The sequence below is a fragment of the Neovison vison genome, chromosome 4, assembly GCF_020171115.1.
Source record: "Neovison vison isolate M4711 chromosome 4, ASM_NN_V1, whole genome shotgun sequence".
NCBI classification, from domain to species: domain Eukaryota; kingdom Metazoa; phylum Chordata; class Mammalia; order Carnivora; family Mustelidae; genus Neogale; species Neogale vison.
Genome location: NC_058094.1, coordinates 225685222 through 225750721, shown reverse-complemented (window position 1 = coordinate 225750721; position 65500 = coordinate 225685222). Strand labels below are relative to the sequence as shown.

Sequence of the window (65500 nt, the reverse complement as noted above, 5' to 3'; positions counted from 1 at the left end):
CCCAGTGGCCTCGGAACCCCATCGTCCCCTGACGTATTTCAGAAACGTTGTTTGCCCACCCAGTTGCAGGCCGGCGTTCGAAGTGTTGAGTGAGGGACGCCTGGGTGGCTCGGTCATTTAAGCGTCTGCCCTCGGCTCAGGTCGTGATGCCGGGGTCATGGGATCGAGTCCTGCGTCCGGCTCCTGGCACAGCCGGGAGCCTGCTTCTCCCTCTGCCTGCTGCTCCTCCAACTCGTGCGTGCGCGCTCTCTCCCAAATAAATAGAATCTTTAAAAACAAAGGAAAGGGGAGGAGGGAGAGTTGAGCGAACAAGTGGTAGGTGAGGTGGGCATGGTCCCTGTCCTCCGGGAGCTGAGGGTTGAGGGAGACACAGTAAACACGCACTGACATACCCAAAATATAAACAGGTAGAAATGGAACCACAGCCTGTCATAAGTACCACTGCAGAAAGTAGAGCCCAGCGGAAAACAGGACGGGAAGAATCAAATTAGATTGGGAATTTGGGAATGCCAAGATCAAAGATTCGGTAAGTTCCGTTGGCAAAAAGTGGAGAGGAGTTTTCCGGGCAAAGAGCAGAGCACAGAGGCCCTGAGAGAGGAAAGATACTGCGCCAGAGAAGAACTGGGGCGTCAGGGCCGGCTAAAGCCCGATGACAGAGGAGAAAACAGCGCAACGGGAGGCCAGGGCTGGCGGGGCCTTCCAAAGAGCACAGCGCGGGCTCCGCCGGGAAGGCACAATCCTGACAGGCAATTTGCAAGTGTATGGGGGCCACCCTGTCCTATGGTGGAGGGGAGGAGCCCAGAATGTTCCAAATCCTGCACTTTGCAAGACAGTGTCGCACAATAGGAATCACCCAGCCCATATAGCTTTCAAATGTTCTCTTAAACTTTCGTTATGTGGAAAACAACAACTAATCCTTGAGCCTGTGTTTTATTTTTTTTAATATTTTATTTATTTGGCAGAGAGAGCACAAGCAGTGGAACAGCAGGGAAAGGGAGAAGCAGGCTCCCAGCTGAGCAGAGAGCCTGATGCAGAGCTCAATCCCAGGACCGCAGGATCTTGACCTGAGCCCAGCAGATGCCCCAAGAGCCTTTGTTATATATATAAAAACAAAGTAACTTTGTAGGGTTGTAATATGTGCTGAATTTTCAAGGAATGTAACTATCATGTAAATGGAAAGAAGGTAATACTTTGTTTCATTCAGGAAGACTAAGAGTTACTATTTTGGAGAACTGTATCACAGACAGTGTACTCGTGGCCTTCGGTCTGTATTTGTACAGTCATATTCAAGGTAATTCTATATACAGGTACAAACGTATGACTAATTATGTTTTCTAGCATAATGAGATAACAATTATTGGAAAGGCTCTCCTTTTCTTCTGTTATGGTTAAGACACTACATATATATATATATATATATATATATTTTTTTTTTTTTAATTTACGTGCGTAGTTAGGTTATATTTCAAAATAGTAAAGGAGGTGTTATAAAAAAAAAAGTTTGCTCTTAGAAGAGAATATTGGGGCTGGTAGAGTAAAGAACCACCATTCTAGAAGTATATAAGATAGAAGTTACCAGCATTTGTTTTCCTTTACTGTGCTTTGGTCTTATTCTCAGTTAGACTGCAATTTGATTTCCCCTGAGCAATGGCACATAATAAGTAGTAAGTGAATGATTTGTAAGACTAGGAAGTCTAACTCTGGGAAGCAGAGTAGGGATGCACACTTCGACTCTGGAAGATACAGGTTCCAGACCAGCATTGTCCAACAGAAATATAATGTAAGCTGTATAGGTAATTTTAAATTTCCTGGTAGTCACATTGTTAAAAAAGCAAAAAGAAACAGATTAAATTAATTTTACTAATATGTTTATTACATTATTAATCATACCAAAATATAATTTCAACATGCAATCAATATAAAAAATTGAAATATTTTAATTTTTCCTCACATACAATCATTTTATTTTTTGCTTTTTTTTAATTCTAGTATTACATATAGAGTTATATAGCTTCAGGTGTACAATATAGTGATTCAACAATTATATACATTACTCAAGGCTTGTTATAAGCGTACTCTTCTTTTTTAAAATTATTTATTTATTTGAGAGAGAGAGAGATAGAGAGGGAACACAAGCAGGGAGGAGGGGCAGAGGGAGAGGGAGAAACAGACCCCGCACTGAGCAGGGAGCCCAATGTGGGGCTTGATCCCAGGTCCCAGGGATCATGACCTTAGCTGGAGGCAAAGGCCCAGCCCACTGAGCCACTCAGGCACCCCCTCTTTTTTTTTTAAGATTCTATTTATTTATTTAAGAGAGAGAGAGAGTGAGAGAGAGCATAAGCAGGGTAGAGGGACACATGGATGAGAGAGAAGCAGACTTCCTGTTGATAAAGGAGCCTGATGGGGGCTCAATGCAGGGCTCGACCCCAGAACCCCGGGATCATGACCTGAGCCAAAGGCAGATTCTTAACGATTGAGCCACCCAGGTGCCCCCTGATAAGTTTACTCTTCATCCCCTTCACCAGTCTCACCCATCCCCCCCCCACCTCCTCTCTAGTAACCACCAGTTGTTCTCAATAGTTAAATCTGGGGGGGGGGTGTTTGTTTGTCTCCTTTTTTCCTTTGTTCATTTGTTTTGTTTCTTAAATTCCTCATAGGAGTGAACTCATATGGTATTGTCTTTCTCTGACTGACTTATTTCAGTTAGCATTATACCCTGGGATCCATCCATGCTGTTGCAAATGGCAAGATTTCATTCTTTTTTATGGCTGAATAATATTCTACAGTCCATCTGTATCACATTTTCTTTATTCATTCATCTTTCTGGGGACACTTGAGTTGCTTCTGTGTCTTGGCTATTGTAAATAATGCTACACTAAACATAGAGGCACTTATACCTTTTCGAATTAGGGTTTTTGTTTTCTTTAGGTAAATACCCAGTGTTGGAATTACTGGATTGTATCGTAATTCTACTTTGCATATTTTGAGAAACCTCTGACTGTTTTCCACAGTGGCTACACCACTTTGCATTCCCACCGACAGCCCACGAGAGTTTCTTATTCTCCACGTCCTTACCAACACTTGTTTCTTGTGATTTTAATTTTAGCCATTCTGACAAGTGGGATGTGGTTTTGATTTGCATTTCCCTGAAGATTAGTGATGTGAAGCATCTTTCCAGGTATCTGTTGGTCATTTTCTTTGGGAAAAGTTCTGCTCATATCTTCTGCCCCTTTTAAGTTAGATTATTTGGATTTTTTGGGGTGTTGAGTTGTGTAAGTTCTTTATATAGTTTACTTATTAACCCTTTATTGGAGATATCATTTGCAAATATCTTCTGTGGGTTGTCTGTTTGTTTTGCTTATGGTTTCCTTTGCTGTGCAGACGCTTTTTTATTTTGGTGTAGTCCCAATAGTTTAATTTTGCTTTTGTTTCTCTCGCCGAAGAAGACATATCTAGAAAAATATTTCTATGGCTAATATCAAAGAGATTACTGCCTATGTTTTCTTCTAGGAATTTTATGCTTTCAAGTCTTACATTTAAGTCTTTAACCCACGCTGAATTTATATTTGTGTATGGTGTAGGAAAGTGATCCAGCATTTTTTTTTTTTTTTGGCATGTGGCTGTCCACTTTTCCCAACACCGTTTATTGAAGAGACTGTCTTTTCCCATTGCATATTCTTGCCTCCATTGTCTCCACATGCAGTCTTTGAAATTGATGGTTATTTTACACTTACAGAACATCTTAATTCAGACTAGCCACGTTTCAAATGCTCCATGGCCATATGTGGCTAGGGACTATCACTTTGAACAACAGAGTTCCAGACCCTTCTTGGTTACTAAGTATCTAAGTAGTTCTGGATGAGACATTTCCTTCTTTGGGTCTCAGTTTCTTCCTATTTTACTTTATTATTATTATTTTTTAAGTAGGCTCTACACCCAATGCAAAGCTTGAACCCATGAGCCTGAGGTCAGGAATTGTACATTCCACCAACTGAGCCAGCCAGGCGCCTCTTTCTTCATATTTTAAATAAAGAGCCCAGACCAAACGTTATTTCTTCCAGTACTGACCTGTGGTATTTCAAACTTAACCAGTTCTTTTCTTCTCCTCTCTACCCACATCTCTCTCACTCTCCCGCCCATTTTCCCAGTTCTTTCTCCCCCCATACCCAGGTCTGTTCCCTGCAAAAGATCAAAACCCTAGGTGAGAATGGCAGAATTCCTACACAGCCAACATTTTTTTCTAAGCTTCTCTTGCTGTGTTGAGGGAGACTCTGCCCAGCAACTGTTGATCATGGGAAATCATGGATGTGATTAGTTGCTATGTGGGTGGTTTCAGAGAAGTCACTGGTTAGTCTTTCTCAGGCCATGCCAAGCCCTTTTACAGACCAGAAAATTCCACCCTCAAATCCTGGCACTGTCTCCTACCAGAAGTGTTGTCTTACTAACAACTCTGTGCTTTTGTTTCTAATATGCAAAATGTTAATACCCCCCTCAGAGTTTGGAGGGTGGGATAAATGGGATAGCATAAATGTAAGAGCATAACAAATGTTAGTTCTCTAACATTTAGAGAGTTCGTTCTCTAACATAAGCTGCCTGTAACCACACATTTTAATGAGGCTGGGAGAGGGAGGCATATTGTCGGCAGTACTCCCAAGAGGCTAAGTGCTTGGATGAGTGATTTTATGTAACCCACAACCATATATAACTTCTCTGCTTCATGAAGAAAGGTTTTGCAGGGGTGCCTGGGCGGCTCAGTAGGTTAAGGGTCTGCATTGAGACTTAGGTCATGATCTCAGGTTCCTGGGATTGAGCCCCACTGCAGGGGCAGTCTGCTCAGCCAGGAGTCTGCTTCTCCCTCTGACTGACTTCCCCCCTTGCTTGTGAGCATGGGAGCTCTCTCTCTGACGAATAAATAAAAGATTTTAAAAAAAGTTTTTAAAATAAATGTTCCTTCTTAATTGTGAGTTCCCTGAGGTCGGGAAATAACTCGTCTCCATTAGAACTTCAGCATCTAGCTCTGAGCCTGACATATAATGGCCACTTAGTGGAGGGTATTCTAGAAAAAGCTATCCTCAAGGTGTGAAAGCATGAAATAGCAAGGCTTACTTGACATACAGGTAGAGTCTAGTGGAGCATCAAGTTTGAAGAGGAAAACTAGTTCCATGGTGAGAAGAGTTAGCTGTCTTTTTTTTTTTTTTTTTAACTGCGGGGGTGGGGGGGCACTTTTGGAGAATGTGCTGCCACTTTTGGAGAACTTGCTCAAAGGGACTAAAAGCTTCATTTGCCTCTCTCTACCTGTGTCACTGACGGTGGGGCGCCGCTAATCAGAAGCCTGGAGAAGTAACAGGGATCACAAAAGGTCTGCCTTGTATTTGAGGCTGCAAATTTGGGATTTACAGTGTGGGCGATGAGAAGTCCGTGAGGGATTTTAAACAGTAAGACTCAAGAGAAAAAGGGCAAAGGTTACAAAGGTTACAAAGCTACAAGGTGATACAGCTAAACTCAGGAAAGATGTTTTTGTTTGGTTTTTGTTTTTCTTTAAACTTCAGAGCTCTTACCACCAGACTTACACGGCTTTGACGGAATCTAACCATCCTGCAGTGTGGGGGCTACGCGGCCAAGGTTCGGGGACAACGTTCGGCAACAACGTTCGGCACCCTCTAAAAGTGTGGTGAACACTGGACTGGCATCTAAAATCTCGGTTCCATAAAACGAGGACGTCTTTCTTTCAAAGAGGAATCCTGTTCTTCGCATCACCTCCGTCATGACGCTCCTTCCTCGGCCCTCTCTTCCCAGTCGCCTCACTCTTCCCCCTCTTTCCTCCTCCTTCTCCCTCCGCCTCCCTCCTCTCCTCTCCCCATTGTTTCGACCCACTCCCGCCCGATGCATGCTGGGAAGTGTAGTCGCTCGCCCCGCTGTTTGAGCCGGCTGGGCGGCCCTATAAACACAGTATCGGCACAGAACTCAACATATTTTTTGGGAGGCGGGGTAAAGCCTGGAAGGCCCAGCCCCTTATCCGAGGAGCAGTCTGGGAGTCGCAGTTTCCAGGGCCCAAAGTGGGCAGGTCGGCTGCTGGCTCCGGTACTCTAACCACCCCCCATCCTCGCGCATCCTGATGACGTCACGCGAGCCCCCGAGGTCCCTGCGATAGGCGGTAGTTCTCGAGAAGACGTCTCTGCCCTGGCCTTCGCAACTCGAGGACAACACTTCCCAGGAGTCTGCGCGGCGGCGCGCCGACAGCCGCGCGATGCCGTGATTGGCTGGTGAGCCGGCCGCACGCGGAGGAGCCCAAGGAGCAGCTCTGTTGCGACAGAGGCCGAGCGGCGAGGCCCAGTGAGTTGGGGGAAGGGGCGCCGGGGGGAGGGTGCTGGCCGGTGAGGGGGGAGGGAAGAAGAGAAGAGGGAGGAGGGACGGGGTCGGGATGGAGGAGGCTGCGGAGGAGAAGTAAGGGCTCAGGGAGAGACGCTGACGGGCGGGGGCTGGGGAAAGTCCCGGGGGTGGCGAGTGAGGAGACCCGGAGGGGACTCACCGAGGGGAAGATGAGTGCGTCCCGGGAAGAAGCTGGGCCCGACGGCTCGGCGGTGTGGAGGGGGACAAGGGAGAGGAGGAATGAGGCAGATGGGAGGAGGAAGCCCGGGAAAGCGAGGCGGCCGGCTGGAGCGTCGAGCGCCAAGTTGTGGGGAAACCGGAGACGGGGACCTCTGCCGAGGGGGCAGAACCCGGCCCCTAACTGGAGGCCCTGAGAGGAGGAGCGTTTCCAGAATGAGGCAGTCCGTGAGGATTGGTGGACAAAGCCTCAGGGAAGAGATGTTAAGATTAGAAGAGCGGCCCAGGACCCGAATTGGCTTGAGACACCCTCACAAAATTTGGAGCGGCTGGGCATGGGCGGAGCAGGGTGTCCGAAGCTTGATAGGAAAATTCCTGAGCGGGATGGAGCAGGGCCCAGGCATTCTACCACAAGTTCGGGATTTTGAGGTGTTTGCCTTTCTTCAGGCTCCCTGTAAGAACAGTTTCGTGCCCCTCTGGTTCATCACCATGCCCTCTGACCTGGCCAAGAAGAAGGCAGCCAAAAAGAAAGAAGCTGCCAAAGCACGACAGCGGCCCAGAAAGGGACACGAAGAAAACGGGGACACTGTCACAGAACCACAGGTGGCAGAGGAGAAAAATGAGGCCAATGGCCGAGAGACCACAGGTGAATTGAGGGAGACGTGGGTTCCTGGGATGGTTGCTACAACCTAATGGATGCCCAGGCTGGGGTCAGAATCCTGAGGCCGGCGGGCACTGGAGAGAAATGTATCTGGTGCCACCAAACTTTTCATGGTGATCCAGACTGATAGAGTTGGAGCTTGTGCCCTCTTGTTCTTGATCAGGAAAACCGAGCACAAGGTTCTCACATACCTAGTGGCAAACACATGTATGGTGTTGTGCTCTCTTGGTGCTGTGCATGCAAGCCTGAGAAGGAGGTCAGTTCCTTGCCCTTTTCTCACTTTCCATTTCTAACACATGGTGGTCCGTGTGCCAGGTTCTTTGCCACATCATACCTCTGTCCTTCCCGGGGTAGTAACTTTAGCAAGAGGGAAACTTATGAATTGCATTTTTGGATTTTTCCTGGGAAAAGATGCTTTTCTGTTACTTATACGTTGGGAAGTATTTATTGAGCACGTCTGGAGTGCTAGACACCGTGCTACATACTGATGCACTTTGAACTGTCTGCTTTCTGATAACTTACAGCCCAGCTGGGGAGACACGAACAGAATTTTCTAGGCCCTGGGAGGTCTCGTCCCAGCCTTCTTTCCTGCCCCTCTGAAAATTCCCCAAACAGACCTGGTCCAACCAGATGATTGTTGTCCTTTGCTTAGCCATGACATTTTTGCCCTTATACACTAAGGTTCTAATACCACAATTTTTGTGCTAGCTGCGTTTGACATTCTCTCAGGGCCCAGCTCAGGATAGCAGAACTTTCCCCATCAAACCTGACCTTTAAAATAGTACCATCCACTATACCCCTGTGCTGTCGTGTAGTATTACTTTTTATGTTGTGTCTTCTGTTTCTTCATCTAAATCGTTTTGATTTTTTTTTTTAAAGATTTTATTTATTTATTTGACAGAGAGAAATCACAAGTAGATGGAGAGGCAGGCAGAGAGAGAGAGAGGGAAGCAGGTTCCCTGCTGAGCAGAGAGCCCGACGCGGGACTTGATCCCAGGACCCCGAGATCATGACCTGAGCCGAGTGCAGGGATCATGTTTCTTGGGTAATACTTTTTTGTAGGTCTGACCTTGCAGATGGAGATACTAAGTAAATGTTTGAAGAGGAGAGCAAAATTACTAATACAAGTCATAACAGATAGGAATTCCGAAAAGGGAGAGATAAAAGTGATTAAGAAGACAGAATTGAGTGGTAGGAATTGTGTCCAAAATAAGAATTATGGGAGAAAGCAGGTGCAGTAAGATCAGGCTACGTGGAAGTTTTATTCCCGGTCAGTGTAGTGGAGGATTGCCAAGTTGAAAATGATAGGAATGAATGAGGAGGCTGAGTTGTGATCTCTAAAATAGAGAGGTGGCGTCCCCTCCAGGCATCCATGGTGAAGCGGTGTCTGTCATCAGCTCTCTCTGGCTGAATTGGAAAAGTAGCAAAGTGAATCCTACTTGAGACTGTCGTCCATGGTTCCCATTACAAGTTTCTTGTTCACTTTTGCCCCTAGGAAAATAGGATTTCCAGGGAGCTCAGCTGTGGTTTCCCCAGCTCAGTTATAGGAGAGCTTTGGTTTTCACCTTGCTTCCTCAGGCAGCTGCTGTTCTGAAATGTGACATCGGTTTCCTTTCCAATCCTCCTCAAACATTTCTTACTGTCAGGGACCCATTTCGTTTCTGCTCCCTCTCCCAAGACGGTCCGCTCTCCTGAGTTTGAGATTACTTGATGTTCCAGGTCATCATCCTCCAACCTTTACTGATTGCCACTGTCACACAGTCTGTCTTAGGTACTAAGGTATGGAAAGATCAAAATAAATATCAGAGAAAGTGACCTCTGACAGCTTAACCTTCTTTAGAATGTGACACTCTTCAAAACAGAACACTGGAGTTCAGCTGGGCCTTTTGTTTGAGGAGTGAGTAGAAGGGGACTTCTTGTGAAGTCTATAGTATTCTCTTGGATGAAGTTTATTCCAGAATCCCTTTTCTATCTCTTCAGTGCTCTTCACTTTTCTTTAAGTGGCAAGTGTTTCCTGGGATGCTGTAGGCTAGGAAAATGAGGTCTGTGTTAAGTCTCTTACTTTTGAAGCTTGGAAGGTGACTTAGATCCCAGATGCTGTAAGCTAAAAGAGGTCAAGAGAAAAGAGTATATGGCTTTCCCTTAATTTTGATTTTCCTCTTGCCTGAGCAGATGGAATTCTAGACTAGGGATCAGCGAACTTTTTCTGTAAAGATGCAGATAGTAAATATTTGTAGCTTTGTGAGCCATATGGTCTCTTGCAGCTGTTCAGCTCTGCCATTGTAGTGGAAAGCAGCCACAGACACTCTGCAAATGATGAGTGTGGCTGTGTTCCAGTAAAACTTTATACAAACAGGCAGTTGGCCTTTTTTTTTAAGCTATCCCCCTCCTAAGCTAAGAATGGTTTTTTACATTTTTTAAAAAATGGTTACATTTCAAATGTCTTGATTTTGCCACTTAGCCCGTAAACCCTGAAATATTTAGCATCTGGCCCTTTAAGAAAAAGTTCACTAACTGCTGATCTAGATCATAAACAACTTCTTACGCAGCATCTAGAATAGGGATTGGCATGAAGTGGAGTCGTGGGAAGCCTGATAACTCAACCACATAGAAAAGAGACTGAAAGTTCCTTCACTCAGTGGAAACAAAAGCTTTGATCTCCATTCAAAAAGTGTTCATCAAGCACTTATTTATAACACACTGTGCCGGGAGCTGAGGTGGATATGGAGTGCCTGCCATCTGTCTAGAGGAGCAGTCTGTGCCCTCAGTGTTGACTCCTTGAAGGTAGAGCACGGTTAGCCCCAGGGTGGGTAATGGCACCAGCACTAGTGATCACCTAACAGGATGGGGTATTGGAGTGGCCTGAGACTAACCACCACTCGCCCTCTCTCTTGGAGTTGCTGTCCCCAAGGAAGGAGCTCTCTCCATCCCTCTACCCCATCTTTATTCCTCCTGAGGACAAGCACATAGTCTTTTCGCATTCAGGGATTCTGTAAAATCACTAAGGGAACATAGGTAAGGATAACAAAGACTAAAAAAAAAAAAAAAAAAAAAATCAGAAAATTCCCATAGTAGTGGTACCTCATGTGTAATTCCTGACTCCTTCCCAAAAAGGTAAATAAATAGTTTTACTCTATTTTGGAAGAAGCTTACCACGACTCCCTTTGCCCCCATTTCTGTCCATTTCAATAATATTTCAAAGTGGGCACCTGGTGGCTCATTCGGTTGGGCATCTGCTTTCAGCTCAGGTCATGATCCCAGGGTCCTGGGATCGAGCCCCACATCGGCCTCCCTGCTCAGTGGAGACCCTGTCTCTCCCTCTCCCTCTGGTGCTCTGTCTGGTTATGCTTTCTCACTCTATCAATAAATAAATAAAATCTTAAAAAAAAAAATACTTCAAGGGCACTTTCCTTTCTGTAAAGGTACTGTAGTGATGTAGGTAAGATCACCTAGTTCAAATTCTGGCTCTGTCACTAACTGGTTTTTTGGGGTTTTTTGTTTGTTTGTTTTTACTAACTAGATTTTTTTCACCTTGGCTGTGTAATTTAACCTCTTCATTATAAAAGAGACATTATAAGTATATACCTTAGGAATTAAGAATTTTTTTTTTTAAGATTTTATTTATTTATTTGACAGAGACCGATCACAAGTAGGCAGAGAGGCAGGCAGAGAGAGAGAGGAGGAAGCAGGCCCCCTGCTGAGCAGAGAGCCCGATGCGGGACTCAATCCCAGGACCCTGAGATCATGACCTGAGCCGAAGGCAGCGGCTTAACCCACTGAGCCACCCAGGCGCCCCAGGAATTAAGAATTTTAATTGTGTTGTAAGAACGTGTTGTAAGAGTTTAAGTTATATGGAGAATGATGATACAGCACAGTCTTGGGCACAGAGTAAACTCAACATTGATTAGCCAATAATATTAATCATTCTTCCCAGGCTAAAGATGTACTCATGCCTGAAAAACCACAGCGGCACAACCGCTCATGGTCAGTTTGCATCTCTGAAACCCTCCAGATTTGGGAACATCTGGTTATCCCAGCCTTAGCTCTGTGTGTGTTGATCTCTTTATGCGTTTTCTCACACTGGTCCCTTTTCCACTGCTAGAAGCATATGTGAAATATGGAATTCCACTAGGCCATGGAATAAGAGAATTGTACTTCTGTAGTTTCTGCTTTCTTTTGGGTTTGAGGAATGAATCTTTTAACACATGTATATGAAGGAAGATTGGGAGTTCTAGCCATTCCCCAGATGCATTTATGTTGTTTAACAAGAGGTGTTAGAATTAAAAGAACAAGTTGTGAGGGAAAAAAATAGCCCATGAAAGGAGGGTATTAGGATACATCTATATACAGTGTATACACTCTGTAGACCTTGTGAAACATCTGCGTGAGCTCCACTTGATCTTGAACCCGGGTCCTGCAGGGCATGCCCTTTTCAGCGTTATGGGCCTTTGTAACATTTGGTCACCTAAGTAAGGGGCAGAGACCACCAGTGCCCAAACAGGGACTTGAACCCTGGATGCTCAGTTCAAAAGTTTGGTTCTCTACTAACTGAGCTGTCTGAATCCTCTTTGAGTGCAAGGGCGGGATCTGTCTTACCCTTTTCCCAAACTTCTTTTCTGTCCGCAGAAGTGGATTTGCTGACCAAGGAGCTAGAGGACTTTGAGATGAAGAAAGCTGCTGCTCGAGCTGTCACTGGTGTCCTTGCCTCTCACCCCAACAGTACCGACGCCCACATTATCAACCTCTCCCTCACCTTTCATGGTCAAGAGCTGCTCAGTGACACCAAACTGGAATTGAACTCAGGCCGTCGTTATGGCCTCATTGGCTTAAATGGAATTGGTGAGGCCCTTGGAAGGCGAGGTGGGAGGTGTCTCTCCTTGGCTCGCCTGTCTCTCAACAAGTATTTACTTAGCACCAGCTATGTGCAAAGCAAGGAGTTTACAGTATGGGTGGGAGACCACATATGTCCAGGGAAAAGGAACTAGCAGTACAGAGCAGTATGTGGTAAGTACCACAGGAGGAGTTACAGACCGTAGGTGCTGGAGAAGTGGGTGGGGGGGCAGCAGTGGCGGTGTGTGAGGCCACTGCAGGTGAACCGACTTCACGGAGGGGTGGGACACGCATTGGAGGAATGTGGGAAAGGCAGCCCCAGAAAGCAGCGGGGGTGGGGGTAATTAATAGTAGGCTTTGAATGTATGAAAGGAAGGAAGGAAGGAAGGGACTCAAAAAAATGGTGAGGTCATGGCTTGGCTGGAGTGGAGGAACGGATAGAGGGGACTCAGACCGACCTGTGCTGAGTGTCCTCTTCCCCTTCTTTGCCCGCTCTCCTCAGGAAAGTCCATGCTGCTCTCTGCTATTGGGAAACGGGAAGTGCCCATCCCTGAGCACATTGACATCTACCATCTGACTCGGGAGATGCCCCCTAGTGACAAGACACCCTTGCAGTGTGTGATGGAAGTCGACACGGAGCGGGCCATGCTGGAGAGGGAGGCCGAGCGGCTGGCTCACGAGGATGGTAGGGCTCCAGACCTGTGCAGGGTGGGGGGAACCTCCTCCCAGGGAAGGCCCAGGGAGCCTCACAAGCCATTCACTGCCCACAGCGGAGTGTGAGAAGCTCATGGAGCTCTACGAGCGACTGGAAGAGCTGGATGCCGACAAGGCGGAGATGAGGGCCTCACGGATCTTGCATGGACTGGGTTTCACTCCTGCCATGCAGCGCAAGAAGCTGAAAGACTTCAGTGGGGGCTGGAGAATGAGGGTTGCCCTTGCCAGGTGGGTTCCTTCCTCCTTCTCTACCCTCTGCAGCTCCCCATTTCCCTCAGGGTTGAACGCTTACTCCGGTAGAACTTGAGAACAGAGGCCAGCGGTCAGTAACAAGACACGACTTCAGCGGGATGGAGAGGGGCGGTATGCTTGGGCTAATGAGTGAGCTTCCTGCCTGAAGTGATCTTTGTTGGGTTTCTGGCAGTGTTTGGGAATCCTAGGATCAACCCTAGGTAAAACAGTAAAGTAGGTCCATTTCTTTCTTCCTGACTCCTATCCTTTTTTGTGTTTCAGTCCTTCTGATCCTTGCTATATAAAGATAGAATATTAGGCAGTTATTAAGAACTCTGTCCTTACCTCTTATGACCTGGACCTAAAGTGAGTTTGTAGAGACCATCATTCCCTCAGCAGTTCCCCCAGAAAGTCTCCAGTTAAACAGGTGGCTCCCTCACTCCACAGTTCCCTGCCAGGGGAGGTGGTGAGGTTTGGGGCACTGCTTTAGCGAGGCTGCCTGTGCCTTCCATGTGAACCATGGCTCCACATGAGAGAAGGATTAGCTACCTCTGGTTCCCTTAAGGAGCTCTTAGGAGTACAGATTTCCTGGCCTCTTCTTCACATCTGTCCAGTTGGAATACTGGCATTTGGTGCCCGGAAATCTTATTTCTAAAAAGTTCTGCACTGTGGTGACTGCAGGTCTAGGAAGCGGTGCTCTCCCCTTGCTCTTGCTGACTTGAGATTCCACCTAAGAAGAGAACATTTTCTGGCGTCCTTGCTGAAGTCTGGCGACCCCATCAGATAGCTTTAGCTTGAATACTTTCTGCCTTAATAGTTGATATCCTCTATCTTTTTGTCTTCCCGATGGTCATCAGCTTCAGCGTAAAAGACTTTCCAGACTTGTAAGGACTTTTACAACCTTGTCCTCAAACTGTGCCATCCTCGTGCTTCTTAGCTCCATTTTTTGCCCTTTCATCTCAGCTCTGGTCTCTCTCCTGGTTCTCCCCTTTCCTCGAAGGCATAGAACCTAGAAGAGATTTCAGCACTGAGGTCAGGCCTGACCAGGGTTGTAGATAGAAGGCAAGGCAGTGTCCTCCTGTGTAGCCCCCAGCAGACTGAAGGTGCTCTGTCTCCCTTCCTGTCCTTCAGAGCCCTCTTCATTCGCCCCTTCATGCTGCTCCTGGACGAGCCCACCAACCACCTGGACCTCGATGCCTGTGTGTGGTTGGAAGAAGAATTAAAGACGTAAGGGGCTGGGGCTGGGGGTTGGGAGTGGGCAGGTTCTGGAACGGGGGAGTTGAGCAGAGTCTAAAGGAAATGAATGGCTGGAAACTGCAGGGATAGGAGAGCAGGGGGAAAAGGAACTGATGCCAGGCCGGTTGGAGGCCAGATTGAAAAAACGGTAAGCACCTTTAGTGCAGGCCATTTCGTTTGATTGGTTGTTTTTAGTCTGAAATGTGCCTGTTGTTTTTCTTTAACTTTCTTGGTTCTTCGCATTTGAAATACAACACCTTCATACTTCAGACATGTCTTCAGAGAGTATTTTTCTCTTGACCATATGTCTATGCCTCATGTAAAGAGGGGACTCCACTTACGATCGTGATACCGTGACATGTGGCTAAAGAGTTGAATAATTGGCATATTGTAGCAGCTCTGAGGGCAGGCTCCTAGTGGTCTCTGCCGTGACTTGGTATCATCTTTCAAACAGCCGAGTGTAGTGATTTTATCAAACCTGTTCGGTTCTGCCCACCCACCTATTAGAGACACTTACGGATTTGTTTGTGGACATACATTTATTTTACCACCATGTTAAATGACCATCTCTGCTCCATTCTGCTGAAAATTAGAAGATTGATGAAACTCACACTGAAAGGCATCAAAGTGTCATGGCAGTAGCTTGGCCTGGGTGGTTGCTGGGAGCCGGGAATGGGCTGTAAAATCTAAAGGGTGCTCCGGGGGCGCCTGGGTGGCTCAGTGGGTTAAGCCGCTGCCTTCGGCTCGGGTCATGATCTCAGAGTCCTGGGATCGAGTCCCGCATCGGGCTCTCTGCTCAGCAGGGAGCCTGCTTCCCTCTCTCTCTCTCTGCCAGCCTCTCTGCCTGCTTGTGATTTCTCTCTGTCAAATAAATAAATAAAATCTTTAAAGAGTGCTCCGGAGTAAGGATGGCAAAAGATGAAGGGTTTCTGGGTCTTTCTGCTCCACTGTTGTGAACCAGCACAGTTTTGCGCACCTCCCTGACTGGTTTTCTCTGGCTTTACAGTTTTAAGCGCATCCTGGTCCTCGTCTCCCATTCCCAGGACTTTCTGAATGGCGTCTGTACCAACATCATTCACATGCACAACAAGAAGCTGAAGTATTACACGGTGAGTAGGCCCCAGCTTCTCCACAGCAACCTCTGTGCTTATCAGCTCCTTAAAGCTCTCCTTTAAAAAAAAAAAAAACAAAAAACCAACATTTATTAGCCCTTTTCTACCTATTGCTATAAAAAGATGTGGACAAGGAGTTCTGCAGCCTGTTCTATTTTAGTCTGAAAGCAGTTGTGCCCAGGTTGTAGGCCAGCGACCGGCAGCCTGTGTACGTGGTGTGTGTTTGCCTTGTGGTAAGAAGGTGGGCTTCTCATGGTACCCAGGCAGGCCCTGTCGCTCCCTGCCTTCTTGAATGACTACTTTGCTTCATGATAGCACTTCTACCCCGCCTTCCGTGAAGAATGGGAGTCAGGATCTCAACAGCCCACTTGTCTGCCTTTCCTTTTCATTTTCTGTATTTCAAAAAAAGAAAGGAGTCCTTTCCATTCATCTTACACTCATGGTGGGAGTATTAATAATTTCTTATATAGCCTGCCAGAGATTCCATGTATACTTGCGAGGATTTTAGAAAATTTCCTGTATACATATCAGAGTTATGTTAATAGTTGTTCTCTTTTGTAGGTTGCTCTTATATTTTAATATATCTTATACTACTTTCCACATGAATACGTATGGAGTAACCTCATTCTTTTCAGTAATTGCATGATATCTCATTGTGTAGCTATCTAGTAGCTTATTTGTCAGGCCCTTTTCGATGAATATTTAGGTTGAGTCCAACTTTTTACAGACAGAAACCATGACAGTCCCAACTGTGCTGTTTGCTAGGTCCTCAGTCTGATTGGTCTGCTGTCTTCCTTTCTGGGTGCCGTTTCTGTAGCCCACATGGGGCTTCATCCTCGAAGCAGGGTGGGGAGCAGTAGGAGGGACTCTTGGAAGGCTGTGAGCCTCGTGATGTCCGTACGGTCAGGACTACTGCCAGCGCCGTGGGTGTCTTTATGGCTAACCCGAGGGTTTGCTCTGCAGTCCTGCTCTGGCTAAGCTAAGAGTGAGAGGCACACAGTTTGAAAGAGCTCAGATTCTGGGTTAGGGTATGCTCTGTTAACATACTTCCTCTTTCCTTACCGCACAGTCTTACAGCCAGGGCCAAGTCCAATGCCATCCCATACCCCCTAAACCCTGAGAGCCGGGAGCGAGGTTAAAGCTGCCTGCCTTGCCTGGCACATTTCTCTGCAGGGTAATTATGACCAGTACGTGAAGACGCGGCTGGAGCTGGAGGAGAACCAGATGAAGAGGTTTCACTGGGAGCAAGACCAGATCGCACACATGAAGGTAGAGCTGAGCTCATGTTCTCCAGGAGAGTTGGATGAGGGTATCTGGGGAATTTGGGGAAGCGGGAAGTCAGAAGACGTTGTCACCAGTATTTACCCCACATTTAAAATGAGTTGTTTGGCACCTGCCCGTACTCCAAGCCCCCTTTGTGGTCTCTTTCAGAACTACATTGCTAGGTTTGGTCATGGCAGTGCCAAGCTGGCCCGGCAGGCCCAGAGCAAGGAGAAAACACTACAGAAGATGATGGCATCGGGACTGACAGAGAGGGTCGTGAGCGACAAGGTGGGGTCTGCTTGGGTAAAGTTAGTGGCCTGCGGTGTGGCGGATAGGACACAACCTAACTTGATAAGCACCGTCTCCTCTTTCTAGACACTGTCGTTTTATTTCCCACCGTGTGGCAAGATTCCTCCACCGGTCATTATGGTGCAGAATGTGAGCTTCAAGTATACAAAAGATGGGGTGAGTACTCCTGTGTGGTCGGGAGGCTGGGGTGCATTTTATAAGATAGGCATCAACTGGCTGGGAGTCTGCTGCTCTTCGCCGAACCCGCCTGCTAACCCGTGAGGTCACGGGCTGATTCAGGCGTGGCAGCTCGGGCGCCGCACCCAGGCTCTCACAGCGACCCCTCTTCAAGTACTTGGGAGGAGAACTGCTCAGCTGAGTTGGTGGGTGGAGGGTCGGGGTCTGTTGTGAGAGCCGCCTGCCTCCTCCGGGGGTGGCTGGGGACATGGCGGGGCTGATCTTCCAGCCCGATGGGTGGGTGACCTAGCCTCGTGTTCCTTTCTCTCTCACACCCACCTCAGCCTTGCATCTACAACAATCTAGAATTTGGTATCGATCTCGATACGCGAGTGGCTCTGGTGGGGCCCAACGGAGCAGGGAAGTCGACTCTTCTGAAGCTGCTCACTGGAGAGGTATGGTGTCGAGTTGGGGTGTGGGATTTCGGAGAGCAGGTACTTAATGTGTACCTGTAATGAGGGGTTCGGGGCTGAGCGCGCCGGTGGGGAGTGAGCCGCTGGCGGCCAGTGAGCTGGCTTCCGGGGTGGGGTTGTCCCCGGCAGTGCTCGAGTTTGGAGCTGTTTTCTCGGAGGGAGGGAGGGAAGGAGGGTCTGTGCGAGTGAGAGAGAAAACGTGCGTCTCAACATTTTTCCCGTCTTTCAGTTAGAGCCTTTAGAGGAACATGTGCACTTAGAGATAATGTTTTTGTTTGAGAAAACCTATGTTGTGGGTGTGTCCAAGTCCTTTGTTTTACAGGTGGTGCGTTCCGTAGTAGATATTTAATGACTAAGTAGACTCTGTCGTGTGTATCTTTGGTTCGCTAGAGAACATCTGTTTCAGTGGAACTTCCTAAATATTTTTAGCTTGGCCAGATTAGCAGTCTGTGAGGGGTCTAGATTCTGTTTAGGAAGTTAGGCATCTTCTTCAGTGAACATATGCTTATTTTCCTGCTCTGCCCGTGTCTGCTTCCCTTTCTGTGTGCTTATCTTTCCACCTAATACTCTTCTTTCTAGCTACTACCCACAGACGGGATGATCCGAAAACACTCTCATGTCAAGATAGGGCGTTACCATCAGGTAAAGGCCAGGCCTTGGGGTACAGGGTGGTGTCCAGGCCGTGGGAAGGGGGCTGCATGAGACCAAGTCAGCTTTTGCCTGCTTCTCCTGAAATTCTTGAACAGGTGCCTGGGCAGAGGCAGAGTTACTCAGCAGTTAACCCAGCAGGGTTCCTTTTGAAGTGGAACGCCAAGCACATCTGAGTGGGTTCTTTTTTCCTGTAGCATTTACAAGAGCAACTGGACTTAGACCTCTCACCTTTGGAGTACATGATGAAGTGTTACCCCGAGATCAAGGAGAAGGAAGAAATGAGGAAGATCATTGGTCGATACGGTCTCACTGGGAAACAGCAGGTCAGCTGAGCAGCCCCAGATAACTGGGAGATCGGGCTGTGTGGTCCGGGAACACTGTCCTGGTGACCTGGGGTCGGGAGCTATCCCAAAAGTCGCTTCCCCCCCCCTTTTTTTTTTCCTTAAAGTAGGTTCCACAATCAGAGTGGGGCTTGAACCCACAACCCTGAGATCAAAAGTTGTATACTTTAAAGTGTCTCCCTTTGATTCCAGCATCCAAGAGAACCCACTAGCTTTCCTTTGCCCTCGGTCATATGTATTTTAGTGTTCATGTCATCTTGTGGGGGAGGGGCAGGGATAGCATACTTGTCTCTGACATGCCCTGGCCCCAGACCAACAAGATAAACCATAGTGCTTGAGGGCAGCGAAACTGGAACCTAGAAAACGAGTTCCTGGATTTAGGTCTGGATTGAGGACCCACCAGATTGTTCCAATTAGTTTCAGTTTAAGTGGTGAGAGAGAGCAAGAGGGATGGCCGTAGTAATGGCAGGGGCTTCAGGCTTCCACGTTTATCGCTACAGGCCTTGAGAGACTGGGAGCTGTGTCACCACCTCACTCTGTGATCTTGGGTCTTCCCTTTTCGTAGAACGGTGATAACGTTAATGGAGAAGCGGGGGGAGGGGGGACCCATGCTCCTGTGGTGGGAGTAACAGCAGGTTCTATGAATGTCATGGTTCCACTCAGGTGAGCCCAATTCGGAACCTTTCTGATGGGCAGAAGTGCCGAGTGTGTCTGGCCTGGCTGGCCTGGCAGAACCCCCACATGCTCTTCCTGGACGAGCCCACTAACCACCTGGATATCGAGACCATCGACGCCCTGGCCGATGCCATCAATGAGTTTGAGGGTGGTATGATGCTGGTCAGCCATGACTTCAGACTCATTCAGCAGGTGAGGCCCCTGGCGGGAGCGGGAGTAGAGCAGACGGCGTCCGGGAGAAGCTTGGCTAGAACGGTCATAGCATGGGCGGGGTGGGGGGGGGGGACACTTAATACATGTTTATTGGGTGTAGGAAAAGGTCTTGGTGTAAACAGGGTGATGAGGAGCAGTTTTTATGGCTCTCTGAGAAACTTAAGAGATTCTTAGTAGAAATACTTCATGATTTTCAGTAGTGATTTGGGACTGTTAGCCCATTTGGTAGTTAGCCAGAACTGGTGAGGGAGCGGGCTGGAGAGCAGGGTGCTTTACTATTGCCCCAAGATTCTTTTTTTTTTTTTTTTTAAGATTTTTTAAATTTATTTATTTGACAGAGATCACAAGTAGGCAGAGAGGCAGGCAAAGAGAGAGAGGGAGAAGCAGGCTCCCTGCTGAGCAGAGAGCCCGATACGGGACTCGATCCCAGGACCCTGAGATCATGACCTGAGCCGAAGGCAGCGGCTTAACCCACTGAGCCACCCAGGCGCCCTGCCCCAAGATTCTTTAGCACAGAAATAGTATTATACTAAGGAGGATTTGGATTAGTCAAAGGGTTACCACAAGTCACTGCTGGAAAAGCTGCTGGTCATTTCCCCGAAGCTTCGGAAAAGGTGCGGTGGAGAAAAGGGAGCTGGGAGGGAAGCCTCTCAAAGGATCTAAGCCCTGCGGGGGAATGGAGATGAGGAGACACAGCAGATCTTGGCTTGGAAGGCTTTCAACCTGCTAGCTATAGGACCCTGGGTTCGGCCTCACAAAGCACCTCGAGAGGGTGAACCTGAGCTAGATACGGGGCCGGGTGGGGGGTTCTTCCTGGATTCGCCTGACAGTGGTCTTCTGGGCAGGGACGGGGAGTGCTGGCCAGGATTACTAAGCCTAAAATTTGCCTTCTAGGTTGCACAGGAAATCTGGGTCTGTGAGAAGCAGACAATCACCAAGTGGCCTGGAGACATCCTGGCCTACAAGGAGCACCTCAAGTCCAAGCTGGTGGGCGAAGAGCCCCAGCTCACCAGGAGGACCCACAATGTGTGAGCCCCTGCCCGGGCTGGGCTTGGCCTCTGGGGCTACACTCCTGCATTGCTGCAATACCCCTCCCCAGCCCCCCCACCCCACCCCACCTGCCTTAGCTGCACTCTGTGATCTTATCTACAGCTGGACAGTACCTGTCCGTTTCCTGTCCTTCCAGTTACTTTTGTCCATGTCTGGACTCAGCTGGCTCTTTGGCCAGCTCCTTGCTGGTTACTGACCTGATAGTGATGCAGCCAGAGGCACCTGAGGGTTAGCCCAAGGGCCCACATCCTGGGCTGGCCTGTGGAAGAGCTTAGGGTCCTCGTTTTCTGGGTTTTGGTGATGTTGGAGGATACCCCCCAGCCCACCACCCCCATTCCTTTCTGCTTCTGGTTTGGAGCTCTGGACCAGGGCTTTAGTCCTGGTCGGTTTTTAAATAATTATTTAACAGTGTAACTTTTAGACCTGTGTGACATCTACAAAGTGTCCAATAAAGAAAGAAGAAGCCATGGTCCCTACCTTCCTTTTCTGGTCTCTGGGCCCTTTACTCCCCTCCTCCCCACAGTGCCAGCGCCCCTCCCTGCAGCAAGAGCTTGGGTGGGGATTGGTGGGGTGGATGCAGACTTAAGATGAGTCTTTAGGAGCTAGAATAACTCTCCTTCCTTTGATCTGCAATTGAGCCTTAGGCCATGGTCTCACAACGCACATCAGAATCATCTGGAAGACTCATCAGGTCACCAGTGGCTGGGTCTTGCCTCAGGGTTTCTGGTTCAGTAGGTTGGGGGGAGACCAGGAATGAAAACATTTCTAGCAAGTTGCCAGGTGCTGCTGATGCTGCTCACCTGGGGGCCGAACTTGAGACCCACTCTCCTGGGACATGTTTTTCAGAGTGGTCTGAGGCTCCCTCGCTGCCACCTGTACCCCATACTTGGGGCAGGTGGTGCTTGTTAAAGTGCAGATCCCCAGCCCCGACCTATTGATTCCATCTGGTGCGGTGAGAGAGATGCAGAAATGGTCAGGAATCTGCATTTTCAACAAGTTTGTGAACCACCATTCCTGCGGGGGGGATGCGGGAAGTCTTGTTACTTTATCTGTCCGTGGCCTTCATTTTTGTTAGCATGACCTAATTTACTTCCTGGCCAAGGGCTCTGCATGATCGATCTGAACTCGACTAGCACTTGCCACCTTGGATTCATCACACCTCAGCAGCCGTCCCTGTGGGGAAACATACACAGCCATGATTTTTCAGTGCTGATTACAGTACATCTAAGACTATGTAAAACAAAAACCAGTCCCAGATGGCGTCTTAAACCCCCAAGGAGCTCATGATCTAATGGGGAAGCCAGCAGTGACGAGAGAACACGACAGGGCATCAATCAGATGCTCAATTGTGACTTGTTAGGATACACAGAAGGATTAAAAACTTGTGTGTGGGGGGGTGTCTTGTGACAGCTATCCAGAAAGGATTGGTGCTCTAACTTGAAAGATGAAGAGTGGGGGCGCATGGGTGGCCCAGTCATTGGGCGTCTGCCTTCGGCTCAAGTCATGATCCCAAGGGTCCTGGGATCAAGCCCCGCATCGGGCTCCCTGCTCAGCGGGAGCCTGCTTCCCCACCCCCCCCAACTCCCCCTGCTTGTGTTCCCTCTCTCCCTGTGTCTCTCTGTGTCAAATAAATAAAATCTTAAGAAGAAAGAAAAGAAAGATGAACAGGAACTCAGATGGCCCTGAAGTCCAGGAGCTGCCCGGGGCAGGCGGAACGCTGAGCGTGCAGGGGAAGTAAGCGGCTGCGGCTGAGCCCTTGGCTGGAGTGAGGCTCGGACTCCACCGCTAAGGGGCCTGCCTTTGTCGCCTTGTGCCTCAGTCAGTCCAAGCATCCAGAGACGGGTGGCGGGGAGAATGGCCTTGAGAATGAGCCGCTGGGAAGACGGGAACAGAGGAGAGCTCCCGCTATCTCAGCCAAGGGAGACCCTGGGTGTGTTTGTACCAGTTGCCTTTGAAGTCCCTCAGGGTGTCCCGGGTGAAATCCTCGGGGTGCTAGGCGGGGCTTCAGAACTGGGAGAATCAGTCATCTAGGCAGCTCGCCTCTCTCAGCCACCCCCCCCCAAAAAAGCCAATTTCAAAAACTTCAGGAATGCTTAAAAAGCCCAATATATATATTTCTACAAAGGCCTAAAATTAGCAGCGCTTTTTTTTGGCTTAAGAATTCCCTCCTGGGGGCGCCTGGGTGGCTCAGCGGGTTGAAGCCTCTGCCTTCAGCTCAGGTCATGATCCCAGGGTCCTGGGATCGAGCCCCGCATTGGGCTCTCTGCTCGGCAGGGAGCCTGCTTCCCTTCCTCTCTCTCTGTCTGCCTCTCTGTCTGCTTGTGATCTCTGTCTGTTAAATAAATAATTTTTTTAAAAAATTACTAAAAAAAAAAAAAAAAGAATTCCCTCCTGGTCCTCTTAAACCTTGGCACGAAGATGCAGCCAGACGGCGGGAAGTGGCTGGAGAGGTGAGCGAGGCTCGGCCGGCTCGGGCTTGCCTTCACCCCACTGGCAGGTGCGGCTCGTCTTTACCCCTCAGCCACCTCTTCTGACTGGGAAACCCGCCCCCCCAGCCCGTGCTTCTGTGCTGCTCCAGCTTCCGTAGTCCCAGCACGTAACTCGCAGTATCGTTCACACGTAGGTGCAAAGCGAGAACCTCTCCGTTCAACAGCTGCTTCTTCCCTTTGCCGCCAGCTTCCCCGGGAGCCCACAGCACCCAGTGCGCCCCGCTCCGGCTCCTCCAGTCTGCCCCAACGTCCTCCCCAGCAGGCCCTCCCAGCCTGTGGCTTTCTGCCGCTTGCCTCTGGCCCCGGCCCCGTTGTGCCGCACTTCTGCCTTCCGTCCAAGCCGCCCTGCGCTCAGCACACACCGATTCCACTCTGCTTCCCCATAGACCGTCCTTCTGTCACCCCCACCCCCACCAGTTACACCGTGCCCCTCCCACCAGACCAGCACCAAATCCCCATTCCTTCCATGAAGCCATCTCTGGCTACTGTAGCCCTCACTAGTTTTCTTTTCTGTTTTTACGATTTTATTTTACTTATTTGAGAGAGAGAGAGAACAGGCAGTGGGGAGGGGCAGAGGGAGGGGGAGAGAGGGGGGAGCAGACTCCCCACTTCGCAAGGAACCCAATGCAAGCCTTGATCCCGGGATGCAGAAATCATGACCCAACTGAAGGCAGACTGAGCCCCCCAGACACCCCAGCCCTCACCAGTTTTTCTTTCCTGAACTCTCTTCCCTAGGCCCCCTCATTAGTGCCTCTACTTCTCTCTTTGCTGTGAGCCAGTCCAACCTCCCCAGCTGTATTGTAGGGCTCCGTGGGTGGGGGTGGGGTGCCTCGGGTTCCTCCTGACACTCCCCTGCATTTCAAGTCTTGGCGAGGACGAGGACAGCGGGTGCAGAGTGATCTCATGGCACAGCTGGGTGGTGTGGGAACTCTCCCAAGTGTGTAGTCCGCTGGGAGATGGTCAGCTGGGGAAGGGCCCTTGGGGGAGGGCCGCTCATTCAGAGGCAGGAAATCACTTGGGGGAGAGGTGGGAGCCATTCGTCTCTTACGATTAGCCCAGAGCCTGTTCGGGATAGGGATGGGTGAGGCTCCTCCCCTCCCGCCCCCTCCCTCCCAGGTGCTGGCCCCCAGCCCCACCTGGTGGGCAGTCGACTCCATAAAATGCCCCAAGGAGCAGGAGGCAGCCGTTAGGAGGAACGGCAGGATGAGCTCGGAGCGTGGCCAGCAGCCGCAGCCGGGAGGCCGAAGGGGCCGTGGTGATAAGAAGTCCAGAAGGCGAGGCCGGCGCAAGGAAACCTACTCAGTGTATATCTACAAGGTGCTGAAGCAGGTGAGAGCGGGGAGCCAACGCCGGTGTGTGCGTGCGTGGGGGTGTGTGGAGCACACTGGCAGAAGAGCCTAGAGAGAGCACTGGACAGAGATTCCTACTCCACTTACTCCTGGCACTGCAGTGGGTGGCCTCAGGCACACCGTGCCTGTCTCAAGGTGGCCTTGCTCCAGTTCAGGTCCCTACAACCTCTCAGTGTGTGTTGCGCCCCTGAGATGGGCAGGAGACCTTTAAAGCACGCCACCACCGCCCAGAAGCTCATGGGGCTTTGGGCAGACAAGATGATGATGGGTGGGACCAGGTGGGACATAATTAAGACAGGGAGGACTGTAAGAAGTGTGGGGCCGAAGGGTGATCGAATCCCAAACCCAGTACGGTACAAACAAGAAGCCCTAGCAGTGGGGGCCGGAGCACGGAGCCACGCGTGTGAGCGGAAGTCCTGGGGAAGGCCTTCCAGCCACACAGCACTCGGGCCCCGAGGAGCTACGGGATTGGTCTCCTGCCCAGACCTGGAACACAAAGTCCATAAAGGCTCAGTGCATCGACTGAGTCCCGTGAACTGAGAGCCGCAGAGCTCAGGCCCCCCGGCTCTGAGCAGGCCGGTCACCTACTTCGGCTTGTCCTGCCTCTTAACCCAGGGGTGCTGGGGATGCTCGCTGTTCCCAGCCTCGCAGAGCACCTGCGAGAAGTGCCTACTCCCGGCCCTGGCTTGCTGACAGACATTTGGGGGCATCAGCGGGCACCCAACTGGCCAAGGGCACCAGGCACCCTGGCCTCCCAGCCTCTTCCCCGCTCAGCAGAACCAGGGCCGGGAGCCGGCAGAACAATGGTCTTGGCTGCCTTGTGTCTCTGCCACCTGCCTGAGTCTTACCCCTGGTGGGACTAGATCCAAGACGAGGACTCTGTCTCCGGTCTTCGTCCCAGTAGCAGTTTCGGCGACCTGACAACTTGGGTCTCTGGGAATGCTTTTGTGGGGTCCGGGTGAGGTTGGGACCAGCGCTCTCGTAGATGGGCCGGAGGGCAGCAGCAGAGGACAGACTCCAGCGACCAGCAGAACGTGGGGGTGGGAGGGAGCACTGGTGAGCTCGGCTGCATCACCTAACCTTGGGGCGCAACTGTGAGGCGAGGGTTGGCCCTGGGTTAGACTGGTGAGGGAGGGCTACTGGGGGACTCACCCATGAGCTGTGAAACTTACTGTGACCCCTCAACCCCAAAGAGAAAAAGATGTGATGACGACGAGGCGTTCAGGCTTGGGTCCCCTGCTGCGGGTGACATCCAGAGACTGGGGAGAGCCCGAGTTCCACTTCTGTCTCCACCACTGGCCTGACGTGTGTTATTGGCAGTGACCACTCCCTTCGGAGGGAAACCCCTCATGTCTGCCCACTCTCACGTTCTGATTGTTATCAGGCCCCTACCCTTTGGGTTATTGGAGGTCACCTAGTTCAAAAGCTTATGTGACAGAGGAGGAAACTGAGGCGCAGAGGAAAGTGCCCCGTTGGAGGTTGGGCAGTGATTCACAGTAGGGCCACAGATCCCTGGTGTTCTGACCCCTAGTCTGGTGCTGGGATCGTGTCACATAAGCGTGCTCTCGGACAATTATTTGGTAATGCCGACTTACGTGCATAAACCGTGGCAGTCCCACCTCCGGGAGCTTTGCCGCTAGGAGTCCGTTTCTGGGGGTAACGCTTTGCAGATACACTAAAGGAGAAAAGCAAACGCTGTGTAACTGTTTCCATTTCCCAGAGATTGATGCTTACATGTGGCTCCTAGGAGGAACATAATATTACTTTTTGCAGTTGGGAAAAATTTTAACTCGGATATAGTAGTAAAAAACCCATCCCTGTTTCGGTGGCTTGGCCTCCGGAGAGAGGCTGGTGAGGCGGCCTTGCAGTCCCGAGCTTGAGCCCGGGGCTGGGGCCCGGAGCGTCAGGCAGCGCCTCCTTCTTAACTGAGCGGTTCTGCTGCTTCTCCAGGTGCACCCAGACATAGGCATCTCTTCCAAGGCCATGAGCATCATGAACTCGTTTGTGAATGATGTGTTCGAACGTCTGGCTGGCGAGGCTGCCCGGCTGGCCCAGTACTCGGGCCGAACCACACTGACCTCCCGGGAAGTCCAGACGGCCGTGCGCCTGCTGCTGCCCGGGGAGCTGGCCAAGCACGCCGTGTCCGAGGGCACCAAGGCCGTCACCAAGTACACCAGCTCCAAGTGACCCGGGGCCGAGCGTTTAATAAAGAGTGAACTGCTCCCGTGCACTGTGGTGATTTGAAAAGGGGAGGTGCGGTGTGCGGCAACAGTGTTGTCACTTTTTATGGCTACAGGGGGAGTAATACTCATAATTTTTAAATACTGCTTTCTGAGTGTGGCCCCTGGGCAGCACAGGGGCAAAGTTCTAACTTGAACTTTAGCAGGACTTGGGATCTGGATTAGAATCCCCGATCCGCTGTGTGTTAACTCTTATAGCCCACGGTTTGGTGATGCTTTTTCTGGCAAGCTGTCATTTTTGTCGTGTGTTGGGCACGGGGACCACATAGATCTTATCTTTCAAGACACAAAAGGGAAGGGTTCTCAGTAAGCTGCTGGGATCTGTAGGATGTGTTCACTTTCCCCTGATGTTTTCTTCCCCCTAATTTCAGAACAAATTAGTAGGAATATTTGAGGCTCTTCTCTTTTTGGAAAAATTGCAAGAAAGTACCAAGAGGAGCTATATATCGTTGACCTACCATTTGTTCACACTTGCTTTTTCTCGCCCCTTTGGCCTCTGCTCTATCTTACAGGCCCATGAGATACGCTGTGAGGCAGTGGGGGAAGGGGGTTGCACTCAGTGAACAAGTCCCAAATCCTTTCTCTTCCCTTTGCCACTGGATAGACACAGCTTGTCCCCTTCATGTATCGAGCAGGCTGGCTGTAATGGGGGCTGGCCACTGGATGCTGTCCCACACCCTTGACACATATTTTCTCTCAGGAAAACCCTAACCTGGAGATGCCATGGAGGAGAACCAATCACCCGCAATTTAGTTCCGCAGCTAGAAAGGGGAGGGCCCCCGGGCCCCTGAGCCCTGGCCCTTCCCCACTCCCACTGAGTTTCCTATCTTACTGCGGTGTGACTCAGAGACCCACGTCCGATTGTGGAATTAGCATCTGCATTTTGGACAAGATCTCGGGTGACTCGCGTGCACACAGAAGCCACGGAACGCCTCTACTCTCCCTCCCCCTTTGCAGCTCTCCCCTTTCCCTTTCCTCTGCTCTGCGCCTGACTTATTCACATGTCCTGACTTGACACTGAATCAAAAAGTCACCCCCGGGGCGCCTGGGTGGCTCAGTGGGTAAAGCCTCTGCCTTCAGCTCGGGTCATGATCCCAGGGTCCTGGGATCGAGCCCCGTGTCGGGCTCTCTGCTCAGTGGGGAGCCTGCTTCCCCCTCTTCCTCTGCCTGCCTCTCTGCCTACTTGTGATCTCGGTCTGTCAAATAAATAAATAAATAAAATCTTTAAAAAAAAAAAAAAAAAGTCACCCCTAGCTGACCAGAGTCCAGGCGCTGCTGCCGCTAGGTTTTGTAGTTTCCAAAGAATGGTCTCCTGAGACTGTCGCCCCAATGGGGTCCCACAGACGGCCCAGAGCGAGCCCCGAAGACCACAGAGTCCCATTTGCTACTCTCTCTAATGTCCTTCTTCGCACAGGCCTAGCTCGCGTGAACCGTGGGAAGCGCCATCAGACCGCAGGGAAACACGTGCTTGTGCTCATCTCCAGGGAAGTCGTGACTTCGCAGCCTGAACCCAGGCCTTCTGACCCCAACTCCAGCGCCCCTTCCCCCTCACGTCACACTTGCCCCCAGGACAGTCCTCAGTTAGAGCTAAGGAGGCTGGCTCTGAATGGAAGAAGCAGAGGGTTCCTCCGGCTGAGAAGTGTGTTGGAAAAATGGATGCCTTTAGGACTAACCTTCACCCCGAGTCTCATGGCTCCCAGGGTGGCTTCAAATAGCAACTCCTCTTTTATATGACCCTCACTCGAAAAGAAGCCAAGGCTGACTCCACACTCTGCCCCAGCCTTCCAAGGCTTGCTTCCGGAACATCCTCTGAGATAAGGGTTCCCAGTCCTGTACCTGCTGCCCTCACCCCCCCACTCCTGGCCTTAGAACACCGAGACAATGGGACAGAACTCTCGAAATTGGGCTATTCTGACTTCCGGGGTGTGGAGTCAAGGTCGAGCCACAGGTTCTGCGGACTGCTTGACCAGCTCACAAAGGGAACTGTGAGAAGTGGGCACCATGTCCGAGGGGTGAGTGACGGGCAGGAGCGGAGCCCCCAGGGCTGGGGCGGGTGGGTGGGGAGAAGAGATGCCTGGAGAGGGGGCTTGTGTGCTGGGCCAGCCCTGGCTGCGCCCCGGGCATTCATGCGGCTGCCCCGGCGGCTCCGTCTGTGGTCAGCTCTTCCTCTTCAGACTCTCCTGGAACTACTTATTCCAGAATCAGAGGAAGGGACCCTTCTCTACCCTCATCCCTCACCCCTACTTCCCACTCACCATTCTACACCCCTGCAGCATCCCGGGGCTGCACCCTCTCCCTGGAGGGGCCGACTGTGGACTCCACAGGAGGCTTCTTCCTTACAGGGAGCGGCTGAGGGCCGTGCCTGGCCTCCACCCTCCCGGCTGATCCGTCAGTGGATCCCTCCTCTCAGCCATCTCCTCCTCCCACCTGCTCGAAGCCTGGGCATGTCTCCTCACTACCACCTCACTCCCCCTCGGGACTCCTCGACACCATGAGTAACCTTAACTGCACACCTCTGGAACCCCGACTTCACGCTCCTCAAAAGGCCCATCCCCCGCCACACTGTCCCCACTCCTCTGAGGCCCAGATCACCCCAGACCTGCAGCCCTCTCTCCCTTCCTCTCCAGAGCTTACCAACGCCTCTGGGACTCCTCCCACGTGACCCTTCAAGAGCTGCTGGACGAGGAGCAGCCCCTGCTGGAACCCGTGTCGCCCAGGGAGCGGCAGTCGTTCCAGTACAGGCTCTCGTCCGTCTACCTGTGCTACCTGGGGCTGATGCGCCGGTTCGACACCCTCTACGACCAGATGGTGCAGCCGCAGAAGCGGCGGCTGCTGCGGCGCCTGCTGGACAGCGTGGCGGGCCGCGTGCTGGAGCTCAAGGACGACCTGGTGCGCGCCGACCTCAGCGAGTACCACTGCCTGGACCGCGTGCTGCAGGACCTCAAGCTCACCCCGGTGCGCCGCGGGCGGCGGAGCCACGCCCACTCCAGCGGAGGCGGGGGGGGGGGGAGGGGGCGGGGCGTCAGGTGAAGAGTAGCCGGTGACCTTGACCTCCCACGGAAGTGGAGCCAAGTGGGGCAGGACGTGGCGGAAAGGCTGGAGTTGGTCCTGATCCCCCAAGGACAACCCCGGTGTTGGGACCCCTGCAAGGGAAGGGGGGACGGCGCAGAGCAGGGGATGGGTGTCTGGAAGACGGGGTGCAAGCAACCAGTTGCGGGATGGCTAGAGAGTCAGGCTGGAGGCTCCGCGGGGCTGGGAATGCCCACCAACGGCAGGGATTGAAGACTCCCCCACACCACCAGGCTTGCTTCTCCAAGTCTGCTTCCTGGACCAGCCCCATCAGCAGCACCCAGAACTTTAATCAGAAATGCAGAATCTCGGACCAAACGGGGCTAATCTGCTTCTGCATTTTAACAAACCCCTGGGGTGATGTGAATGCGCTGGCCACCAGGTGCGCCAGGGCTTGGTTCGCTGCTCCTCATCGGAAGCAGTCTCAAAGTTTCCAGAACCCGCTGCTTCAAGAGACTCAGCTGCCGACTTGAAAAAACAAACTGATAAAACAGATTCTCCGGGCCCTGCCACTCAGATGTGCTAGTCTGGGGAGGGCCTAGGAGTCTGCATTTTAAGAGCTTTCCCATTCATTTTGATGCACAGTCAGGACTGGGACCACTGCCCATTCCATTTCACGATCCTCCGGAATTCAGCTCCGGTTACACGGTGGAGCAGGGCAATAGAGGGATGAGCTTAAGGGGATCCGCCCATAACCCATGAATCTCCCGCCCTGGGGCTCTAGGATGAAGGAAGCCAGCACCAGGCTCAGTAAGCAGAAGATGGTAGTATCAGCCAGATGCCCTGGATTTTGAGTCCTGACCCTCCTTCCCCCTTGTTGCCCCAAAGGCAGACCTGGAGGTTCCAATCCCCAAATACTTTCTGTTGGAGCAGTCCACCGTTCTGAAGGAGCGAGAGCTGATGCTGGCAGAGATCCTGTCCAGAATGAAGCCAGTGACCTCTGAGGTGGTAAGTCAGGGAGACACCCAGATTCCTCTCATACACCCCACCCAGAACAGAGATGCCATCTTCCAGGACACAGAGAGGACTTGTCCTACCTATACCTGCCTCAGAGTGTTCCTTGGGTAATCCCTGGCCTGCTTCAAGGATGCTCTCCTGCTCCTTGAACCCTTCTGACACCGACCTAGAGGACGGGACTTGGGCACTGAGATGCTCTGGGAGGACCGTTTCCCCAGCATGTCCTTTGATGGATGGTGTCCCCGCTGCTAGCCTAAATATAACCCCTTCTCGTCTTCTCCTGCTCCTTTGCCCCTACGGTGGCCAGGGTTTTCCAGAAATGCACCGGACCGAGGCCATAATCCTGCTGCAAAGGGCTGAGCGGGCCAGGCAAGGACGGCTCCGAGCCACCTTCATGCGAGAGATACGGAGAGAGGAGGAGCGGGATCGGAAGATTCGAGAGGACGGTTGGCACAAGTTTGATCAGGACCAAGCAGCTGTGACCATACAGAAGGTAACCCCCGCCCCCAGCACCCAGGAGGAAGTTCAGAGTTGAGTCACCTCTTCCAGGAAGGCTGCCTGGCTTAGCGATTGAGGACAGAGGTGCAGGGGCTTGGATTCTGTTGCCCCCGCAACTAGATCCTTAACTCAGGACCTAAGCAGTTAACAAGCTTCTTTCTTGTGCGACATCTCATAAAAGCCCCAGAAACAGAAAGATCATTAAGATTAGAGGAGAAAGATCCAGAATAAGGTAGAACAGAGTAGATGATCATTCCAGGAACTCATAAGACTGTTAAACATGAGTCACTAAAATGAATCCCGAGACTCCTGGCAGCTGAGGTAAAAGGAATGGTGACAAATGAAACCGAGTTTGAGAACTGATGTGATCCAGATGTCCTCAAGGCTGGTACCATCTGGGTCACCCTCTACTTTACCATGGAAATGACCTAATCGCAGCCCATCCGCCCACTGCAGAAAACCCAGCCCCATCCCTAGGTGTCTCTGCCTTCTTACCATTCCTCTGGTCACCCTCTCCTACTCTGGGTGGCCATTCCGTACCTCTCAGCACTTGCTGTCCCCAGTGTGTGTGTGTGTGTGTGTGTGTGTGTGTGTGTGTGTGTGTATGTGCGCGCACGTACCTTCTCTCACTGAGTCCTGCTGACACAGGCCTCCTCTGTTTGGTACTGGCTACCAGCTTAAGAAGACTGGAAAGGCCCAAGGAAAAGTCCAGTGCAGAAAGGGAACCCTTTGCTCCTACAGCATTGTACCCCCTGAGGCCACTGCCCTGTCCCATTGTAGGACGTCCCTTGCCACCTTTATTTCCAGAAGCAGGCCCAGACTGTGGACATGGGGCTGGTCTTTCTGTCTCCAGTGAACATCTCCCAGCTTCTCCGTCAAGCCCCAGTGCTTCAGAAACTGTCCGCTGGCCCGAGAGAGGGAACTTAGAATTCCTTTCCACCAAAGCCCAGAAGCAAACCAACCAACCAACCAACTAACAAATAATTACTCAAGAGGATATATGCCCTCCAAATGGGATACGCTTTTTTATTTTTTAAAAAGATTTTATTTTTTTATTTGACACAGAGAGAAAGTGCACAAGCAGGGGAACAGCAGAGGGAGAGGGAGGCTCCCCACTGAGCAGGGAGCCCAACAGGGGCCTCGATCCCAGGACACTGGGATCATGATCCGAGTCGAATGTAGACGCTTCACCAACTGAGCCGCGTAGGCACCTGTAGATTTTTAGTTTTTTTTTTTTTTTTAAGATTTTATTTTATTTATTTGAGAGAGAGAGACAGTGAGAGAGAGCATGAGCGAGGAGAAGGTCAGAGGGAGAAGCAGACTCCCCATGGAGCTGGGAGCCTGACGTGGGACTCGATCCCGGGACTCCAGGATCACGCCCTGAGCCGGAGGCAGTCGTTTAACCAACTGCGCCACCCAGGCGTCCCGATTTTTAGGTTTTTAATCAGTGAACAGAGCATGTGCATCTGAGTGCCTGCCTCTGGCTGACTTGCTAATGTCGGGCTGGCCCAGGGGTGAGAAGGCCCTGCTCCCCCGGGGCTCACTAAAGCAAGAAGGTCTGCCCCAAAGAGAGAGCCCCACTTCTCCCATGAAAGCCAAAGCAAGTCATTTTGTCCTTGTTACCAGACAAGGAGAATGTGGAAATAGTGCAGACAGAAGCTGCTCTCTGAGGCTCTGTTATGGAACAGAACCCACCCGGCCAGGCCCGGGTGCTGCCTCCCCCTGCCCGGTGCCCTGTCCCCACCCCCTTGGCACCGGGCTGTCCACAGGGCTGAGAGCAGCCCGAGGCCTAGGAGAAGAGCACTGGGCAAGGAGTCAGGAACCCGGGCCCTGTGTCAGCTCTGCCCGAATGGGCTCATAGACCCAGGAGAGGCCACGTCCTCTCTCCTGCCTCAGTTTCCTTGGGTCAAAACTATAGGAATTCATCAGGGGAGCTCCTTGGTCCTTACAGCACTGATGTCTACATGACTATATGCTGGGGGAGGGGAGGTCAAGTGTGTATTCCAAATACTGTGGGAACTCTGAGTCATGAGAGTGGGGATGCTTCTGGGAGAAGGTGGTATTTGAACTTGGCCTCAAAAGATCTAGCAGATCGGAGGGTGGGGATGAGAAGGAGGGAATACCTAGGGGCCCCTGAGGGAGCAAAGCCTTGGAGCTGGACCCCATGTGTGCCTACTGGCCCCGTGCTGTCCTGGGCTGCTCCCGCTCAGAGTCACTCGTCCACGAGCTGCCCTGGAAGGTGTCCTTGCCTCCCCCACCTCCTGCTCCTAAGCTCCCCTAGCCAGACCTTTCCTTGTGAGGGGCTGGTGCTTCTGCCTGGGGCTGATCGCATGAGTTGCATCCCTACAAAAATGCGGCGTGGGGCGTGTCTGGGCCCACGTGTCCCCCAGGTGTGGAAGGGTTACCTGCAGAGGAGACGTACTCAGCAGGACCGGCGAACGGAGATGGAGTTCATCGGCATGGTAAGCCCCCGCCTCACCTCAGGCAAGGGCTCAGGGTGAGCTAGAGCCTGGGGTCTCTTCCCCTCTTCTTCGTCCCTCTGGGTCCCCGTATAGCTCCGCACAGCTTACGCCTCCCGCCACTCAGGACTGTGTTTAGCAAGAGTGGAGGGTGCAGGTGTGGGGTTCAGGATTTGGGAAAGAATGAGAAGGACCAGAAACCCGGGACCAAGCCCCATCCTTTTGTACCCCTCCCTCTCTAAAACCCTTGGAAGGATCTCACACGTGGGGCGGGATGAGGGGTCAAAGCACAGAGAATTCTGGACCTCATGTTCATGCCCCTGGCTGGAAGGAGAGGCTGAGTGGGTGCGCCCAGCACAGGGAGGAGCCCCAAGGCTAGTGGGACCACCCCCCTCCCCCACCAGGGCTTTTACAGCCTCTGGGAGAACCCCGGGGGCCAGGGTGGGAGGGAGGGCGTTCGTATCCCTTTCACAGCAGAGCATTTCAAGCCACTGTCTCCCCATTTGCTCTGAGGGGCCCAGACTGGCTTCTCTTCCGCACTGCAGGGGGTCTAGCTGAGTGTCACCGGGGTCCATGAGCCCGAGCGTGCACGTAGGGGAGGTCAGGCTTGGGGGTTTGGAGAGCTGGACCCCCAGGAGGCAAGACAGGCAGAGAGAGGCCAGGGTCGGGCCTCGGGGGTAGGTTGGGTGGGGGGGCATGGCGTGGCGGTGGGTGAGGAATGAGCCTGGCCGCCCGGGCCCATCGACAGTGTGAGCTCAGCGTTTTCAGTAATTGTCTCTGCGCAGAGTGATATTTAAAATACATTTGGGAGCCAATGAGGCGGGAAAGTGGCTGTGAGAGCGGCTGCCAACACGGGCCGCTGGGGCGGGGGGTGGGTGGGGGCTGGGGCCGGCGGCCCACAGGGGAGGGTGTGCTGCGGGGAACGGGCAGGGGGGGCCAGCCCAGATGTATCTAGCAAAGTCATTATCAGAGTAATTTACACAGGCGAGTTTGAGCTCCAAACACAATTTCTCCTGATGCAGGCATGCCCGTTGTTCCGTGCGCGCGTGTGTGCGGGGCCTCACGTGTGCGGGAGTGCTGGGGAAGCCGGGGGCAGGTGTGCGTGCCGGAGGCCGGGGCTGGGACCTCCCCACTCCCACTCCTGACGCCCTGGGCCTCTTCTCCTCTTCGCCAGCTCCCCTTGCCACCGAACCAGGTGGAGAATGCGGGCGTCATGTACCAAGCCAGCCTCAGGGAGGATATCCGGAGGGTCCGCCAGACAGAGAAGGAGGAAGAGTTCCAGTTGGAGATAGAGAAGACCCATGATTCTATCAAAGAGACAGAGGGGCCTGACATGAAGGAGAAGTTGAAGGAGCAAATCCGACAGTGGTTTATCGAATGCCAGTCAGTGTCCCCGGCCTTCAACGCCTCTTTCCCTCCTCACCACCGCGTCCCCACATCTGTTCTGTTCTCTAGTCCAGACTGGGCCCTTTTCTCCATCCACTCCCGTCCCCCTTCCCTCGCTGCTCACACCCTGATTTAAACCTGGAGCCCCCAACCACAGGACCATCTCTGCACATGACTTCTCATTTCCTTGGATGGAAGAGAAAATGCCAAATCTCGAAGGGGAAAGCATCCATGGCTGCCTCCTGAGGGGTTTCTGTTTTTGTTCTGTAACGCTCTACTCCTTCCCTCTCATCTTCCATCCCCGTAGTCCTTGTTCTTTCTTCATCCTTCCATCTACTTAACTATCTGTCCATTCATCCGCTCTTCTACCCATCCACCCCCCACCCCCCTAACTACCCATCCACCCATCCATCTGTCCATCCACTCACCTGTGTATCTCTCTGACCATTTTATGTTTACTTAGTGCCCTCACTGGTCGATTCCCTGATTATCCAGATGATTCTGTAGGTGGATCCTACCTGATCTTTGCAGACAAGACTCCAGAACAGGTACCCTATAGGTGGAGACAGGAGACTTTCTGTGGTGGGTGGGATCTGAGGTTACAAACAGTACTGAGTGTAAACTGAGGGGGAGAGGTCAGCCTCTGCAGAGGCAGATGTGGCTGGAGGAAATATGTGTAGCTAGCAAGACAGCAGGGCGGGGGAGGCAGTGCCTGTGTCTGGAGAAGACGTCCTTGGGCATGGAGAGAAAGCATGTCTGGTGAGATTCTTTGTGACTTCAAATCTCTATGGGCCAAGAAAGAGAAGCAGTTCTGATCAGAACATCTCTTTCTTCCTGGACACCAGTGAGGTCTCTGAACTTTCAGCTATGGACCCCTGGACACCTGGATCCCACGAGTGACCGCAGTCAACCCCCATCTCAGGCCTGGGTTCTTTTGCTCCTGTAGAATCCCACTGGTCTTCTCTGAAATGTCTTCCATCGTTGGTCACAGGTAAAAATGGAACTGGAGACAGAGATCCAGGAGAGCAAAAGAAAGGACCAAGAGAAAAATAAGGAGAAAAAAGAGAGGAAGCAGAAGAAAGGAAAGAAAGACAAGACCAGGAAGGGGGTAAAGTTCCTCTTGGTCTGAGGAGATTCCCAGTGGGAGGCTGGTCTGAGGGGAGGAAGGGGCAGGGACCATGAGGGGGTCGAGGTCAAAGGATGCTTCTGTTCTAGGAAGCAGACACGATGCTGAAAGTGTGGCCATCCAAGTTTATACCTGTCATCAATGCCGGCCATGAGGAGTACATAAGTAAGGCAGGAGCAGGCTGGGGAAGAGTGTCCAGGCCCTGTGAGGGCCTTGGGGTGACCCAGGGTCCTGGGGAAAGTGAACACATGCTCTGTGGACCAGGAGGGGTAGTGTGGGTGTGCGGATGGGGAGGTCGAGAGGAGAATGCCAAAGGAGGCCGCAAGTGTGGAGTGCGATGCGGTTCCCTGGGTGGGGGGAGTTTTGCCTTTGGCCTTGGGGTCAGGCCTCCATGATCTAGGTAGAAGCAGTGCTGGACAGTCCTGTGAGGATGAAGGGACCAGCCTGGGTCAGGTTCCTGGTCCATGTAGGCATGTGTATGAGACAGACAGACAGGTGCAGAGACGGAGCAAGAGACGCGTGGACCAGTCTGGGTCGGGTTCCCCTGCCAGGTTTCTGTGAGTGTGTGGGTGCCCTGGGACTCTGAACTTCATTCTTCTGTCTGTCTGTCCCTGGTTAGATGTATGGAAGAACCGGTGTGAGAGCATATACCCGAAACAGGGTTTTGACCCCGAGATGCTCCAGGTGGAGAAGAGAAAGGAAGTAGAGCAGGAGATCCGGATACAGGTGCGTGAGCTGGCTCAGGGCCTCCCTGCAGCCCTCCGCACCTCCCCTACTTTGGGCTCTTCCCCTCAAGGCCCCCGCCCTGCCCCTCTACACACCACCTTCTGTGTCATTCCAACTCCACCTTCGTCCATCTCGGTCCCCTTCCTCCTCTGGGTCTCTCTGGTCCCTCTCTCCCTGGGGTGCTGGGGTCACACCCACCATTGTGCCCATCAACCCTTCAAGAGCTCCTGCCGTGTGGCCGCAGGGTGTACCTAGGAAGAATTAGATCATGTGACCTTTCCAATATGGCCTTTCCACCCCCTGAGGTGGGCGCCGTGATTGTCCCGATGTGACACAACAGGCTGATTAAGTCCGGCAGCTGCTCATGGCACAGACTTTAAAGGGTGGGTCTGGGGCTTGAGCTGAAAGCCATTGATTCTAGCTAGGAGCTTCTCCCCACATTGGTGCCAGGTGAGGGCAAGGCTCCAGCGTGACCAGGGCATGGATTAGTATTGGGAGTGGACCGGTGCAGGGACAGGGACTGGGACAGGACTCCCTGCTGTCCCCCCAGGTGGACGAGCTGATGCGCCAAGAGCTGAAGAACCTGCGTCTGGTCGTGGACAGGGAGGAGGGGAGACCCCTGAAGCGTATGAAGGCAAGATGAGGGGTGAAGGCCGGGCCCCGGACGCGCACACAGTGGGGGAGGCAAGGACCGGAGGACGACAGCCCGTGTGCTTGTTTCCAACCAGAAAAAGACTGGGAAGAAAGCCGGGAAGAAGAAGAAGGAAAAAGATCTGACCCCAGACAGGTAGCAGACCCTTTACCTTATCGTGGGAGGTGGAACAAACCTGGGCCCAGGACCGGTCTCACTTCCCGTCCTGGTTCCGTTCTGTGTGACCCGGAGAGAGTCACTGAACCTCTCTGACTCCCTGTCCTCGCTAACCGAGCACCCGCCCTGCCAAGCCCACGAGATAGCTGGCCATGAAACAGAGCAGTGCTTAGAAAAGGATGGTGGGCAGGCGGATGCGAGTGCAGGCTTGTCCTCGGGGCTCCCTCCCTCCTGCTCCTGGGAGGCCTCCGGCCTTTTGCCTTAATCAGCTCTGTCCCTACCAAAGCCATCTCCCCCCCGACGCCTCTCTGGGCCCTTGGGGAGCTCCCCGGCTACTCACTTCTTTGGTGAAGTGAGTTTCGAACACACCGACGTCAGCTGCTTCCAGGAGCCTAGACGTCAAGTGTGATTTCTAGAAAAACGGTCATATGTTGGCCAAATGACTGGATTTCTGATGGCGGAACGTGGGGACCTGAGCAGACTGATGGAGGGAGGGCTGCAGAGGGTGCGTGTCCTCCTCATGCCCCGCTCAACCCGCGGAGCCCCACTGTGGGCAGACGGCCTTCTGGCCAGCGGGTTGGCACTGTGGCTTCTGATGCTGGCTGTCCAGTGGCACGCTGGGTATTTTTGTCCTCAAGCCTGCCACTCATCTCCGTCTCCACTTCCCTTCGTCCTTGGGGACCCCTCTGCGCTGTCCTCTGCAGGTCCGTGGACTCTCTGTTTGAGGAGCTCGTGGTCTCCGGCTTTCTAAGGAAGTGCGAGACGGTGGCCTTGAAAGATTACATTGGTGAGACCCCTGTCCGGCACCTGCTCCCAGGCTGAGGAGCGGTGCCCCGGCCACGGCCCTCCCGTGCCTAGCTACCACCCTCTGCCGGGAGCCTTCTCCCCCAGGTGACTCTCTTTCGGCCCTGCGCCAGCGGATGCCACACACCTGTGCCCCCAGGTGACTACCTCTATCTTGGATCTGTTCTGAACCTGGCGAACAAGTCGCCTTCACCTTCCCTGTTTGACATAAGACAGAATGTGGCCTTGTATGGGGTCCTTCGCCTTGGTAAGATGCCCTGGGGAGCAGGGAGAACCAACACTGGCAGGCGGCTCTTGGGGGAGCCGAGGTGCCTGTCAGGGCGGTTGAGGTGGGCATGTCCCCGGTGCCATGGGCCCCTGCTGGACTCCTCCGGTCTTCCCCACGCCCTGCCGGAGGTCACACCCAGATTGGGCCACCCCAGAAATCATGCGGACTCTTGGCCTACCAAGGAATCCTCTTTTCTGGGCCCTTTCCCAACCCCAAGTGATATCCCATAGTCTGTCCCCTTCCCAGAAGACCAGGATCTTTCTGAAGCGGTTGGTCCCAGGCCCTTTAATTCCACCCCTTCATGATCCAGAAGTGGAAAGAGATGGTACAGAAAACAGAAAGGGCATTGGAAGGGGCTAGAAGGCTCCCTCTTGACCCTGTAGAGAACTCTTCATAGTTGTACCTGGGAAGTCCTTGGAAGCCCCCCGGGCTGCTTCTCGGAGCATGCCTGCCTGGGGATGGGGCCCCCCACACTGGGGGTCAGCAGGCACCTAGGATCCAAACTTCATCCCACCCTGCCCTGGGCCTTCGGCCTCACCTTACACTGTGGCTTCCACCCCAGCCCCCCTACTGTCCTACTGCCTGCCTCTGGCCCGTTTCCTCTCTCAGGCTCCCCAGATATACACTCCATGGCCCCCTTCATCCGCTCCATCCTCCTGGTGGGCCCCTCTGGAATGGGGAAGAAGATGCTGGTCAAGGCGGTGTGCACAGAAACGGGCGCCAACCTCTTTGACCTGTCCCCCAGCAACCTGCAGAGCAAATATCCTGGCAAGACGGGGACACAGATGATCGTGCATATCGTCTTTAAGGTCTGGGTCCCCCGACTTCGGCACCTCTCGTTCTCGGGCTGTGCCCACAGGGCAGGGGGTGCTTTACACTTAGGAGATCCCTCATCTGCCTATTCGGTGTGATGTCCGGAGCTGCTGAGGTCTCCTTACCAACCCCTGGGAGGACCTTGTGGATTTCTGAAACCTTGTGGATGGGGAGCATGGCGGGAAGTGGGGAGCAGAGCAGTTTCTTTCATGATAGGTTTTCTTTCATGATGAGGTTTAATACGCAGGGTCCCCATGTGGCGGGGGGGCGCGACTCTGTTCCTAGGGAGGTGTGGCGGATGGCAGCGGGCTGAGAGGAGGGGTGGACGCTGCATGGGAAGTGGGGACCGGAGCCCCAAGGTCAGCCTTTGGACCAGACGGGGGAGGTGACCCTTGCCCAGGGACATCCGACGTCAGGTTTTTATTCTCTGATCTGTCCAGGTGGCTCGGCTCTTACAGCCCTCTGTGATCTGGATTGGGAATGCCGAGAAGAATTTCTATAAGAGGGTCCCAAAAGAAGAGAAGGAGGTGCGGGACCTGGGTAGCAGCCGGAGCCAGGGGCAAGGCTGGCGTGGGCTTGCTCAAGTCAACTCCAAACCTCACCCGCTGTGGGGCCTTGGACAAATTCCCTCTTCTCGGGCTGCCTTGGGCTTATCCTGGAAGCATGACGGGGGCCTTCTGGCCACCTCCCTGGATCCCTCCCGGGGTCCACTGGAGGCTGGGTGTGGACACGCGCTCCGAGAGAATGCAGAAGCCCATACGAGTCACCATGTTCCCGCCCCCACCCTGCCCCAGAGCAGATGGACCCAAAGCGAATAAAGAAGGATCTCAGCAAGGCCTTGCGACTGCTGAGCCCAGGAGACCGCGTGATGCTGATAGGGACGAGTGACCAGCCGCAGCTGGCGGAGATGAAGGGGCTGTGCCGGACCTACGAACGGATCCTCTTCATGCCTCGGCCCGATTACGCTTCTCGCTTCGGTGAGACCCTGCGATGTGAGGACGGGCCAGACCGGGGATCCAGGGACCGGCCCTGCCCGAGCCTCCTCGCCCTTCTTCCCCTCCCCACTGCCGCTCCGAGACGGCGCCTCCCATGCAAGGAAGGGGAACTAGACAAGCAGCCTGGTGGTGTGGGTCCTGGCCTGGCTCCGTGGACACGGCAGGCCCCGTAAGTCCTCCGAGTCTCATTTCCTCGTGTCACGTGGGGAGAATGAGTCCCACCTTCCCGGGAGACGAGGCACTGATGAGCACAGAGCCACTCTCCAGACGCAGGGACCTCATGTCTGATAGGGGCCGAGGTGCTCACTGCGGCTTCTCCCTGTCCTGGGTCCTCCCCTGCTACCTGCAGTGCTCTGGAGGCAGATGATAGAGGCCCAGGGGGTCCAGGTGACCCCGAACCTAGACATCAGTGCCCTGGCCAAGGTTTCCGATGGCTATACACCCGGTCACATTCTCCAAGCCATCCACTCCGTGCTGACTGAGCGGCGGGTCCTGCAGCTGTCCAAGCGGCCCCTGGTGGCCTCAGAGTTCTTGGGGCACCTGGCCAAGCTGGAGCCGGTGTACAGGGAGGAGGAGGAGTCCCTGAAGGTGCGGCTTGGGGGTGTGGTGGGAGGAGGGAGGTCAGGAGGGAGGGTAATGGGTCAGCACTAACCAGGGAGTCAGCCCTCTACGGCCCCCTTAGACACCTCCCTCTGCTCCCCCCTGGAGTCCAGCTAGGAAGGGGACGAGAAACCCAGGAGAAGGGCCTGTGGCAGGACCAGCTTACCTGGTGTCCTCAAGGGTTGGAGCCTAAAAGTGTTACCTGGGTTTTAAGAGCCGTGGTTGGTCCTGACACCAGCGAACACCCACATTCCCCTCCTGAGTCACCACCCACCAGTGCTCCATGGGGGCAGGATGGCCACAGAGAGAGGGCTTGCCCCTTGACAGTGGCTGACCCCATGGCCTAGAGTATTTGGTGGAGAGCAAGGGAAACCGGGACCCTAGCAGGACACCTGAGCTGGGGAAGAGAGGAGAACCAGCTGCCGTGGAAAGGGGAGGACAAGTTCGGGAAACAGAAGCAGGGTGGCGGGGAGGGGGGTGGGGGGAGGCAATGCCCTCCCCTCTCCCCCTCCTTCTCCCACCAGGACTGGTATTTCAAGACTCCACTGGGCAAGAGGAGGGTAAAACTCATCAAGGACCAGGATGCTGGGGAAGCCAAGCTGGCGAAGGAGAAGAAAAGGAAGTGATGGTTGAGGCAGGGTGCTCGAGCTGGGCAGGGGACTGGGGCGCGCCCTGCAGGTGAAGGGCCTGGGGCAGAGGCATAAACGTCCAGGCAGCTCAGGAGCAGCTCTCTCTGTCCACCTCCGAGCTTCTCACACCTGTTCTGTGCCCCCTGCCGGTGCCCAGACTCTCCCCCACCGCCCCGCCGCATCCCTGCTGGCCCTCTGTCCTCACCCACTCACAGCCTGCACCCTCGGCCCCCAGAGCCCTGTCCTCTGACCCCACCTGTGTCTTCATCTCCTGTCCGTTCCTGTCCTGGCTCCCCAGCTCTCTTCCTCCTTGGGGTTTTTAAGAAAGAAAAAAAAAATAGGAAAAGAAAGAGAAGGAAAAAGCGAGGGGAGAAGGAAGGTCTACGGTAAGTCTGGAAAAAGAAGAAAAGCAAGTGTGGAAGTCAGCAGACACTGGTGTTAACCCCACCTCGGCACTAACTCCCTGTGTGATCTCACACAGACCTCTCCTGTGTCTGGGCCTCAGTTTCCTTGTAAAGCGAGGAGAGATTGGACCAAGGTCCCTGGTACTCTAGAGCTTGATTATCCTTACAGGAGTGTGTCAGGGTTAGGACTCTTAGGCGGTGGCAGGGTAGAGTAGAGGACGGTTCTAGAGAGAAAGGGTATAGGAGGTGGCCAGCACAAGGGACCGTGGGGGGCCGGGTTTTAAGTTCTCTTTCTCCTTGTTATCCTGCTTATCTCCCCAAATGTAAGTAGTCCCGTTACCCAGTGTGCCTGAATGGGCCACTTCCTCCTCCTCACTCCCCACCTGGGACCCCTCTAACGTTGGCAGGTAGGGATGGGAGATGGGGTCAGACCCGTGGTGGGCACTGGGAGTTTCTGTGGCTGCTCGTGGGCTGAGCCCTCTCTCCCCAGGCCGAAGTCTGTCTTCTGGAGAACACCTAGAAGGAAAGCCTCGTGGAATGGAGCCTTCTTAGCCATTTGCTCCTACTGTGGACCCTTTCCTTGGGTTTGGGAGGCAGAAGGTGCAGGGTTGACCGGTGGCATTTGGGAGGGCAGGAAAAATCGCCGGGCACCCACAGGCCCTCCCTGTGGGGCCAGAGCCCAGGCCGCCGGAGCCTGGCTGGGTAAAGCACACAAGAGAAAACAGAGAGAAGGAAATGGCAGCTTGAGGTCCACCACCCCCGTTCTAGTCCCGGGTCTGCCACACCTTGGTCACACCTTGGGCAGGTCACTTCCCACACCTGGGCTCTGTGCTCCTTTACCTGTGAAACTGCAGGTTGGCCCCCACGACCTGGGCGATCCCTTTTCAAGCCTGCGGGCCATCAGCTCCAGGGTGGACTCAGGGTTGGAGGGCTCAAGCCTCACTCTGTTTTCCAGCTCTTCCCTAATGCCCACGGCAGCCTGAGGCCGCCTTCCTGGGACAGACAGCGCGGCCAGCCCGGGCTATTTATGGCACGGCCTGTGTGTGCTCCCTGCTCCTCCCACACCAGGCCTCTGCCCGCCTCGGGGCCAGTGCCTGCCTGCCCAGTCGGCCGGTGACATCGCCCTGAGACCCACTTCTTCGGCCCCTCTCTCCCAGAGATTGGCCATGCCTGGGAGAAGGAGCTCCCCTCCCCGCTGGGGAGGCCACCTGGGGTGCCTTCCTTCGGCCCCAGCCTGCCGGATCTGGGAGTCCCAGTCCTGCCCAGTCTGGGAACCGACCCGGCGATCGCCACTGCTATGCCGTGACATGGCCTTGCAGAACGCCCTGTACACTGGAGACCTGGCGAGGCTGCAGGAGCTGTTTCCCCCACACAGCACAGCCGACCTGCTGCTGGAGTCCCGGGCCGCCGAGCCTCGCTGGAGCAGCCACCAGAGGGGTGAGGGAATGCCAGGGGCGGAGGGCTGTGGGGCAGGGGCCTGGGCTGACCCGACGCGACGCCGAGTTACCAAGTGCTTGAGGAAAAGGAGAAGCCCCTGGCTACTTCTCCGTTACCCAGAGGCTTGCCTAAGCCTTGGCTCGGGAGCGAAGTCATGCGGAGCCCAGAATAGCTTCTGCTGAACTGCGTGGCCGGGTCAGGCTCAGCTCAGGGACACAGAGACCCTCTCCGTCCATCTGTCCGTGTTTCCTTCCTCCTCCTCCCTCCCTCTGCCTCCTCTGACCCCCAACCCCAGCTTCCCCCACTCCTCTTCCCACATGCTCTTACGTCCTCTGTCCTCATGAGCTGGTCCCCAGAAGAGTGCAGGGGGCGGGGAGAACCCCCCAGTGACAGACACGCCCTCTGTGCCAGGCTGGTGGAGAAGCCCAACACAGGGTCTGCAGAGAACCCGGAGTCTGCCCCGGGACCCATCGTCACCAGGGCGGCCTCAGGACCTGCCCTGGCCTTCTGGCAGGCGGTGCTGGCGGGGGACGTGGGCTCGGTCTCCCGCATCCTCGCAGATTCTGGCACTGGCCTGGCCCCGGATTCCATCTTTGATACCAGCGACCCGGAGCGATGGAGGGATTTCCGCTACAACATCCGCGCTCTGAGTACGGGCCTGGGACAGGGGGCGGGGGGGGGTGCGGGGAGGAGGCCAGGAGTTCTGAGTGGGAGAGGGGAGGCTGGCGATGGAACTCTGGGCTCCCTCTTGCCAGCCTCCGCCCACCTCCTCTGTTGCCTGGTGGCTGTCCGCCTCCCTGCAGGGTCTGAGACCCCCATCCCTCTCTCCCTAGGACTCTGGTCTCTGACATACGAAGAGGAGCTGACCACACCCCTGCACGTGGCTGCCAGCCGGGGCCACACGGAAGTCCTGCGGCTGCTGCTGAGGCGGCGGGCACGGCCTGACAGTGCCCCTGGGGGCCGCACCGCCCTGCACGAAGCCTGTGCTGCAGGCCACGCCGCCTGCGTCCACGTGCTGCTGGTGGCAGGAGCGGACCCCAACATCCCCGACCAGGATGGAAAGCTCCCCCTGCACCTCTGCCAGGGGGCCGGCACCCTTGAGTGAGTAACCTCTCAGCCCCGTCCCCATCCTGCTCTCAGCGGAGGGAGGGGGGTCAGAGCCAAGACCCCAGGGAGGATGAGCGAGCAGGTCGGGGCGTGCGGGCTGGCTGAGCTCGGCTGGGCTGGGAGTCAGGAAGAGGGTGCTCCCCAAACCACCCTTCCATTGGCCTTGGCCCTGGAACTTTGGAAGGGCCCGTACTTGGGACGGTTTCTGCTTCCCCAGGGGTGTAAAAGGACCATGGCAGGGACCCAGCTGCAGAGCCTGGGCTGGGAAGTTGTCTGGATTCATTGTGGGCAGCCGGAATACTGTAAAGTGTTCATTTTTCTAACCCTATCCTGTGCTCCAGGCCCTGTGCTAAGTACAATAGTAACTGAGACATAAGCCTGCCCTCAGGGAGCTGACTCTCCAGCAGTGATCCAGACACTCTGGAAAGGAAAGCAGCCCCCGGTTAAGGCATGCATTGATCCCTGTGGGCAGGTCTTGGCATTTTCCTAGTGGTGGCTAACCCTCAGATAAATGGGCCTAGGGACGGAACTCAGCTAACTAAACTCACAGGAAACTGATAGACCCATCCTTTTAAATAAAGATTTTATCTGTTTATTTGACAGAGAGAGAGAGAGAGGAGGGCATGAGCAGGCAGAGAGGCAGGCAGAGGGAGAGAGAGAGGAAGAGGCAGGCTCCCTGCTGAGCAAGGAGCCCAATGCGGGACTCAATCCCAGGACCCTGGAATCATGACCTGAGCGGAAGGCAGATGCTTAACCGACTGAGCCACCCAGGCGCCCTCTCACTCAATTTTTTTTGATGAGTGTGGAATCCTGGCAAAGGGAGCCTTGGCAAATCCATGAAGTACCTGTACGTGCAATAGAGGCCCTCCCTCTACTGACCGCACACCTGATGAATTTCACATCTTGCTCCTGAACGGGGCCAAATTTCTATCCCTTCTATCACGAGCTACTTAACCTCCTGTTAACTTCATCCTCCTTCAGCAGACTCCATGGACTTATTATGGTCGAAGATGTACTCTATACCAGTATGTCCCAATAGAAACACAATGTGAGCTGCGTATATAACTTAAAATTTTCTAGTAGCCTTATAAAAAATAAAAGAACAATCATGGGGCACCTGGCTGGCTCAGTCAAGAGTTGGGACTCTTGATCTCTGGCTTGTGAGTTCAAGCCCCACATTGGGTCTAGAGATTATTTTAAATATAAAATCTTTAAAAAAAAAACAGAAAAAATATGAAATTAATTTATTAAATTGTGGTAAAATACACATAACATAAAATTTACCACCTTGACCATTTCTGAGGGCACAGTTCAGTGGGAGTAGGCCAGTTTACATTGTCAGGTGATCATCACCACCATCCCTCTCGTGAACATTTTTAATCTGATGAAACTGAAATCCAGGGGCACCTGGCTGGCTCAGTTGGCTAAGTGTCTTCCAGTCAGGTCATGATCTCAGGGTCTTGGGACTCCTGGGGCGCCCTGCTCCATGGGGAGTCCGCTTCTCCCTCTGCCTCTCCCCTTCTCTCCCCCTCCCCCTGCTTGCTGTGTTCACACTCTCAAATAAAAAAAATCTTAAAAACAAACAAACAAAAAACCAGCCTGGAATTCTGTCCCCACTAAACAACAGCTTCTCATTTTTCTCTCCCTCCAGCCCGGGATAGACACCACTCTTTTGGGTTCTAGAATTTGACTATTCTAAGTACCCCGTATGAGTGGACTTACAGGACATTTGTCCTTTGGCAATGGCTTCTGGCACTCAGCACCGTGTCCTCAGGGTTCATCCTGGCTGCAGCAGGTGTCAGGATGTCCTCCCTCTTTTAGGCTAAATGAGACCCCATTGTCTGAAGATGCTGCATTCTAGCCATGCCCCTGCTGGTGAGCACTGGGACTGCTCATAGTCTGGCTGTGGTGAATAGTGCTGCTGTGAACATGGGTGTGCAAATATCTGTGAAACAGTGAAATTAATTTCATTTTTTTAAAAAGATTTTATTTATTTATTTGACAGAGAGGGAGAGATCACAAGTAGGCAGAAAAGCAGGCAGAGAGAGGGGGGAAAGCAGGCTCCCTCCTGAGCAGAGAACCCGACATGGGGCTCGATCCCAGGACCCTGAGATCATGACCTGAGCCGAAGGCAGAGGCTTTAACCCGCTGAGCCACCCAGGTGCCCCTGTGAAATTAATTTTAATAATATCTTTTATTTAACCCAGTATATCCAAAACATTGTCATTTCAACATATAATCAGTATACAGAACTAATGAGATATTTTTACTTTCTCTTTTTTTGTACCAAGTCTTCGAAATCAGTGTGTGTTTACACTTACGGCGTGTCTCCATGAGGCATGGTCATAATCCAAGTGTTCAGGAGCCACGTGTGCTTGGTGATCACCAAATCAGACAACACAGCTCTACAAAATCCCACATTTTTGGCTTTGGTCACATTCTAGCCCAGCCATATGGAGACCACACCTGGTTGAGAATCGTTCTGCCCTTTCCTGAGTGAACAGAAGTATTTTTAAAGTTATTATGGATAACTTTAAGCCTGTAGAAAGGTGGGCAGGATAATATCATGGGCCCCGTGATCCATCACACTCCCTCTCCCTGCCAAGGGCCGCTGTCACAGCCTTCCAGGCATTTTCTCCTGGGCCGCTCGCAACTTCATTCGGTCCAGGTATTAGCAATTATCCCATTCTACAGGTGAGGACACTAGCTCCAAGAGGCTAAGTTCCCTTCACCTTAAATTTCCGTGTACACGGTCTTACAGGCACACACGACCTTCTGCGAGGGCTGTGTTGGAGCAAATGTGGCTGGCCAATTTTGGTTTTGTTGTTCTTTTTCCTACGCCCCCAGTTCCGTCTGCACCCATGGCCAGGCCCCATGTCCCCCTTCCTCCTCCAGCCCCGGTGTGCGCAGCCCTCCAACTGCCCTGCAGGTCTGAATGCCAGACGCTCTCTTTCCTGGCTGTGCAAACGTGGGCCAGGTCCTCACACCCTCAGGGCTCAGTTTCTGCCTCAGGACCTAGGAAGAAACAGGTCAGTTCACGTAAAGCCCTCAGAAGGGTTCCTGTTCTCACGGCATGAGGGCTCGTGTGACTCTCACCCCCACAAAGAGTTTAGGGCAGCACTCCTGCAGAGGGCAAGCGGGCTTGGAGAGAAGCCTTGCTGGCCCCAGGACATGGCTGGGATGACTGGTGACCGCAGGATGGAAGGGGAGGGGAGGGACAGAAGCAGGAGTCACCCAAGTACTCCCCATGGGTTTGCTCTGCGCGGACTGGTAGGAGTGGAGGACTCTATTTCCCTCCCCACCCCCATCTGGCCCTTCTCAGGTGTGCCGAACTGCTCCTGAGGTTTGGGGCCAAAGTGGACGGTCGGTCTGAGGAGGAGGAAGAGACCCCTTTGCATGTGGCCGCCCGGCTGGGCCACGTGGAGCTGGCAGACCTGCTTCTGAGACGGGGGGCGTGCCCTAACGCCCGTAATGCCGAAGGCTGGACCCCGCTGCTGGCTGCCTGCGACGTCCGCTGCGCGTCCCCCGCCAACGCGGAGGCCACCACCGCCCGCTGCCTCCAGCTGTGCCATCTGCTGCTCTCAGCTGGAGCCGAGGCTGATGCTGCGGACCAGGACAAGCAACGGCCTCTGCACCTGGCCTGTCGCCGTGGCCACGCCGCCGTCGTGGAGCTGCTGCTTTCCTGCGGCGTCAGCGCCAACGCCATGGACTATGGGGGACACACGGCCCTGCACTGTGCTCTGCAGGGCCCAGCTGCAGCCCTGGCCCAGAGCCCAGAGCACACGGTGCGAGCTCTGCTCAACCACGGTGCCGTCCGCGTCTGGCCGGGGGCCCTCCCCAAGGTATGGGGCCGGGGCCAGAGGGGAGGGCCGTGAGGGTGAGGGGGCCATCCGGGAGCCTCGGACCTGCCCCCGCTCACTCTAGATGCAGCCTCACACTCTGATTCATCACATCAGCAAAGCCCAACAGGGGGCAAAGGCAAGGACGCAGACCAGCAGGAGGGGTCTGTGTGTGTGTCCACACATGTGCGCTCACGTACATAAACACATGTGTGCATACATGCATGTGCACGTGCGTGTGCATGCACCAGTGTGTGCGTGTGCGATGAAGGTGGACGGAGGGCAGAAGGCAGATAGTCACGTACCTGAAAAGCCAGGAGCCGGGACTGATGTGAGTGTCAGGGGAGTGAGCTGATGAGAGGAGCACGTGGGAAACTCAGCCTGGCAGTGGGATCCGTTTAATGAGACTCTCTGTGCACGGGAGAGGCTCCCCCAAGGCAGAGTGATGAGCCTGAGTCATGAGGTTCAAAGCCTCCAGACCTTGTGCAGACAGACATTGTCCTTGTTTCAGAGAGCTTAGCAGGACGGGCATCCCCCAGACCAGCAGCCGCTGTCCTGGCACCAGAGAAAAAGCCTTTCACCATGAATTTCCTGGCTGTCTCCTATTTTATTAACATAAAATATTCCCTAAGTAGATTCAACGTGAAGACTTGTGCTCCTAGATGCCCTGTCCCATACTGCGACATATCTGGAGGGGGCCATATAATGTCGCCGAGGGTGCTGGGAGTGGATTGGGGACCACTGTTCTCTGAGGAGCTGGGTCAGAACAGTTATAGGGCAGCAAGCTGTGGGCAGAGCCCTCTGGGCCATCTCGGGTCTTGAACCGTCCAACCCTGCCTGGTTCTGGACACTCCTCTCCTGTTCCTGCCTTTCCCCTTCGCTCACAAACCTAGAAGCATCTGTCTAGATTCCTAAGCAAGACCAAATAATTAAACAGCCCGAGAGTTCGGCAGATTGGTCTCCCCTTTGGGAAAATACAAGAAAATCAACAATTAACACTAATTAATCTCCTATTAACACCAGATAATTAGGAGACGAGCAATTCCCTGTAATCTGACGGTGGCTCTGACAGCTAATGATTTCCCCTTCGGGGAGAGGGTGGGAGGAGGAGGCAGAGCAGTGAAAGGGTTTCCCGAGACCCCACTGCCCGCCCCCCCCCGCCCCCAGCCCCGATCTGCCTGGCCTTAGGGACTAGTACATCAAGGGGGCCTGGGGGGCCTTAGGGACTAGTACATCAGTGGGACTGGTAGAGCCAAGTGCCCCATTCCTCCCCTTCGTCTGGGTGCTGCATCCCAGGTGATTGAAAAGTTCAGCAAAGAGTCCCGCCTCCGTCTCCCACAATCTGGAGCAGACCCATGCTTGGCTGAGGTGCTGTCTCCCCACCAGGAGTCATCTGTGATCACTGCCGGCCTCAGCCAGCTCTCCAGGAGCCACTGGGGGCTCAGGAAACCCGGAGCCGGGGTCTGGTTTGATGCTTGTTCCTGTGACTATAGGCAAGTCACTGGAACGCTTTGAAGGCATGTTCCTTGCATGTAACACAGTCTCTAGCGAACGGTGCTGAAAAGCTGCAGGAGCCTCATGGGTGACAGTAAGAGGGAGCACAGCCCTGCCCACCACCAGACACTATTCTATGGTGTGATACCTTGGAAGTAAGTGACAACCACGAGTGCAGGCTCTGGGACCTGGCGCACAAGCCTCATGACCCTTGGCAAGTTGCTTAATCTCTCGGGGCCTCAGTTTCCTCGTGCATAACACAGGGACGTAAGAGTGCGCCTGCTTCGTAGGGTTAGTATGAGAACTGAGCTCATACACATCAAGCCCTTGAGATGGGATCCTAACCTAGAGCTAGCGATCAATCCCTGTTAGCTCATGTTCTTCTAAGTTAAGTAACATGCGGGAAAGCTGCTGGGTATTATCCCGAAGTAGGGGGAGAGAGAGATGCAGTTTGAACTACTGCAGGAGGCTTCCTGGAGTGGAGGGGACTTGGGATGTGCTGGGCTTGGAGATGGAGGAGGAGTCAGTCCCAGACCTGCTCTGGGCAAATGGGATGGGGCAGCGAGGCTTTTCTAGAGCACAGGACAAAGCACCCTCCCAACACACTCAGTCCCTAGCCTACCTGGTTTTCATCGTAACGGCTTATCTGGGGTTGTTGATGTGTTTACACTGTTTCCTCCCACTGAAATCAAAGTTCCCAGCTGACAATGACCTGTCTGTCATCGTCATTGCTGGGTCCCCAGAGCTCAGCCCATAGTGGCCCTCAGTAAATATTTACTAAATGAAGAAATAAAAGAATGAAAATGGCTCCAACTCGGTCCCACCAGGCCTCTTCTGGCCTTGTCCCTTCTCTCTGAATCCTCTCCCCAATGGCCTCACTTTAACTTGATCACAACTGCAAAATCCTACGTCTTGAGGTTATATTTATATGTACTGGGGATTAGGACTTCAACATTTTGTGGGGGGGCACAATTCAACCCATAGCAGCCGTTCTATCACCGTCTGGCCATTCTGCGCAGACTGGCTGGGGACCTGCCGTGTGGGGGAAGCCCAGAAGTGCTCTCTCTGCCTCCTCCAGGTGCTGGAGCGCTGGTGCGAGTCTCCGAGGACCATCGAGGTCCTGATGAACACCTACAGTACCATGCAGCTTCCCGAGGAGGCCATGGGCCTGGTGCCTCTCGAAACACTGCAGGTCAGATTCCAGGACCCGGAACACCCACAAACTCAGCTGCCTGGCCCCAAGGGACTCCCGCTGCCTCCAGGGAAGCTCCAGTCCTTCCCCCAACCCTGCCCCAGAGAAACGACCCAGAGACCCACTTACGTCCCAGCAGAAGATGACCCACAGGTTGAACATCCAAAACACCAGCATCCCCCCGCCCCGCTCTAGGAGGAAAGGGTGCCATTTGTCCAAGGCCGCCTCACTGAGCCCCTCATTCTGTCCCCAGAAGCACCACCGTTTCTATTCCTCCCTTTTCGCCTTGGCAAGACAGCCCAGATCCCTGCAGCATCTCAGCCGCTGTGCGCTCCGTGCTCACCTGGCAGCCCACCTGCCCCACGCCCTGCCCCGCCTTCCCCTGCCATCCCGCCTGCTCCGCTACCTGCAGCTGGATTTTGAGGACGTGCTCTACTAGGTAAGTCCTGGGTTCCGTGGGTGGCCCCAGCCGTTTAGAAGGACGGGTCTGAAGCAAGAGAAGAATTCAGAGCAGGGCCTTGGCCAGAACCGGCCAGCCTCCTGGACCATGGGACCTCTCTGAATCCACACCTCTCTTTCCAGATGTCCCCTGCCTTTGGGGAGACCTGAAAGCGGATACCCCAGGGGGGGTCTGGTCTGCTGCTCACAGCACCCCCAACCCAGAACTGAGTTGAACCGACTCAGGCCCGAGGTGACTGTGTCAGCAGGACGTCCAACTTCCCAGGCAGATGTTGGTGCTGCCATTCTCACTAGGGAGAGACGCAGACAGACCACGCCGCCAGGTGATGTCTAACGGAGAGACAGCTGGGACTCATGGCAAGGGATGCACTCCTGTCGGTGGTCTCCTGAGGCACCCCTCCGGCCTACCCGATCCTGGTGTGAACATTAAAAATCTGCTCGCCTGCGTTGTTTGGTGCTGTGTCCAGCAGATCTTCCTCTGAGCTGGTCACTCAGGGGACTCAGGTTGGGCAGACTTATCCCCCGCCATCTGCCCCATGGTGCCAGCTGTGTCCTCGTCCCCCTCTGGCATCTACCAGCTGTTGAGCAGTCCAGGCAGACTTGCCCAGTGGCTCATGATGTGACCCAAGGGCCACCAGGTGAGACCGCGTCCGGACAACCAGCCAGAGGAGGGGTGAGCAAACAGGCTTCGGTAGAGAAGAGCTGCGGCAGGGATGAGGCGGTGCGGACGGCGGGACAGGATGGGAAAGGCGGCCTCGGGGCAGGGCGCTGAGGTGAAGAACAAGGCGGCCCGCGAAAAGGGTGCAGGTGTCAGCCATCAGGGAGGGTCACCGTGGCTCAGGGAGAGCGGAAGATTCAGGTTTGGAATAAACAACCCTCGCTACTGCCTGTCGTCCAGGTCAGGGAGCAGCCGACGCACACCTGGTCCTGCCCCTCTCGGATTTCGCTTTGGGGCGGCAGGAGCTGAGCTGAGGGTTAACGTGCCGGGGTCCCAGTCTCAGCTCTGCCAGTCGGTAGTGGCACTTAGATTTCTTCCCCTCTCTGGCTCAAGTCGCTCACATCTGTAAAACAGGAAAGGGGAGAGTCCCTGAGGGCCTTTGCAGCGCCAGGATTTTAAGACTTCGCAAGTGGCCAGCACGCAGGAGTCAGAAGGAAGATGGAGTTGACCGGGACGCAGAGCAGCCAATCAAGTGCACTGTGATCCCTGACGTCACGGGTCGCCGGACAGGTTTCCCAGGGCCCCAGAGGGCGCACGCGCAGGTGTTCACACCTTTCCCGCCAACTTCGGGAAGGACCGAGGCAGCGGTGGGCGGGGCCTGAAGGACGCAGGCGGCAGGGGCGGGGCCGGCGGGGCGCGAGGCCGGGGAAGGCGTGGAGAGAGAAGCCTGGGAGCAGCGGGGCGGAGGTGAGTGGGCCCGGGGGCTCCCACCCGGCCTCAGGGGCCTTGGGCTGACCCGCGCTGTGGGGCGCGACAGGAGGACGGGACCGCCAGACGGAGCCCCGGCCCCTCAGCTGTGGCGACGCCGGGCGGGTCCTGAGCGCGCAGGCCCGGGCGCGGGGTGGAGGGGGTTGGCCAGCGGTTTCGGCGGGGCTGGTGCGTGTGTGCGTGGGGCCTCTCCGGCAGAGCCCGTCTTGCGTCGGGCGGGGGCCTGGGAGAATGCCCGTGGCCCACCCGTCTGTTAGGCCAGGGCTTACGTGCCCCTGGGCCCGGGTGCCGCGCGCACAGGCCTGGCCCTCCGGTCCCCGCCGGAGTACCTTCTAGTGCGGGGGACCCTAAGCAAACGGGCGGCAAGGTGCCTCCGTGCTGAGCCCCCCGAGGATTCACCCGGCGATTACCAGCGTGCTTGGAGCGACTGGAGACCGGGGGACAGGGAAGCCGCCTCTTGGAGGAGGTGACATTTGACCTGAGGCCCAGGCGCCCCAGCGGAATGGGGACGAGCCTTGGAGTGCCATGAACTGATGTAGCCTTGAGAAGCCTCTGAATGGCTTAGGGAGAGGCCAGGGACAGTCCAAGACCATTAGGGGCTTCTGCCGACATCCAGAGACCCCAGAGATGGGGAAGCAGTTTGGGACCCCCTTTGGAGACTGGAGGTGACATGCTGATGGGCTGGGCGTGCGGGCTGTAGGAGAGTAATCCCGGATGACTCTGTGTTTCGGCCGAACAACTGGGTGGGCGGTGGCGCTAATTCCGAAGGCGGAGAAGATGAGCCAGGGACAGGCGGTGGAGGAATGAGACGGTCACTCTGGGACATGGGAAGTCGGAGCTGCCTGTTACACATCTGAAAGAGGCTATGTCACAGGGTCATTTAGATCTAGGAATCTGGAATTCGGAGACAAGGGCAGGTCTGGCGGTATAAATGGACTCGTTGGCATAAGAAAGATGCTGAGAGCTCTGTTCTAAGAGAATCCTGACTCTCCAGGGGATGACTTTCCTGAGAGAGTTATTTATGCACTCTGACGGGAATTTTACTTAATCCCATCCACATCATTTTGCACCTCCTAGATCTACAGCTGTGAATGAGACCAGTTCCGGCCCTCAGTGAATTTCCCATCTAGTCCGAAAAACAAGTGTGTGAATCACTAGTTCAACTACAAGGGGCAGTGAAGTGAATGTAAGACTTGTGGGAGCAGAGGCTGAGGGCATGTAGGGGGTAGGGACCTGGGAAGACTTCCCAGGAGGCGGTTGCCTCTCCCAAAGTGTTAAGAAGGGAGAAGAATTTCTGACCATATCTGAGAGTACTGGATCCTTTGAAGGATGCCTTATTATTATTTTTTTTCTTAAAAAGATTTTATTTATTCACTTGACAGAGCAAGCACACGCAGAGCGAGCAGCAGAGGGAGAGGGAGAAGCAGGCTCTCCACCAAGCAGGGAGCTGGATCCAGGGCTGGATCCCAGGACCTGGAGATCATGACCTGAGCTGAAGGCAGACACTTAACCAACTGAGCCACCCAGGCGCCCCTGAAGGATGCCTTTTTAAGGAGGATAGCAGTCAGGGAAGAAAGACCATGCAGAGTGGTCAATGTGAGGGTCTGCTGCCCAACTTCATGCGTTCTGCCATTAGCAGTCAGTGGTAGGCAGGTCCTTTCTGGGGTTAGACATCCACAGACACTCTTGCAAGCCGGGGAGCTTCCTCCCCAGCCTCCTGGCTGCGGGTCCCGCGGGCCCAGAACCTCTCCCCGGTAATTGCTTTCCGTAATGTGTTTGCTCCAAACCAATTTCACGCCTCCGTGAGGACTCCGCCCTGCACTGGAGGCGCGGACCTCCTCACCACCGACCTACCCACGTGTAACGCGTGCGCACACACAAACGGCACGCATTTTAGACAACAGATACACGGGGTTCAAGTAACTGGGCGCGAAGAATATACATGAACCTACACGCACGCATACTAGACTTTAAGATTCTTGGGTACAATTCCCCCCGCCCAACTAGCACGCTCCCAGTTTGATATCCAGCAGGGGCGCCCAGGACGCGCGCCCTAGGAGGGCTCACCTGATCGGGCTCCTGTGCCCTCGCACGTCTCCCGGGCTAACGCCAGGGGGCGCTGCAGCACTCCGCTCTCCGCTCACGCTGACGCAGTTGCGCGCTGCCGCCACCAGAGGGTATCCGCGGGCAGGGCCCGACGCCCATCACCAGTGGACACTCTCCCGCCAATAAGTGAGGCGGAGGTACAGGTGCTTCGGCTTTGACTTTAGAATACTTCGTTCCTCGTATCCTAGGGGCTGCCTTCCAAACCAAGAAGGGGAGGCCAGATGGGGAGGTCCGATACAGGGACAAGCAGAAGAGGGTAGGTTCAACTCCTCTTACAAGCCTTGACCCAGCGGGTGAAATCCTTGAGTACGTGGACAGTCCGAGAAGCAGAAGGCTGTTGTGGACATCGAGAAGAGAGCTTGCGCGCCGCGGGCCTGGGGGGGCTCGGTAAGAGCAGCACAGCCTTCTCCTGGGAAAGAGAGGAGCCGGCTGTGTTCAGAGTTGATGGTGACAGCGTCTCCCCTGGTCCTGATGGGGAAGGGAAGGAGAGCCGCTGGTCCAGGGACTTCCCGACCACTGTGCTCTCCTTCGTCCATTTAGTACAGGAGGGAAAGGGATGTCGAAACGCATTTCTTCATGTTTGCTTGATCCTTGCCCTGGCTCCTGGGCTAGGCAGAGTAGATCCTAATCACTTGCTCTCACAGACGGAGCTGAGTCAGAGGGGCCAATGTTACCTGGCTCTGTGAGGCTCGGAAGAGGGACTTAACTCCAAGTCTTGTTACTCCAGCCCCTGCTTTTTTCCGTTGACCATTTGGCCTCGGTTCCACAGCCTGCAAAAGGTCAGGGAAGGGGAATGGGCTGCTTCAGCTGCCCCTATGTATGTGGCTTTTATCCTGGTTAGCTAGTGAATGTAAAGGACTATGCAGAAGTCACACTTCATGACCTGGCATGGCAGGAGACAGGTCGAGGACATAAACGGATTACAAAATACAGTGTCTCACAGACATGCGGCACACCAGGGCAATACAAAGTCCCTGGGGTTTCACTTGCCTCCTTTCAGAGTTGGTGGCCTGCTGGGATTTGTTGGCACAGGCTTTAAGGCAGAACCCTCTGCCAGCTTGAGCAGAGGATTTCACTTTACTAAGTCTGGTTCTGGGCAATAAGCTCTTGGCTTGAGCTGGGTGACATATATCTTCAAGACCAGAGGGTCTTTAACCTTGAGTCCTTGACAGTGCATGATCCATTCTGTCCTACCAGAGAGTGACAGGCTTATTAAAGTGGCCTTTTATTGGGGGGCGCTACTGGTGGGAGGGAGATGTTTAATATATATACCCTTTTGAGCTTTTGGAATTTTGTACTATGTAGTTTTATCACCTATACCAAAAACAAACAAACAAACAAAATGAATGCAGTTCCTTTTTAAAAAAAAAGTCTCTTCCTTCATGCTTTATTTGATTGGTGTTGTTACTGCTCATATAGCTTTAATTTCAGGGATTATAACCCAAAGCTCCTTCCGTAATTTATCAAGTCAATAAGACTCCTGTTGTGTATCCCACACCATAAAGCCATCAAACCAAGTACTGACCTGTCATTTTTGAAGTAAAGTACACTTTTGAAGACTGGTCTTCCCTCTTGGGATCACGAAGTGCTTGGTTAATTTAACAAGGGGTTCTGAAGAAGATCTTGAGGATGTACAAAGATCATCCTAGAACCCTAGTAGTGAGGCAGGGTTCCCGGACCTGAGGTGAGGCCCGTCTATGTTGTCCGTGGCAGACGTTCTCCCAGCAGACTTGTCTCTACGAGGTTTCATGAGTTTAATGTACAGCCCAGGACAGATCAAGACTTCGTGGAAACCATCCATTTCTCCTTTTACCTGTCTGGCATACTGTCCAGCATAACCAAAGAAACGTCTTCTCTAGGATCCCACCCTTTTCTGTCCCACCCCGCTGACTCTGTCTCTCCGGAGGCTGTTTTGTCATCGTCAGTCTGACTTTAGTGGTGGTCACTAGGCCATCACAACACTCCTGATTTGGACAAATGTCTCTGAGATCCAGAGTTCGCTCCTGCCCGCTCGGCCTTGGCTCAGAAAAACCAAGACCCTTAGGCACAGGTTTCCCTTCTCACCTGAGACAATTAACTTTCCCAGTCTAGGCTGCATGTTCCTGAACTGGCCCAGCTTTGCTCTTACTTTTAACTAGCTTGGCTCTCGCGGGCCCCACCTGAATCAGTTTCCCAGCGGCCAGGTGACCTCCATTGTAGCTAGCTAGGTGCGTTCTGGGTCCTGAAACGCGGGGCACGCTCCTGTTGACTTGCCTGTCGTTTGTCTTTTTTTGCCCGTTGACCTGGGCCTCCTATCAAGCAAGAGTGCCGGAGACTTTTGCCTCTAGACTGACAACTATACCGCTGGGAACAGGGGTGGGGGTGGTAAAAGACGCTGTGTTTCTGTGTTAGAGAATGGGGGAGGTGAGCAGAGTCATCTGCAATTAGCGAATAATTAGCGCCGCTGACCCTTGGGGCTCATCAGCGCTCCTGGGGCCAGCCCCCAGCAATCAGCTAGGGCAGGTCGAGAGTGTCAGGCCCAGGAATGAATAGGGCTCATCAGCGGTGCTGGAGCCTGGGAGCCAATCAGGGAAATTAATAGCAGAAGAGAGGGAGAGAGAGGGAGGGAGACAGAGATAGACAGACAGACAAGAGATACGGATATAGGTGAGAAATGAGAAAAAATAGAGTACGACAACGGGGATAGGGAAAGAGAAGTAGGAATAATCAAATGGGAACAGGGATAGGAAGGAAGGACAGGAGGAAAGGGGAGAGTGGAGGAAGGAAAAGCATGTAAGGGATGGGGGAAAGGTGAGCGGAATGGTGAGTACTTGGCGTAGTGTGGGTCCTCGAGGAAATGACCCACAGAGGCTGCCGCGAGGAGCTGACTTAGTCCGCGCTTGGGAGGAGGGACCGAGGAGGAAGGGGAAGAGCCAGTATCAGGAGAAGAGAGACCCGAGGAGAGGGGAATGGGGTCGGGAAGAAACTCCCAAGGGGAAAGGGCCCCCCTGCAAGAGCTCTGAGCTGCGGCGCCCCGCGGCAGAGCGCGCCCCCTGCCGTTCCCGCCTCGCCGCCCGAGGGGGAGCGGAGGTCCTGTCCGGCCCGCGTGGCTGGGGCTTGCTCTCGGGGCGGCCGGGGAAGGGGCGTCGGGGACGGGGAGGCACGCGGGGGACTGGCCCAGGGTCCGGCGGAGGACGGCGGCCCGGGGGCCTGGGGCGTCGTGGTCCCGCCCCGCCCGGTGCGCCCTCCTTGCCCCGCGTCCCGCGCCACGTCCACGCCCGGGCAGGGTGGGCTGAGCAGGGGGCGGGTCGGGGCGAGGGAGGGGCACCGGCCCAGCAGCTGCCGCCGCCTTCTCGTCGGCCGCAAACTTTCACAAAGCGGCGTGTCCGGCCTCATCAATCTCCATTAATAATAGTTGGTTGGGCCGCGGGGGGCGGGCGGGGGTCCCGGGCCGGCCGGCCGGGCCGCTGGGAACGGGCTCTGCGGAGGGAGCGGAGCCGGGCGCGGCAGCGGCGGGCGGAGGGAGGAAGTGAAGCGTAATTTGAGGAAGATGGATGAGTCCGGAGGGCGACACCCCCAGCCCGCCCGCTCGCCCGCCCCCTCCCTCCTTATGAGAGAGAGGGAGCGCGGCGCCGGAGCCACACTGCGCCGAGCCCGCGCCCCGCCGCCACCTCGGCCGGGAGCCTGGGAGCGAGCCCTGCGTGTCCGCGCGGGGCGCCCGAGCCGCGGGGCGCACGGCGGCGCCCAGAGGGGAGCGCCCCGGGGCGGCCGCAGCTCCGGGCACGATGCAGAGAGCTGGAGGCGGGGGTGCCCCCGGGGGCAGCGGCGGGGGCAGTGCTGGGGGCCCGGGCACTGCCTTCTCCATCGACTCCCTGATCGGGCCGCCGCCGCCTCGCTCCGGCCACTTGCTGTACACCGGCTATCCCATGTTCATGCCCTACCGGCCGCTGGTGCTGCCGCAGGCGCTGGCCCCTGCCCCGCTGCCGGCCGGCCTCCCGCCTCTCGCCCCACTAGCCTCCTTTGCCGGCCGCCTTACCAACACCTTCTGCGCGGGACTGGGCCAGGCCGTGCCCTCGATGGTGGCGCTGACCACCGCTCTGCCCAGCTTCGCGGAGCCGCCCGACGCCTTCTACGGGCCCCAGGAGCTCGCCGCTGCCGCCGCCGCCACTGCCGCCCGAAACAACCCGGAGCCGGGCGGCCGACGCCCGGAGGGTGGGCTGGAAGCCGACGAGCTGCTGCCCGCCCGGGAGAAAGTGGCAGAGCCCCCACCGCCCCCGCCTCCGCACTTCTCAGAGACTTTCCCAAGTCTGCCGGGTAAGTGCTGGGCCGACCAGGCGCCGGGCGGGAGGCTCGTTCACTTGGAAATCCCAGGCAGCAGCTTGCTCAGAATCTCAGCACCTGCCTGGAGCCCTGGCATCCCAGACCCCCCAGATGTGGGCTTCTGCGGAACCACCTCCAGTTCTGTTCCAAAGGCGGCCGCTCTGGATCCCAGAAGCCCGGCCCTGCTGGGTGGTCCAGAGTCCTGAAGCCTCACCACTACTCCCTTCCAAACCAGTACCTTTCCTCCCTGCGTTCTAGTCTTCAAGACTTGGCTCCCACTTCTCTTTTTAAGGATCCCTTCATTTTTCTCCTCTGGGAGAAGAGAGAAGCTGCAAGTGTGGGATTCCTGGAGACACTAGCAAGACCCTACGGTGAGGGGGCACCGGGGCAGCTGGCGGTTCAGTAAGGGGATGGCAGTTCTGGCTTCGGAGAAGACTGGACTGACCCCAAATAGGCTCTGTGAGTGCAGGGGCAAAGGGAGGGTCTTAAAGCTGTGGTGACCCGTTGGTGACCAGCTGGTGACCTGTCTTTGCCTTAGTAGTAGAGGTCATTTCTGAATTGTCGTATTTAGAGATCAGTCTTGAAGAACTGAGTAGGGGACCTAAGGGGACATTAGCGAGCAGGGGGCCTAGCACCTGCCGCCCCAGGACCGACTGGGAGGTCAAGATGGAAGTTAAGGGTGGGGCTGGCTTGGGCGTGGCACAGGCACCTGGAGTGGAGAATCTGGCTGAGATTCTGGAACCTGGGAGATTCTGCCAAGAGATAATGCAGGAATCCTGGCTTCTCCATGGGAAGATGCCCTCTCAATAGAGGCAGGGTGTATTAAACTGAACCCCGTTTAGAATCAAGCTACCCGGAGTCCTCCTGACCTTCCTCATCCATCCTCAACCTCTCGCTGCCGGAAAAGCTTCCCCTCTCCAGGGGCAGATACAGGTGTGGTGAGATCCAGAGCGTACACAATGTAGTGGGCTCTGTTTAGGAAAAACGGGCTGCATACAAGCATGGGGCTCCTGGAGCTTAAACTTATCTAGCACCAGAATGAATCCACATCTGCTTAACCATTCCTTATATCAGCTTAGCAGGTACAAGTGACCCCAGGAGGCCTGGGGGTTGACTCTAGCAGAGGCAAGAAGGAGATCCGAGAGTCCTTTTGTGCTTTGTCAGGAGAAGACCGCTCCTGGTGACAGGTTCCTGGGCCCTTCCGTGAAATTGTCCGAAGGTCTCTTCCCAACCCCAAGTGCTGCCACAGGGCCTGTCTTCCCCTCCTTTTCCCCTTTAGCCTTGGGCGTTTTGGCTTTGAGGATTCAGCTGTTGTTTTGTACCTGGTTAGGCCAGGGGGATCCAGTGACTGAAGTCAGAGCAGCACCCCCTAAGGGGGATCAAAAGGAAATTAGCAGCAACTGGAAGGTGGGAGGAAATGTCCACAAGATAAAAGGGCCAGGAGCGGAGCGAGGGGAGGGGAAAAGCAGCTGGCAGGACGATCCGAAGAAGAACGGCTCAGTAGGATTTTCGGAATCATAGTCCTAAGGCAGAAAAGAGCAAGTGGACCGGGATGGCACTGGGGGCAACAGGAGCTGGAGGAACAAGCAGACACCTGAGGAAGAGATACGCTGGTCAGGGAGCAGGAAGGCAGACAACCAGGGGAAGGGGGGACCTGGGGAGGATATGCTGAAGCCACGGGAGAACTTGTCTTCCTCTTGCGGGCTGCCCTTTGTTGTTTATTTTGACCCATTTGTCAAATGAAGGCTCTTTTCCTGAAGCAAATAGAATATTGGCTGTAAAACCGGACAGTGAGAAAGAGAGAGAGAGAGAGAGAGAGAGAAGTAAGCAGAGGGAAAGAACAGAAGAGAAATGTTGAGGAAGGAAGAATAGAGGAAAGGAAGGACCAGCAAATGCACTCTGTCCCCTGATTGTCCAGAGAGAGAATATGAGCGAGGAGACGTCTGTGTGTTGGAAGAGAGAAGTATAAGGGATTTCTAGCCTGGGTTGGATGAAGAGGGATCAGCATGTCTGTACCAGAAATGTGTGTGTGAAAGAATTCTGTTTTGAGAGGCTTGGGAGGGAGCTAACTCAGTGTCCGGGTAGGAAACAGGGAAGTGTCCACACTAGGAGTAATTTTTTAAAAAATGTTTCTCCACACGGGGAGTGATAGTGAACTGGAATTTATATACAGAGAATGATGAAGGAGAGATCATAATCTAAGGGAAATATTGGAAGTCATCAGAAGACACCTGTTCTTGGAGTAAAGACTAGAATGATGGGAACGAGATCTTACAGGGGAAGAATTCTGAGAGCTGGTGGCGTGAAGGTAATCACTCATATCGGAAGGAGATCCACGTAAAGGGTTTATAGTGGGGCTTGTGGGACACGGCAGGAAGGAGAGATTTCCGAAGAAGCCCTCAGAGAGGATAGTGACTGGGAGATGTCTCTGTGACCCCCCACGTCTTATCATTCCCAGTACAGACTCTCCTGATGCCGCCTCATCACGCCACTCACGTCCCCGTGCCCAGTCGTCATTTCGTCATTTATTTCCCTCCAGGAAGTAGTTCTGAAAAGAGGAGGAAAGTCCAAAATGTTAGACATAAATTCAGTTTTGGGGAGTGATGACACATGGCCTGTGCTGAAAATGGTGGGAAAATGAATACTCTATTTTGGGAATTGTATTAAAGTATTTATTGTGAAATGAGAGTTTTTGCTTGAATAATGAGATTGAAACCTCAACATCAGAAGAGTTTGCAGAGAGAATGCTGTCTTTAAAATGACAGAGGAGGAATTGCTGTTCTAGTGTGAGTGGCTGACATGGGTCTGAAATTATTAATTGATATATGTTTAGTGTTTTACAGTGACTAGCCCTGTTAAATGAAATTATAGTGAGGCTAGGCCAATCTGGAGAATGATGAATGAAGCTCTTTTGTTGGGAATTACTATTTAAAAATTTTTTTTGCTTCAAGTTGAGAGAGACACCACCTTACTACAACTGCTGATGAAGAAAATAACTTTATTATGATTCAGTTGTGGAGGCAGAAGCTCTATTAACAGGCAAAAAGAAATACCATGTATGGAAATAATGGGTAGAAAAGGCATTGAGAATGGTAGATTGAAAATAATTCTAGGTTTAGAACGTGGGGACGGGATAATTGGGGAAGGTGTCTTAGAAGTGATTAAAGAGGAGAGAACTTTGAATTCATAGAAAAGATTTAAAAGTGTGAATCAACAGGGGCACCTGGGTGGCTCAGTGGGTTAAGCCGCTGCCTTCGGCTCAGGTCGTGATCTTGGGGTCCTGGGATCGAGTCCCGCGTCGGGCTCTCTGCTCAGCAGGGAGCCTGCTTCCCTATCTCTCTCTCTCTGGCTGCCTCTCCATCTACTTGTGATTTCTCTCTGTCAAGTTAATAAATAAAATCTTTAAAAAAAAAAAAAAGTGTGAATCAACAGAAGAGCCCAGAGTAGTGCTGTCTAACAAGCTGTTTATGTAATTAAAACATTAAGAGCCATCTTAAAAAGGTAGAAATAAACAGGTGAAATTAATAATACATTTTATTTAGCCCAATATATCCAATACTATTTTAGCATGACTCAATATAAAAACATTTAAGGAGATATTTTATACCCTCCCTCCATGTTATCTTGGAAATCCCTGTGTATTTTCTACCTTTAGCGCATCTCAGCTCAGATCAGCCGCGTTTCTCGTGGCCGGCAGCCTCCCGGGGCAGTTGTGACGTGTATTCACCGACACGAGAGGTCTAGAGTCGTGAGGACGGAGCCCTGTGAAAGTGACAGGGAAAAGGAGCTTTGAATTCTGTGGTAACAAATACTTCCCTGTGTTAGGAATAGGGGATAAAAGACAGCAGTAAACGCTACATGACAGAAGGAAAAGAGAATTCTGCCTTGAAAGAGTTGGGCGGTGATGCTCCCGTTGTGTGTGAAGGTGCGTGAGCTCCGCTGAGAGGCATCAGAGCTGACTTGCAGATGTGCACTTGCTCCTCTCCGCAGCGCTGCGTGCACGTGATCCTGTGCTGGGGGAACGACGAAGGTCTGTCCATCTGGAGAAATGCAGGAGGAAACTTGAAACTGGGGGGCTTAGAGCAATGACTCAGGGAGAAAGGAGTTGGATCGCTTGAACAACTTTTTTTCTTTTTTTAAGATTTTATTTATTTATTTGACAGAGAGATCACAAGTAGGCAGAGAGGCAGGCAGAGAGAGAGAAGGGGAAGCAGGCTCCCTGCCGAGCAGAGAACCCGATGCGGAGCTCGATTCCAGGATCCTGAGATCATGACTTGAGCAAAGGCAGAGAGGCTTAACCCACTGAGCCACCCAGGCATCCCAGGAGTTGGATTGCTTGAAAAAGACTTAAGAAGTGAAGAATGGGGGCGCCTGGGTGGCTCAGGGGGTTAAAGCCTCTGCCTTCGGCTCAGGTCATGATCCAACGGTCCTGGGGTCGAGCCCCACATTGGGCTCTCTGCTCATCAGGGAGCTGCTTTCTCCTCTCTCTCTCTGCCTGCCTCTCTGCCTACTTGTGATCTCTGTGAAATAAATAAATAAAATATTTTTTAAAAAAGTGAAGAATGGTAGATAATCCATATATAATTGTTAGATGGATGGTAAAAATATAGTGAGATTGACATGACAGATAATGCCGTGTTGAGCATATGGTGAAGAAAACATCTGGAAAGAAAACATTGAGTTGATCTAGGAAAGAGAATATGATCGAACAGAATCAGGAGATGGCAGTGTAGTGAACATTATTTTAAAAACTAAAAAAAATTAGCTAATTTTAAAAAATTATTTTATCTTAGCAAGTGAGCAGGGGAGGGGGGCAGAGGGGCAGAGGGCGAGGGAGAGAATCTCAAGCAGACTCCCTGCTGAGCACAGAGCTTGACACGGGGCCCAGTCCCAGGACCCTGAGATCGTGATCTGAGCTGAGACCAAGAGTCAGATACTTAACTGCGTCACATAGGCACCCCCAAACTGGCTAATTTCTGAGCAGTGATTGGCAGTAATGATGGAAATCATGCAAGGAGACTAGGGAAACTTCCTAGGAGCACGACATTTGAGGGATGATTGCTGTAAGCAAAGCACCTGATTATAGCAGGAGAACATTTTAGATGCCCCATCAATTAATTTTTTTAAGATTTTATTCATTTATTTATTTGACAGCTCAGAAGTAGGCAGAGAGGCAGGCAGAGAGAGAGAGAGTGGGGGAAGCAGGCTCCCCAGTGAGCACAGAGCCCAATGCGGGGCTCCATCCCAGGACCCTGGGATCATGATCTGAGCCGAAGGCAGAAGCTTTAACCCACTGAGCCACGCAGGCGCCCCTGTCCAGATGTATTTACTGATGAGAGAAAAAATGGGAAATAATAATGTGACATGAAATCAGAGACTTCTGTTGTTAGAAACAGGAGGGAAATTTTTCTTGGAAGTGATGGATGGAGACCCATGATTCTCTAGAAATGCTGAGGGAGGCACACAGTGAGAGTGTTGGTTCCATTGGCATTTCTAGAAAGGTGCATGTGGCATTAACTTAATGCATTAACTTAATGATAAGATTGAAAGAACTTTTATCAAGGAGGTGTGACACATGCGCTCAGGTGTCAGCTCTGTCCCTTAGCTGCACAACCGTGGCCAATTGCTTCCTTCATGGACTTACTATACTCCAGACACCATGGGAGATTCGAAGTCATACAGCATCTCTAGGCTTTAGTCTCCTCATCTATAACATAGAGGTTGATTGAGATTATTTTTAATGTTTCTGTCCATTCCATAAAATAAAAGTTTGTTTTTCTAGCTTCACGGATTTCATGGTCTTATAAACGGATCTATTCATTATGGGGTAGGGAAAAATTATGTCTTTATTTTTACTAACTTCTAACTAAAATTTGCATTTTCTTTAGTTACGGGTATAGAGCAGAAACCATAGTAGTTTCAGCAACAGAAATTATAGGTCTCAGTGGCTTAGTCATTAAGCGTCTGCCTTCTGCTCAGGTCATGATCCCAGGGTCCTGGGATTGAGCCCCGCATTCGGCTCCCTGCTCGATGGGAAGACTTTTTCCCTCTCCCCACTCC

General features: G+C 53.5%; 5 protein-coding genes across 5 annotated transcripts in view; all 5 read left to right on the top strand.

Moving 5' to 3' along the window:
* Nucleotides 1-6239: 6239 nt before the first annotated feature.
* LOC122905207 (ATP-binding cassette sub-family F member 2) lies at nucleotides 6240-20530 on the top strand. Its single transcript, XM_044246863.1, has 15 exons — nucleotides 6240-6333; nucleotides 6994-7192; nucleotides 11834-12046; nucleotides 12540-12722; nucleotides 12808-12979; nucleotides 14114-14209; nucleotides 15225-15327; nucleotides 16504-16599; nucleotides 16762-16881; nucleotides 16969-17058; nucleotides 17403-17513; nucleotides 18111-18173; nucleotides 18377-18505; nucleotides 19187-19390; nucleotides 20306-20530. The coding sequence occupies exons 2-15, from the start codon at nucleotides 7036-7038 to the stop codon at nucleotides 20441-20443; spliced, it is 1875 nt and encodes a 624-aa protein (XP_044102798.1). The 5' UTR covers nucleotides 6240-6333; nucleotides 6994-7035; the 3' UTR covers nucleotides 20444-20530.
* A 3497-nt stretch (nucleotides 20531-24027) lies between these two features.
* LOC122905208 (histone H2B type 2-E1) lies at nucleotides 24028-26486 on the top strand. Its single transcript, XM_044246864.1, has 2 exons — nucleotides 24028-24279; nucleotides 26250-26486. The coding sequence occupies exons 1-2, from the start codon at nucleotides 24028-24030 to the stop codon at nucleotides 26484-26486; spliced, it is 489 nt and encodes a 162-aa protein (XP_044102799.1).
* A 2054-nt stretch (nucleotides 26487-28540) lies between these two features.
* IQCA1L (IQ motif containing with AAA domain 1 like) lies at nucleotides 28541-41674 on the top strand. Its single transcript, XM_044244656.1, has 19 exons — nucleotides 28541-28551; nucleotides 29167-29494; nucleotides 30437-30556; nucleotides 30873-31058; nucleotides 33454-33525; nucleotides 34697-34905; nucleotides 35372-35456; nucleotides 35900-36016; nucleotides 36124-36199; nucleotides 36654-36760; nucleotides 37311-37394; nucleotides 37489-37547; nucleotides 38273-38355; nucleotides 38512-38619; nucleotides 39250-39449; nucleotides 39894-39980; nucleotides 40253-40430; nucleotides 40798-41036; nucleotides 41573-41674. The coding sequence occupies exons 1-19, from the start codon at nucleotides 28541-28543 to the stop codon at nucleotides 41672-41674; spliced, it is 2451 nt and encodes an 816-aa protein (XP_044100591.1).
* Nucleotides 41675-43247: 1573 nt separating this feature from the next.
* On the top strand, nucleotides 43248-51589 carry ASB10 (ankyrin repeat and SOCS box containing 10). Its single transcript, XM_044244655.1, has 5 exons — nucleotides 43248-43518; nucleotides 44352-44619; nucleotides 47948-48467; nucleotides 51037-51150; nucleotides 51404-51589. Exons 1-5 carry the CDS (start codon nucleotides 43248-43250, stop codon nucleotides 51587-51589), a joined length of 1359 nt encoding a protein of 452 aa, XP_044100590.1.
* A 7316-nt stretch (nucleotides 51590-58905) lies between these two features.
* Nucleotides 58906-65500, top strand: part of GBX1 (gastrulation brain homeobox 1) — an 18061-nt gene continuing 11466 nt past the window's right edge. The window contains exon 1 of the mRNA XM_044246862.1: nucleotides 58906-59434. Coding sequence (XP_044102797.1) covers nucleotides 58906-59434 — 529 coding nt within the window. The remainder of the gene's footprint in view (nucleotides 59435-65500) is intronic.

Coding starts and splice junctions, on each gene's coding strand:
- LOC122905207 (XM_044246863.1), top strand. CDS start 7,036: ATGCCCTCTGACCTGGCCAAGAAGAAGGCAGCCAAAAAGAAAGAAGCT. Junction 7,193..11,833: donor CAATGGCCGAGAGACCACAG/GTGAATTGAGGG, acceptor TTCTGTCCGCAG/AAGTGGATTTGCTGACCAAG. Junction 12,047..12,539: donor CATTGGCTTAAATGGAATTG/GTGAGGCCCTTG, acceptor CGCTCTCCTCAG/GAAAGTCCATGCTGCTCTCT.
- LOC122905208 (XM_044246864.1), top strand. CDS start 24,028: ATGGGTGAGGCTCCTCCCCTCCCGCCCCCTCCCTCCCAGGTGCTGGCC. Junction 24,280..26,249: donor TCTACAAGGTGCTGAAGCAG/GTGAGAGCGGGG, acceptor CTGCTTCTCCAG/GTGCACCCAGACATAGGCAT.
- IQCA1L (XM_044244656.1), top strand. Junction 35,457..35,899: donor CAGACAAGACTCCAGAACAG/GTACCCTATAGG, acceptor CGTTGGTCACAG/GTAAAAATGGAACTGGAGAC. Junction 38,620..39,249: donor GTATGGGGTCCTTCGCCTTG/GTAAGATGCCCT, acceptor TTCCTCTCTCAG/GCTCCCCAGATATACACTCC.
- ASB10 (XM_044244655.1), top strand. CDS start 43,248: ATGCCTGGGAGAAGGAGCTCCCCTCCCCGCTGGGGAGGCCACCTGGGG. Junction 43,519..44,351: donor CTGGAGCAGCCACCAGAGGG/GTGAGGGAATGC, acceptor CTCTCTCCCTAG/GACTCTGGTCTCTGACATAC. Junction 48,468..51,036: donor GGCCGGGGGCCCTCCCCAAG/GTATGGGGCCGG, acceptor TGCCTCCTCCAG/GTGCTGGAGCGCTGGTGCGA.